We start from the raw sequence: 72,089 nt of genomic DNA on the forward strand, positions 1-72,089 counted from the left end.
TTTCACTTTGATCAACGGAAAAAGACTCTTTCATGTCAGTGTCAAAAAAGCCAAATTAAATCCACTGTGATTCAATTTTGTAAAATAATAAAACATGAAAATTTCAGGGGGGGGGGTGTTATTTTTTATAGGCACTGTATCTGAATGGGTTCAATGGTGTTTCTTTGATTCCTGGCTGTCTATGGGGAAGACAAATCTCAGGGTTGTACACTGTATGCATACTTTGATGATAAATGAGACTTTGAAACTTTGAATTTCTACACACATGCACACACACACACACGAATAAGACTTGCTGCAATGTTATTGTTCACTCACAATCACCTGTCCACTCACTGTCCTCGATTACAAAGATTCCCCTTCAACTGGGTAGCTGGAGATTAAGTTCTGCCATGCCAGCATGAAGCACCTTCTACACTGCAGCCACGTGAAGGTCGGAACTTCTGCCATCCTATTCTAATCGCATTGAATAAGATAAATAGCTTAATTATAAACCACATCACAACTATTAACCTTTGTGACTCCTGCCACTTTAAGATTTATGAAATGTTAAATAGTTTGAGAATTCCATTTCAGACGTTATTAACATGCTTCAATTTCTTTGACTTCCCATGCTATTATCATGCAGGTAACTCTCAACCAATTTCCTTGCATATGTTATAATTATTATTAAAACGTCATTTGTGTTTGTAGTGAAAATTTCTGATTAAGATTGATTTCTCCTCCCCAAGTGTTTGGTCCAAGAATGAATGGGAGAAAGGTGCAGCATGAAACATGCCTTTCAGCCCACCTGAATACCACCCTCCATGTGCCTCTCTTCTTCTCATCCTCCTATCCCTTTCTCTCCCGCGGGCTCTGCAGGTTTCCATTAAACATTCAAATTAAGGCATCAGTAGGAAAACTCTCCAAACGGTCAAAGTTGAACAGAGCCACAACTTCATTGGGCATGGTAGTTAAAATAATGCAACTACCATGTCAACTTTGGTTCAAAGTTGCTTTCTGTAAGCAGCACATTCGCCCCATGAACTCATGGGTTTCCTGTGAGTGTTCTGGTAGGGAAAGTAGCCAAAATAAGCTGGTGGCGGGTGGGAAAGGGTACAGTCTGATAAACTACAACTAATAGGTGCTTGTTCCCCCTTCCCTTCCAGCCCTGATGCCTTGGCCAGCCTGGTGACAGGGACGAAGCTGTTTTGGTGCATGATAGAGAGTATTCCAAGTTATGTGAATAAAGCAAATTCTAATTTAAGGAAGAACCAGCCTTCAGTTGTTAATGTAAATTGTAAGCTATAAACAGTAAGTTGAAGTTAGAAGCATGCCTTTGCAAATTCTGTTCGTGAAGCACAGGCGAAGAGATATGGCTTGCAAAATGGTGACCATGAGAGTTTTGTATATGCATCAGCTAAGTGTTAAATCAATCGTCGTTAGGTCACATCTGGAATTTCCAGTTGGCAGATGATTTCCCTCACAACACGCTGGAGGAACTCAGCAGGTCGGGCAGCATCAGTAGAAACGATTACTGACTTTTCAACTGAAACTACGAGCCTTCTTCCAACCCTCCCCCACCTTCTTTCTTCAGTCCTGATGAAGGGTTCCGGCCTGAAACATCGACTCATCGTTTCCACTGATGCTGCACGACCTGCTGAGTTCCTCCAGCGTATTGTGAGTGTTGCTTTGATCCCAGCATCTGCAGATTATCCTGTGCAGATGATTTCCCTCCACGCTGCTCTGACATATTGGGAAATCATGTTTGTGGCAGGTTACACCAGTGGTTTTGCCTTTGCCTTCTGCCATTAAAACAATGGGGTTGTGTTAATTGGCCTGAATCAACCCAGGCAAGCAGCTATGGATTTTGTGTGGCTCTCTGTTCTCCCAGCAAGTTCTTAGCTCTCAGTAAAGGTGTTTGAACCTTCAGAAGTGTCTTATCAATTACACTGTGCTTCCACTGTAAACATGTACCTCAAAGGAACCATTTGTCAAGTATTGAAATAAACAATGCCATTGTAGCTATTGAAATTGTATTGAATCACCTCCTGTTATCTTTGATCTTAAGGGTATTAAAATGTAATGTGCTTTTGAGCTTGTGGGACTTTACCAAGAATGTCTTTGAGAGAATGTCTTGTTTGTCATGATGAGTAAAGACTTTTATATCTACAACTTCTCTAGTGTCTCTCAAGTGACTTTGAACAAAATAACAACATTTTGTGGCTTGCTCAAGGTATGTTTGTAACCCAATTACATGGCCAGTAACATCAGCAGTCTAAGGAGGCAGTGAGTATTTCTGATAGTGACACCCCATGCTTAGGTATGCTTAGGCCAATGAGCATGGGGTCGAAAAAATATCAAAGAACATGGCACAGGGCCTCTGAAAGGTAGGTCTGAGAGAGCCTCAGACAGAGCTTATGTTTTCTGTAAGAAACCAGCTACCCACCCCCCCCCCCCCCAGACAGCACTACATAGATTGTCAAGACAGGGCCACCAGCTCAAAAGGAGATTCCTAATCATTTGGGATGCCAGAGAGGTGGATGTGTACCCACCCAGTGGGCAACAGTGTAATGTCTACTGAGAACACTTCAGCAGTGTGATAGATACCACTCAGAATGCCAGAGAAGTAGGTGCACATACAGTATACTCGTTCAGGAAAACATGTTGCAGTGCATTGTTTGTGAGTGTGCATTTGACCATATACGTGGAACTACCTTAGAATCAAAATCTGAGCTGAGATGATAGTGCCGGAATATTTAACTTTCTATGTAAAAGGGATACATCAATATCTAGGGCTTGATTGTGAAAATGGGAGAACTCGCAGAGTATATAGTTGATAAACTTGAGAAGGTTGCACGGGGAATGCATAAAGCAGAGTAGTTTAAGACCACGAGTCCAGGGAAACATTGTCAGTGGGGGAAAAGTCAATCAAAAAGGAAGGGAGACAAAGCAGCAGTCATTCTATGTCGTGTGAATCGGTCAGCAGTAACATAGTGTACAAACAGCAGAGCAGCAGAAGGAAAGGGAGGAAAACAGACAACAGCAAGACAATGTGCAATCAGAGCTGGACAGGTTGAAGGAACAGTTAGGACACTTACAGAGGGGGGGAGAGAGAGATGTGGCTGAAAAACAAACAGAACAATTAGAACAAGAATGAACGAATTTGTCAGTGAGCTGGGTGGACTGAGAGGTAAATGGGATAAAGCCCTGCAGGTTGGTTCTCGCCGGGCAGCAGCCATGGGACTCAGTGCTGAGGAAGGTGATGAGGTAAATTGGGAAGCGCTGTACCAGGGGTTTGACAAGTGGGTAAAGTACCCACAAACTGGAAGGATTATACCCAATACTGCCTGTTAGAATGGTACCTACAGAGACCAGGCAAGGGTGGAGACAGAATCCTGATAATCTGAGCTGGGCACTCACACTCATCACCAACAAGCACAGGCCCTTCACCCCAGGGGAAAAGCAGAGCATTCTATCTGTTAGATTTGTTAGAGTTGTGTGTGGCAATGTAGAATTTTGATAAAGGTTAGAAGAAATTATCAAAATCCACAGATGCACCCCAATGACATACACATATTGCTTAAAGCTAAACGCACCTAGGACAGTATGATTGCAGGGGTGCAGGATGGAGCATGAGCAGCTAGTGGGAATGGCAGTAACGAGGAAAGATATCGGAACTTTAAGGAAGAAGTGAAGCAGCGAATTCGGGGAGAGAGTAACTGGGGAATGGTAATGTCAGTTATTCAGGAAGATGATGAACCTGCCGTGGATCATACAGAGTGAAAATACTGGGCCTAGGAGAAATGCTCTGGGCTGGACAGTCCAGGGACAGATGATCTAGTCTTCCCGAAAATACTCAAGGAAGTGCTGAGCTCAGCCCAGAAGGAAGTTTTAGACTTACAAATAACTGTGAGATCCACCTATTCCACAATAGTTTCATGGGCCAGGGAAATAGATCGAAAGAGAGGAAAGAGAAGTTGTAATGCGGCTGTAGTGGAAAGATCGAAGTAAATTTATTATTGAAGTACATATACGGTATGTCACCATATACATACCCAAGGGGGAACAATATTCTCACAGGCAGGTTTGTTAGAGCTGTTGAGGAGGGTTTAAACTAACTTGGCAGGGGGGTGGGAACCGGAGTGAAGGGACTCAGGATAGGACGGATGGTAAAAAAGTAAAGATAGCGTGCACTCAGACTGTCAGGAAGGGCAGGCAGGTGATGGGACTTAGTTGCAGCCAACAGGCTGAGTATCAAATCATTAGGGATGCAGAATCAGAAAGGATAGCAAATACAGTACTCAAGGTGTTGTATCTAAATGCACGTAGTATAAGAAATAAGGTGGATGATCTTGTTGCACTGTTACAGATTGTCAGGTATGATGTTGTGACCATCACTGAATTGTGGCTGAAGGATGGTTGTAGTTGGGAGCTGAATGTCCAAGGTTATACGTTATATCGGAGGGATGGGAAGGTAGGCAGAGGGGGTGGTGTGGATCTACCGATAAAGAATCACATCAAATCAGTAGAAAGATGAGACATAGGATCAGAAGATGTTGAATCCTCATGGGTTGAGTTAAAGAACTGCAAGAGTAAAAGGACATTGATGGCAGTTATATACAAGCCTCCCAACAGTGGCTGGGAGATGGACCACAGATTACAACAGGAAATAGAAAAGGCATGTCAAAAGGGCAATGTTATGGTAGTCATGGGAGATTTTAGCATGCAGGTCGATTGGGAAAATCAGGTTGGTAATGGATCTCAAGAGATTGAGTTTGTTAAATGCCCAAGAGATGGCTTTTTAGAGCAGTCTGTCATTGAGCCTACTAGGGGATCAACTATACTGGACTGGGTGTTGTGTAATGAACCGGAGGCGATTAGGGAGCTTAAGGTAAAAGAACCCTTAGGAACCGGTGATCACAATATGATTGAGTTCAACTTGAAAAAGCAAAGTCTGATGTAGCATTATTTCAGTGGAGTAGGGGAAATTACAGTGGTATGAGAGAGGAGTTAGCCAAAGTAAATTGGAAGGCGCTGCTGGTAGGAAAGTCAGTAGAGCAGCAATGGGAAAAATGAGGAAGGTGAAGGACATGTGTATTCCAAAAATGAAGAAATACTCAGATGGTAAAATAGTACAACCATAACTGACAAGGGAATTCAAAGCTATTGTAAAACCAAAAGAGAGGGCACACAACAAAGCAAAAATTAGTGGGAAGATAGACGATTGGAAAGTTTTTAAAAACCTACAGAGACCAACTAAAAAAAAGGCATTAGAAGGGAAAAAATGAAATATGAAAGCAAGCTAGCAAATAACATCAAAATGGTTAGTAAAAGGTTTTCAAGTATGTTAAATAAAAGAGAAAAGAGAATGGACACAAGACCACTAGAAAATGAGGCAGGAGAAATAATAACGAGGACAAGGAGATGGCTGATGAACTAAATGAGTATTTTGCGACAGTCTTCACTGTGGAAGTCACTAACAGTGTGCCTGATGTTTAAGGGTGTGAAGGAAGAGAAGTGGGTGCAGTGGTGCTTAAAAAGTTGAAAGACCTAAAGGTACGCAAATCACCCGGACTGCACCCTAGGGTTCTGAAAGAGGTAGTATTAGAGAATGTGGTGGCATTAGAAATGATCGTTCAAAAATCATTGAACTCTGGCATGGTGCCAGAGGACTGGAAAATTGCAAATGTCACTCCACTCTTTAAGAAAGGAGGAAGGCAACAGAAAGGAAATTATAGACCAATTAGCCTGACCTCAGTCGTTGGGAAGATGTTAGAGTCAATTGTTAAGGATGAGGTGATAGAGTACTTGGTGACACAGGACAAGATAGCACAATATCAGCATGATTTCCTTCAGGTAAAGTCCTGCCTGATGAACCTTGGTAAGTGTGTCCCCGACAAATTCTTTGAAGAGATTACAAGTAGGATGGATAAAGGGGTTGTAGTGGATGTTGTATACTTGGACTTTCAGAAGGCCTTTAACAAGGTGCCACACGTGAGGCTGCTTACCAAGTTAAGAGCCCATGGTATTACAGGAAAGTTACTGGCATTGGGGCATTGGCTGATTGGTAGGAGGCAGCCAGTGGGAATAAAAGGAACCTTTTCTGGTTGGCTGCCAGTGACTAGTGGTGTTTCACAGGGGACCACTTCTTCCTATGCTGTTTCTAAATGATTGAGATGATGGAATAGATGGCTTTGTTGCCAAGTTTCTAGATGAAAGGAAGATTGATGGAAGGCTAGGTATTGTTGAGGAGACAGGTAGGATGCAGACAGACTTAAACAGATTAGGGCAAGAAAGTGGCAAATGAAATACAATGTTGGAAAATGCATGGTCATGCACTTTGGTAGTAGAAATAAATATGTGGACTATTTTCTAAACGTGGAGAAAATTTAGGAATCTGGGATGCAAAGGGACTTGGAAATTCTTGTGCAGAACACCCTAAAGGTTTACTTGCAGGTCAAGTCATTGGTGAGGAAGGCAAATGCTATATTAGTATTCATTTCAAGAGGTCTAGAATGCAAGAGCAAGGATGTAATGCTGAGGCTTTATAAGGCACTGGTGAGGCCTCACCTTGAGTATTGTGAACAGTTTTGGGCCCCTCATCTTAGAAAAGATATACTGGCATTGGAGAGGGTCCAGAGGAGGTTCACAAGGATGATTCCAGGAATGAAAGGGTTATCATACGAGGAACGTTTGGTGGCTCTGGGTCTGTACTTGCTGGAATTCAGAAGGATGAGGGGAGATCTCTTTGAAACCTTTCAAATGTTGAAAGGCCTAGACAGAGTAGATGTGGAAAGCATGCTTCCTATGGTGGGAGAGTCTAGGACAAGAGGGTGCCCTTTCAAAATAGTGAGGCGGAGAAATTTCTTTAACCAAAAGATGGTGAAGTTGTGGAATTTGTTGTCACATGTAGCTGTGGAGGCCAGGTCGTTGGGTGTACTTAAGGCAGAGATTGATATGTTCTTGATTGGACATGGCATCAAAGGTTACGGGGAGAAGGTCGGGAGTAGGAGATAGAAAAAATTGATCAGCCATGATTAAATGGCAGAGCAGACTCGATAGGTCAGATGGCCTAATTCTGCTCCTAGGTCTTATAGTCTTAAGGTCTACACCCTGAGATTCATTTTCATTCAAGGACACAGAGGATTTGCTTTCTGTGCTAGCACCCAGGGCAAGTAGTAAAGGACTGCCAGACCAGACGTAGAAGGAGAAAGACTATGGTTTGTTACAGCTCTGGCCTCTCAGATCATGGTCAGAGGCAATGTCACAAGACAGAATGAAAGTGTGACAGTCACCCACCAGGACAGGCAGAATTCTCTCTAGCCATATTAACCACTGGCCAGATTCTACAACTACAGCCAAGTTAGAGAAATAACTATCGGCAGCTCCCATTATCAGAACTGGTCACTCAGAGGTACACAAGAGCTTTAATAGCGAGCCAGTAATGCAATGTGTTAGTGGACAGGGGCTTCAGTATGCACAAGTGACCTACCTTTTTCCACATCTGTGGAGGCTATTTATCTCACAGGTGTAGAGCAGAAAAAAATGAGCCCAATGGTACTTGAAATAGAGGGAGTCAGTCGGCTGGAGTCGGGCTTTTGCTTTGATTCTTTGTAGGGTCACTCATGCCAAATAGGTCAAAAGATACAGGACAGACTAAGAGTGGTCCATCGATCCTCCAGGTTCGGACAGGTAAAACAAAATTGTCATGGAAACAGCAATAGAGAAACCTACATCTGAGTGTAATGGTATCTCTGAGTCTCCACCCAGAACTTGCATAACTGACAGGAGTGAAAAACGAACTACTGACACCATGATGGAGCCCTGAACACCGCCAGAGATAGATGACCTTCATTGCGGCCCTAAACGCCAGCGGCATAATGGACAGTAGTAAAAGAGGAAGGGGATGATTGAATGTTTGTTTGTTTGTCCAGGACCAATAATTAGCAGCATTCTTTGTTCCAAAAACTTAAGGTCTAAAATTCTGGAAGGTGGTTGTGAATGTGAGTTTTAAGATGTTTTGCTGAATGTGTAACCTTTGAGAGAAACTAACAAAAACATGAATGGTTTGAGTTCAAAAAAGTATTGTGTGAAGTGTGACCACGTGTGAGTTCACTTGAGAGAGCAGGAGGGAGATTTCACATGAGTGAGTGAGTGCAAAATATGTCATGTTGTTAAATCTGTATTGGAAGGGTTTGAATTAATCCAAGAGGAAAATTCTGTTGCTTGAGGTGAAATTCATTTTCTGGATGCCTTCTGAAGAAACCTCTAAGAAATTGTGTGAACGTGCATGACTAGGGGCCCCACCCATTGTTCTTTTCGCTTCCTTTGCTCTTTGGAATATGTACTTACTGTGTATTAAATGTTTGTTCCCAATTCTTTTTCAGTTTACCTATGAAGCTTCAGAAGGAAATAGAGTGCGAGCATGGATTTTTGTTTTGTCTTATCTGCGCTTTAAGTATTTGTCTATTTACTTATTTGCTTTGGAATGGGTCTTGGAGAGAGAAAGACCTGGATTCCAACACCAGCCATGCTGAATCCAGGTTAAGGTGATGGAAAGGTGAGTGTCTTTATTCCAGATAAGAGATTCCCAAATTCTAGAAAGAAATTGGTATTTTGTGAAATTGATGATTTGTGTATACTCAAATTGAGAATTTGAAAAGTGTGTTTCTGAGGAAGATCTGGAACTCTTGGGGAGTAATCTGAAATATCACTTTTCTTATCAAGAATGTTCCATAAGGTTAAAATATATATTGGGTATTGTCAACACACTAAGTTTTAGTTCTTTTGGAAAGAACTTTGCAAAGTTGAGACATAGTCATGGCCACAAACAAGGGAGAATCTGCAGATGCCAGGAATCCAAGCAACACACACACACAAAATGCTGGAGGAGCTCAGCAGGCCAGGCAGCATCTGTGGAAAAGAGTGCAGCCGACATTTCAGGCTGAGACCCTTCAGCAGGACTGTCGAAAAAAAGATGCAGATTAAAAGACAGAGTCACAGTGTTTGTTACATAAAATACAAATAAGTAGCCAGGATTTAGGCCATTCCTATCCTCTTAGAATGCAAATGTAAAATGTGCTCGAAGTCCGCCATGTAAAGTCCGTCGGGTAAAATGCAGATGAGAGTTCACCATTGCTGCCCGTAGAGAGCCAAAGGGGGAAGGCAGACCAAGCGACTCACTACAGGAAACTGAACAGTGACTTTCAGCCTCCTGAATGAAAAGGAATGGGAACATGAATACAGAAACCAGAGAGAGAATGACAGCAAGCCTTGAATAAAGTGTAACATAAAGTGAGAATGGTACTTCGGAATGAAGGCTGACTCTGGGAGGTAGATGATTAATTATATTGATCCGTACAGAAAGATACTGAGAAAATAAATTGGGAATGGATCCAAGTTTGGCAGAGGCATCAACCTCGATGGCAAGGCGGACCAAGAAAGAGAGAAGAGATAGCGCACGGCGTCTGAAGGCAGCCACCCTAACCTGAATGGGGAGTGAACACAAGAGAGCCGAGCCCTTTCAATGGTTGGGCCAGTGATCAACAGAACAGTCCAGGTCCAGGACAGGCTCCACCAGGGGGAAGTCCTTTCAGCTTTAGTTATCAGAGATTGAAGGGGCAATGGTAAGGAGGTGGTTAAGCTGGAATGGGCCAGCAGGGAATGAGACAAGAAGCACATGAATGAAAAGCTGTGTTTTAAAGACTGATTAAAATTGAGAAAAATGTGTCCAAGAGGACGTGATAATATTCCTAAAATGTTTTATTGCCGTCTCTGCTCAGTCTTGTAGATAACCAATTAGGGATGACAGATAGTGCTGATGTAAGGTCAATGATAGGTTATTAATTGGGGAAGGGATCCAGAAAAAAAGGGCATTTTAGCTGCTCCGGTTAATTAGATCTTCCTTGAATCTTGGCCTTCCTGAGACAGACTTCTGTCCAGGGGCAAAAAGGAGGGTATGTAAGTGATTATTCCAAAATTATGCAGATATCTCAAGCATGACTATGAGAAATTCTGCTGATACTGGAAATCTAAAGCAACACACGCAAAATGCTGGAGGAGCTTAGCAGGTCAGGCAGCATCTATGGAAATGAATAAATAGTTGACGTTTCAGGCCGAGACTCATCTTTAGGATTGAAAAACATCAATCAAGGCAACTATGGGTTTTGTCTGGCTCCGTCCTCTGAAGTTTTTATCTCCCAGCAAAAGTGTTTGAACCTTCAGAAGTGTCTTACCAATTACACTGTGCTTCCACTGTAAACATGTACCTCAAAGGAACCATTTGTCAAGTCAAGTATTCAAGTTCAACAATGTGATTGCAACTATTGAAATTATATTGAATTACTTGCTGTACTTTTGATCTGAACGTTATGAAATGTGATGTTGTTTGAGATGTGGGACTTTACCAAGAAAGTCTTCAAGAGAATGTTTGCTTGTTGCGATGAATAAAGACTTTTTATATCTACATCTTCTTCAGTGTCTCTCTAGTGACTTTGAATGCAGTGACAACAGTGCACAAGTAAATAAAAACTGTCAGAGTCCAGTTAATTGGTGACAATACTAACACCTGCCAACTTGTATTTCTTCCCCTCACTGCACCATTTTTTCTGGCTTCTGCTGACTTCCCTTCCAAACCTGATGAAGGGTCTCAGCCTAAACCATTGACCATTTACTCTTTCTCCATAGACGTGGTCTGGTCTGCTGAATTCATCCATCATTTTGTGTTTGTTGCTCTGGGTTTGCAGCATCTGCAGAATCTCTTGTTTTTTTCAGGAGATGGAAAATGCTGAGCTAACCAGCAGTTCCAGCAGCATCTGTAGAGGGAAAAACAGTTATTTTTCAGATGGGAAACCTAAGAAAGAAATTAGTTAGTATAGGGAACAGCCACGTGGGCAAATCCATGCCTTGAGCTCTGTAAAATACTGGGACAAGTAATAAGCTGGAGCAGTAAGTTAAATTCAAAGACATTAAGCACAATCAGAATTAATTGAACACCCATATCCCTTCAGTGATTTGAATATTATTAAAGACTGAAATAACTAAATGTTAGTTTCAACTCAGATGACATTCTAAAGTGGCTGAAGGGCCAACAATCAGCATAGCGGTTAGCGTAATGCTATAACAGCATCAGCAACCCTGGTTCGATTCTGCCGCTAGCTCGAAGAAGTTTGTGCACTCTCCCCATATCTGATTTCCTCTGGGTGCACAGGTTTCCTCCCACATTCCGAGATGTACAGGTGTGCAGGTTAATTTGTACAGGTGTACAGGTTTGTACAGGTGTGTAAGTTAATTTGTCACATGGATGTTAATTGGGCAGAGAAGGCCGGAAGGGTCAGAAGGCTTTATTACTGCTGTAAAGAGAGAACACTAAATATATATTATATTAGATTAGATTATGAGGACACGCAGTCCTCTTTAATTGTCGTTTAGTAATGCATGCATTAAGAAATGATACAATGTTTTTCCAGAATGATATCACAGAGACATATGACAAACCAAGACTGAAGAACTGACAAAAACCATATAATTATAACATATAGTTACAACAGTGCAAAGCAATACAGTAATTTGATAAAAACAGACCATGGGCACAGTAAAGTCACAGAGTCTCTCAAAAGTCTCATCATCTCATGCAGACGGTGAACCTCCAGCGCCACAAACTTGCCGATGCAGCATCCCGGAAGCATCCGACCACAGTCCAACTCCGAGTCCGTCCGAAAACTCCGAGCCTCCGACCAGCTCCCCGACACCAATGCACCGAGCACCATCACTACCGAGCGCTTCTACCCCAGCTCCGGCGACAGGCGATACGCAAGGCCGAGGATTTGGGGCCTACCCTCCGGAGATTCTCGATCGCGCAGTAGCAGCGGCAGCAAAGCCGGCATTTCAGAATTTACTCCAGGTGTTCTTCCGTACTTCTCACGTCTGTCTCCATCAAATCAGGATTGTGCACGGTGTCCTACTTCACAGATACAATGTCAATTCGGAACGGCCGCGCGTGCTGCGTCGCGCCGCCATCTTTTCCTCTCTCCTGATAGGGACGATTAATTAATCTATTAATTAATTAACTAACTAATTAATTAATCCCTGCCATTTAGCATCCTCTCCTTACTTTGTAATTCTTCGTCTTCACAGATCATCACGTTGTGGTGGAGAGGCTCATGAGCTCCCATTATCCCAGAAGTGATGCCATCTGAAGATTAGCCATCTGGTGTTTAGCACCTGGTAGGGTCACCCACACCAGCAAGGTCAAGGGGAAGCTTCCAGACAAAGAGTAAACCAACCAAGAGAAGAATGACCCAATCAACGGTGGAAGTGGATGAAGAGGATGATACATCATAATGGCAGTGAAGGTGGAGGAAGGCTGCCATAGCGAAGGGACCTCCGTCATCCTGCACTCCGTTCCACTGGGTCATGACCTCAATCTGACTTGTTTGAGCAGTCACTTGATTGTTTGACTGCGACAGCACCAGGTTTACAAAGAGCCTTTCAGAACTTTATGGCAGGTTTCAGTCATCAAGAGCAGTCGTTTACTTGGCTGAAGCAGCACAAGGTTTTAAAAGAGCTCAGGGGTCTTTCAGAACTTTTTGGCGGGCTGCAATCATAATGATCTCTTAGGCACTCAGCAGGGCCAGTAAAAAGTAGTGAGGTGTAAGCAGAACAACCACTGCTGGAGCGACCATTGCTGGAGTGGGCCAGTGTTAGAGTAGCCCGGCTTTGGTTAAACAAGCTATAGCAAGAACAGGTGCAGCCTAGAACTTAATCTTGAGAAGATGGAGGTATAACAAGCATAGGCAGGATGGTAGTTAAGACAGCTCCTCATGTAAGATGTGGGATTGCAGGGTATCTAACAATCTCTCTAAGGACTACATCTGCAGGAAGTGCACCCAACTTCAGCTCCTGACTGGGTTAAAGAACTGGAGCTGGGGCTGGGTGTACTCAGGACCATCCGGGAGGCTGTAAACATCACAGATGAGGCTTTTAATAAGGTGGTCACACCCAGAGTGCAAACTTCAGATAGTAGGTGAATGTCCAGCAGAAGTCAGAGGAGTAAGCAGTCAGTCCAGGGTTCCCCTGTTGTCATTCCCCTCAGCAACAAGTATAGCCCTTTGGATACTGCTGTGCGGGTTGAACTGTCAGGGCACAGCAGCAGTAGCCAGGTCAGCTTCACTGTGCTTGGCTCTAAGGCTCAGCAGGGACAGATAAAGTCAGGCAGATCAATAGTGATAGAGATGAAGAGTTAGGGGCCAGACAGGAGATTATGTGGCTGAAAAAGAGATGCCCTTGGGGCATGTTGCCTCCCAGATGTTAAGCTGCAGGACGTCTCAGATTGGTTGCAGAAGATTCTCAAGAGGGAGGGCAAGCAGCCAGCGGCAACGGTGTATTTTGGCACCAATGACATAGATAGAAAGGGGGAAGAGGTCCTGCACAGTGAGTGCAGGGAGTTAAGGAAGAGGTTGAAGAGCAGGACGCAAGGTAGCAACCTTTGGATTACTCCCCGTACCACGTGCTAGTCAGGTTGATGGTACAGATGAATGAGTGGCAGAGGAACTGGAGCAGGCAGCAGAGTTTCAGAGTTCTTGATCATTGGGATCTCTTCTGGGGAAGATAAGACCTGTACAAAAGAATGGGGTGGTGCAACTAGTATCCCCATGCGCAGGTTGACAGAGCTGTTGGAGGAAGTTTAAAATAATTTGGCAGGGAGATGGGAACTAAAGTGATAGGGTTGAGGATGCAGAAGTTGGTATGCAAGTCAATGTAGTGTGCAGTGAGACTGTGAGCAAGAACAGGCAGTTGATGGGGAAAAACTGAAGCCAGTGGGATGTGTTGAAATGTAACATGGGGGGCAAAATCAAAAAGGGTGATGAATACAGGACTGAAAGTGTTATATTTGAATGCGCGAAGTATACCAAATAAGGTAGATGATCTTGTAGTGTAGTTAGAGATTGGCAGGTATGAAGTTGTTAGGCATCACAGAGTCTTGCTGGAAGAAGATTATAGCTGGGAGTTTAACAACCAAGGATACACCTTGTATTGAAAGGACAGGCAGGTAGGCAGAGGGGGAAAGAGTGGCTCTGTTTGGTAAAAAATGAAATCAAATCCTTAGAAAGAGGTGAAATAGGATCAGAAGATGTAGACTCATTTTGGGTGGAGTTAAGAAACTGCAAGAGTCAAAAACCCCTGATGGGAGTTATATACAGGCATCTGAACAGTAGCCAGGATGTGGGGTGTATATTACAATGGGAGATACGAAAGGCAGGTAAAACAGGCAATGTTATGATTATCATGGGGGAGTTCAATATGTAGGTAGATTGGGAAAATCATGTTGGTGCTGGATCCCAAGAGGTGTAATCCAAAGAACGCCTACAAGGTGGTTTTTCAGAGCAGCTGTGGTCGAGCCCACTAGGAGAAGGGCTATTCTGGGTTGCATGTTGTGACCTTGACTGGATTAGGGAACTTGTATAGGAGCCCATAGGAAGCAGAGATCATGTTATGAAAGAATTCACCCTGCAATTTGAGAGGAGGAGAAGATAAAGTCAGATGCATCAGTATTATGATGGAGAAAAAGGAATTAAAGAGACATGAGGGAGCAGATGATGAATCCATGGCTGACAAGGGAAGCCAAAGGCAGCATTAAAGCAAAAGAGAGGGCATGTAAGATAGCAAAAATTAGTAGGAAGCTAAAAGACTGGGATTTTGTTAAAAACCATCAGAAGGCAACTAAAAAGTCATAGGGAGAGAAATGATGAAACCTGAAGGTAAGGTGGCCAGTAATATAAAAGAGAATACCAAACATTTTTTCAGATATATGAAGAATAAAAGAGAGGCAAGAATTGTTATCAGACTGCTGGACAATGACGCTGGAGACTGGGGGGGGGGGGGGTAAAAGAAACGGCAGACAAACTTACTAAGTATTTTGCATCAGTCTTCACTGTGGAAAACATTAGCAGTATTGCAGAAATCTGTGGGTGTCAGGGACAGAAATAAGTGTAGTTGTTATTACTAAGGAGAAGGTGTTTGGGAAGCTGAAAGGGCTGAAGGTAGATAAATCACCTGGATAGATGGACGACATCCCAGGGTTCTAACAGAGGGAGCTGAAGAGATTGTGCAGGCAATAGTAATGATCTTCTAAAAATCGTTACATTCTGAAATGGTTCCAGAGGACTGGGAAATTGCAAATGTCACTCCACTCTTTAAGAAAGGAGGCAGGCAGAAGGAAGGAAATTATAGGCCAGTTATCCTGACTTCAGTGGTTAGCAAAATATTGGATTCATTATTAAGAATTATATTTTGGGATACTTGGGAGCATATGATAAAATAGGCTGTAGTCAGTATGGTGTCCTCAAGGGAAAATCTTGCCTGACAAATCTGTTGGAACCCTTTGAAGAAATAGCAAGCAGATAGACAAAGGAGAATCAGTTGAAATTGTGCCCCTGGATTTTCAGAAGGCCTTTGACAAGGGGCCACACATGAAGCTGCTTAACAAGCTACAGGAAAAATTCTAGCATGGATACTGCCATGGCTGATTGGCAGGAGGCAAAGAGTGGAAATAAAAGGAGCCTTTTCTGGCTGGTTGCCGGTGACTAGTGGTGTTCCACAAGGGTCTGTGTTGGGACCGCTGTTTTTCCTATTATTTGTCAATGACTTGGATGAGGGAATTGATGGCTTTGTGGCCAAGTTTGTGGACAATACGAAGATAGGTAGAGGGGCAGGTAGTGTTGAGGAGGCATGGTGTTTTCAGAAAGACAGACATTGGGAGAACGGACAAAGAGGTACATGGTGTATAGTATAGGGAAGTGTATGGTCATGCACTTTGTTAGGAGGAAAAAGGATAGACTATTCTCTAAACTGGAAGAAAATTCAAACATCCGAGATGCAAAGGAGCAGGAGTACTCATGCAGGACTCCCTAAAGGTTAGCTTGCAGGTTGAGTTGGTGGTAAGGAAAGTAAATGCAATGTTAGCATTCATTTCGAGAGGACTAGAATATAGAGCAACGATGTAGTGCTGAGGATTTAAGGCATTAGTCAGACTATAGTTGGAATATTGAGAGCGATTTTGGGTCCCTTATCTAGGAATAGATCTTCTGGCATTGGAGAGGGTGGAGAGGGTCCGGGGGCAGGAGGGAGGAATACAAGAATGATTCCAGGAACGAAAGTTTTAATGCACAGCAAGCATTTGATGGCTCTGGGGCTGACCTGAAGGGGAATCTCATTGAAACATATTGAAAATTAGATAGAGTGGGTGAGTCTAGGACCAGAGGGCACAGCCTCATAATTGAGGGACATCCATTTAGAACAGAAATGAGGAAGAATTTCTTTAGGCAGAGTGGGGTGAATCTGTGGAATTTATTGCCACAGACAACTGTGAAGACCAACTCATTGAGTATATTTAAAACAGAGGATGATAGGTTCTTGATTAGTCAGGGCATCAAAGGTTACAGGGAAAAGGTAGGAGAATGGGTTTGAGAGGGAAGATGAATCAGCCATGTGGAATGGCGGAACAGACTTGATGGGCGAAATGGCCTAATTCTGCTTCCATGTCTTATGGGCTACTCCTGGACATTCTATACAGCTGTGGGGCCTAATTCCTGTAATCCAAGGGCACACATCTCCTGCTCAACACTCACCAGAAAGGCTAACGTTTTTTATGTTGAAACTGACAATTGTATTCATCAATTTTGTCTTGGACAAAATAGTCAATTGTTCACTTCCCTCCATAGACCAGTTCCTGAGCTCCCCCAGCATTTTGTGTGCATGATCCAGTCTCCCAGCATCTGCAGTTTTTCAATAAATAGCTCTCTCACTCATCATGCCAAGGTGAAGCCATTCTCAGGGTGGAAGAACAACACTTTATATTCCATCTGGGTAGTGTTTAATTTGATGGCATGAGCACTGATTTCTCCTTCTGGTAAAGAAAATTTATCTTACCTCCCCCTCTTCTCTTTTCTATTCCCCACTCTGCCTCTTACCTCTTCTCATCTGCCTATCACTTCTCCCGGAAGCCCTCCTCCTTCCCTTTTCCCTATGGTCTACTTTCCTCTCCTATCAGATTCCTTCTTCTCTAGCCCTTTACCTTTCCCACCCACCTGGTATCATCTATCACCTTCTAGCATTCCTCCTTCCTCTATCCCTACTTTTTTTTTATTCTGGCATCTTCCTCCTCCTTTTTCAGTACTGAAGAAAGGTCTCAGCCCAAGGCCAAAACATCAAATTTTTGTTCATTTCCATAGAGGCTGCCTGACCTGCTGACTTCCTCCAGCACTTTGTATGAGTTGCTCTGCGGTTCACTCTGCAGTGGTATTTAAAATGGAGCTAAGATTGGGAGACCGGGACCAATAGGAACATAGTAAAATGGAGGAGCTGAGATCAGCCATGATGACATGAAATGGTTTGATAGGCTTGAGGGGCTCAGTGACCTATCCTGTAGCTGCCTCCATCTGTTATTCCTCTGATTCACAGAACAGGATGACTCAGTGCATTGAGTGATCAGAAATAAACTGATTGTGAAGCCACAGAAGGATTAGGATCAGTGACAGGACTTAACTGGGCTCTGAATCAATGCACAGTAACAATGACACAGGCCATTCTGGCAAGGTGACTTTTGTCCTCTGCTGTTGGCACTGGAGTAATGCACTCTGCCAAATACAAGTAAAACCAGGAATGGATGACTGCTCTGACCCAGGTACACTGCTCTCCAATGTTCAAAGTGGATTATCTTCATCTGCAACTGACTGAGTGCACTGAGGAATTGAAGTATGCTTATTCCTACAGAAACATTCCATTCTAAGACAACACCCTGTGTGCCTATTCCTACAAAACCATCTCATTACAGGACAACATCCTGTGTGCTTCTTTCTACGGAAACATCCCATTACAAGACAACATCCTGTGTGCTTCTTTCTACAAAAACATCTCATTACAGGACAACATCCTGTGTGCCTATTCCTACAGAAATATCCCATTACAGGACAACATCCTGGGTGCTTATTCCTACAGAAACATCCCCTTCCCGGACAACTTCCTGTTTTGGACAACATCTCATCCACCATCAATCTTCAGGCCACTTCGGAAGTTGTGTTAATATTATTTTGTGCCTGTCTGTGCTGGATTGTAATTCTATGTGTTGTGATTGACTATGTGTACTGTGTTTTGCACTTTGGCCCCAGAGAAGCAATATTTCATTCAGCAGTGAACATGCAAGACCATAAAACCACAAGATATAGGAGCAGAATTAGACCATTTGGCCCATCGTCTGATCCACCATTTCATCATGGCGTTCCAGGTTTCCTCTCAGCCCCAGTCTCCTGCATTCTCCCCATATTCCTTCATGCCCTGACCAGTCAGGAATCTAACAACCTCTGCCTTAAATATATGTAAAGACTTGACCTCCACAGCCACCTGTAGCAATGAATGCCACAGATTCACCACTCTGTCTAAAGAAATGCCTCCTCATCTCCATTCTGAAACGACGCCCCTCTGTGTCGACAATGTGTACAGTTGAACGACAAACTTGAGCATGAATTTGATGGTGCTAGAGAGCGATTTCTTCAAGTTCATCTGCAGAAACAACAGATTTCTCTCTTTAATGTCTCTGTTTTTCACTTTCAAGGTGATTGGGGTTCTGTTAACGACTCTGACTAGAGCTGCACACAAACTTTCCTTCTTTACGGCGATGGTTTCCACTCCTGGGGTTCACCGACCAACCACTTTTTGATATTCCAAGGGCACGTGCTAGAAGACGAGTGTGTCTTCGGGGTTCCCAGTATTTGCAGCCCTGTGGATGAGCCAATTCTATGCCAGTGCCACCAAGTGAAGCGTCGCAGAAGAAAATGGAATATCGGGAGTAGCGGATCAGCTGTCGGAGGCTCTGTACTTGGATCATACTCTCTCTCCTTTTCTCACGTGGGTGGGGGAGAATTTGTTGCTGATTCTCAAGTCGGAGAACTTGGAAAAAGCAATGCAGCAGACTTAAGCACCGTATATCCTCAAGTTGTTTTGTCTCAGTGAGTAACACCTCTCTGCCCCTTTATTAGGGGGGGAGAGAGAGCCTGTGGTATGTTTAATTGTCGGGTGAACAATTAGTTCTTGTTGTACTACAGATCATGGTCTTTCTTGGGGGCTTTGCTCTTGCTTGCTTGGTGGGTGGAGGGTGCTTAAGTAAGTTACGGGGGGCTGGTCGATTCTTTGCTGCTACTTGTGCTTGGGGGGAGTAGGGGGCTTTGGGGTTCTAGCGTTTTTACTGTCACTCATTCTTTGGGGCACTCCCCTGTTTTTTGTGGATGTCTGCCAAGGATAAGAATTTCAGGGTGTATATTGCATACCTTCTGTGATACTAAATGGAAGTATTGACTATTTGCAAGAACCTATATTGTAGAACCATCAACAATCAGTCAACATAAATTCTCCAGAGGTCTCAAAGGAGTGAAGCATTTGCCAGTGAAATGCAAAGCTCAGAGTAAAGCCTCAATGGACCTAGCATTTTTCCCATTATTTCTTCCATGACACATGTGGGCCTGCAATCAAAGATTTGCAAAATACTCAGAAAACCACAAGGTAGTGAATTGCTGGACAAGTCCTCAGAAATTACTTTTAGTGTCTTGGTATGCATTTATCTTCTTGTTATGTTCTATTGTTACATAACATAACTGGCCTACCAAGCACAGCTACCAGAAGCCTTAAGTCCCGCACCACCAGGGTTCATGAACAGCTGGGCACTGGGAGATCCTGCTTTTGTGGCAGATGGACTGAAGGTACCTGCTGAAGTGCCCCCCCCCCAATCTGCGTTGGTTGTTACTGATGGGCAGGAGAGCACCAGATACAATAGCTGACACCGACAGACTCTCAGATGAAGTGCCATCTCACCTGGAAGGCCTACTTGAGGACTTGAATAGTGGTGAGGGAGGAGGTGTAGGTGTGGCCCATGTCATGCTTCTGAGGATAAATGCCGGGGGGATACCAGTGGGTAGAGACGAATGGACAAGGGAATGGAATGGACAATGGACAATCCCTGTGGAAAGATGTGCCTAGCAGAGGGATCTCAATGGAGTTGACGGGAGTTGGGGAGACTGATATGCTGGATACAGAATCTCCTGGGGTGGTAGGTATGGACAAGGGGAACCCTATCCATGTTATAGTGGCAGGGGCAGATGTGCAGAAAATGAAGGAGATACAGGTGAGGGTAGCAGCAATGATGGTAGAAAGGAGTCCCTGTTATTTGAAAAATGAGTATCTTGGATATTCTAGCAGAACAACTGTTTCCTTTCAACCATTTAGTTCTTGAATCGATCTGTCAATTCTAATCACTACCTCAGTATAGCTACTTGGCAGTACAATGGATTCTGTTTCTTTATTCTAACTGTGTTATTTCTTGTAATAAAAGTGCACAAATTATCTTTAATTTATGTTTTGCTGTTTATCTAACACTATGTGTCTGTGATGCTGCTGCAAGTATACTTTTTTCAATGCATCTGTGCCTCCGTGGACATGAGCACGACAACTAACCCAGCTTCAGCTTTGAAATGCCATACTTTGGTTTCCCACGTTGACCATTCACTGGAGTGGATGAGAAATAGCAGAGGGAATTGTGAGCAGATTTGGGTTGCTTATCTCAAAAAAAGAATGTGTTGGCTTTGGAGAAGGTTTACAAAAATGATTCCAGGAATGAAATGGTTAATGGCTCTGTGTCTGTAATCACTGGAGTTTAGAAGAATAATGAGGAGGGGGGAATCTCGTTGAAACCTATTGGATATTGAAAGGCCTCAAATGAAAGAATATGGAGAGGATGTTTCCTATAGTGGATGAGTCTAGGACGAGAGGGCACAGTCTCCAAACAGAAAACCTTCCTGTTGGCTGGAAAGAACTATAATTTACAAATCAGTGAACAGGAATGAGGCAAAGGCGGTGGAAACAGACAAAACAAAAGTAGGAATAATTATGCTATATGGTGGCAAGAATGGAGGTGGCCATTTTGTGAGACTGTTCTTGCAGTGTCCATTTTGTGAAGTGTTTGATGAATAGATTCTTGCTCTGGAATGACTTAATGAGAGCAGTTTAATATGGATGCACAGTGTTTCTGTTAATGATCTGCTAAATGTGAGACCATTCTCAGGTGAGAAGCTGTTTATTATGTAAAATGATCTGTCGAAGGAGCAGCTTGTGATCTGGTCATCCAGGCCAATGTTTGGCTGGCCTGGTTAGACTGGTTTGAACTAGTCTGAAATGGACAAAACAAAACATATTACTTAGGCCACAAGGCTGAAGGGATTACCATAAAGCAATCTGCTTGTAGCCCCGGGACACATCCGATGAGAAACTGGTCAGCCAGGTGATCTTAAGCTAATGAAATTGAAACATGATAGACCGATCTGATCAGAAAATAATAAAACCGGAGCACAGCCAATGGGCAGAGACCAAAGAGAGGGGGGGTGTCTAATGATTGGGGTTGGTGCAAAGGACCGAACCTGCTGTTGGGAGTTTTCTCTCAGGCAGGAAGAGGCGAGGGGGGAAGGCGCACACAGAGATGGCAGGAAATGATGGAAAAGATGGAGATAGTGAGTGGGAGGTGTCATTGGGTGATTGGAATTGTGTGGAAGAGGGCAAATGGCAGGTTTCTGAGAAATGGAAAAGTAATCAGCGAATTGAGGACTGTAGTGGACATCCAGTGATGAAGGTAGTAGACAGGATTTAAATAAACGAATGAAGGAAGAGTTTAAGATTTTTGAATGTGGACTTGTTTCTGATATCAATCCAATCAGACTAACTAAAGATTGGAAAAGAAACATTAGGAGATATTGTGGGTGCAAAACCTTTTAGAAATGTGATGCTCTTAGTATTTTGTAAAGATAGTACGGAAGGTGAGAAAGCTTTGGGGTTAAGACCTGTGGGAGAAGGAAAGCAATACCAAGAAATTATATTGAATGACAGTGGCTTATGGTGGGGGGGAGGGGTCGGGGGTAATCTCTGGAGCACCACCTGATGCATCCACAAACCAAGTTAAAAATAACTTAGGGGAAAAGTTGTAAATGATAATCATCTAAAAGCATTTCATGATGGAGTTAGAACAGATAGCTTATTGGTTTTGATTTAAACTGATGCAAAAAGTTTCTGGATAGGGTTAATTTAGGTTATATGGTTCAGTCAATGTATCAGCCCCTCTGAGATGTTTTGAATTCCAGAGGTTTGGTCATGTGGTAGCTGTATGCAGGGGTAAAAAGCAGCATGTAGATGTGGTGGAGAATGTGATTAGTGCAATTTTGGAGAAGACGTTATGCCAAATTGTAGCAACTGTGAAGGAGATCATAGCTTTGCTTATGCAGGATGTCCTGTATAATAGAAAGTTATGGAAGTGCAGCATGTTCAGCTGGAAATGGGCATATCATATGCAGAGGCTTTGCAGAAAGTACAGAAGACAGTATCTATGGGACTTATTAATATCCAGAATCAGACAGTTTAAAGACAGAATAGATTTTGGAACATGGACTCAGTGTTAGTTTGGAATCTGATATTCATAAGGCTCAAATTAATAAAGAATCAGTGCTCACTTCTTTGATGTAGAGAAGGCTTATGACATTTAATACACAAGAGTTGCTGCTTGAACTGGAAACGATGGGAATAGGTTGTAGAATGTTCAGTTGGATTTAAGATTTTTTGTGATTACCTATACAGGTTAGGGTGATAACAACAGTGTCTAAGGAGTATGAGATAGACAATGGGACTCCACCATGGAGTGTGTGTGTAGCCCACTTTTTTCTGATATTATGATTAATGATATTTTCTTAAATGTTAGCTCAGATGTTTCCACATTACTATATGCTGATGATGGTGCAGTGTGGAAGAGAGGCAGGAATATAAATTATATGGTTTGGAAAATACAGGCAGCTAGTAATGAAGTTCAGGAGTGGGGAAATCGGTGGGTTTCAATTTGCTGTTGCAAAGACTGAAGTTATTTATTTTTCTAAAAGGAACATGACAGTCATGGTGCACTCACAAAGGAACTGGACCCAAGTGCAGGAGAATGGCAGGACCCCCAGGAAGAGACTGAAACAAGAGATTAAACATTGGAAAGACAGCCTTGGAGGAGCGACTCCATGAGGTAATTCATCCTCTCCTACACAATGACCCCACTAAGGCACTGAATGAGAGTCCTCCTTAAATAATCATAGACCGCAGGAAACACGTGCCAACCACAATAAACTTGGCAAGATAAAACTGAAAACACAAGGGCTTAACAACTCTAGTTAAGGCACTGATTAGCAAATACAGGTGCTCAAAAAGCTTAGAAGCTCAACGCACTATGGCAATCCACAGGGCTCATGACAGTATCTCCTACCCCAAGGCCAGCACCAGATGGCCCAAGGAGCTCTCAAGGCTGGTGTGAGAAGCACCAAGCAGACTTGGAGCTCAGAGCAGCTCTCTGATGCCCTTGAGGTAGGGCTGAAGAACCACAAGGCAGACCTAGAGCTTGAGACTCTCGGGGCAGGTCTGAAAAACACCAAGCAGACTTGGAGCTCAAGGCTGCTCTCTGATGCTCCTGAGGCAGGCCTGAGAAACACAGGGCAGCACTGGGAAATCCAGAACAGCTCTGATGCTCCTATAGCAGATCAGAAAAAAACACCAGGCAGATTGCTTGGGGCAGGGCTTGGAACCATAGCGCCTGACTCAGGAACAAGGCATATAACTTGTAAACAAATTATATAACCATAATACATAGGAGCAGAATTAGGCCATTCAGCCCATTGAGTCTGCTCTACCATTCCTTCATGGCTGATTCCGGATCCCACTCAACCCCATACACCTGCCTTCTTGCGATATGCTTTGATGCCCTGACCAATCAGGAAACGATCAACTTCCACCTTAAATATACACACGGTCTTGGCCTCCACCGCAGTCTGTGGCAGAGCATTCCACAGATTTACTACTCTCTGCCTAAAGAAATTCCTCCTTACCTCCATTCTAAAGGGTCACCCCTCAGTTTTGAGGCTGTACCCTCCAGTTCTGGATATGACCCATCATAGGAAACATCCTCTCCACACCCACCCTATCTAGTCCTTTTAACATTCGGTAGGTTTCAATCAGATCCCCCCGCATTCTCCAAAATTCCAGTGAGTACAGACTCAAAGCTGCCAAACGCTCCTCAAATGTTAACCCTTTCACTCCAGCAATTATCCTCATGAACGACCTCTGGACGCTGTTTAATGACAACACATCCATTCTGAGATTTGGGGCCCAAGGCTGTTGAAAATACTCCAAGTGGCCCTGTCTAGTGTCTTATAAAGGCTCCACATTATCTGCTTGGTTTTGTATTCTATTCCCCATGAAATACATGCCAATATTGCATTTTCCTTCTTTACCACAGACTCAACCCATAAATTAATCCTGTGGGAGTCTTGCACAAGGACTCCTGAGTCCCTCTGCACCTCTGATGTTTGAAGCTTTTCCTCAGTTAGATAACAGTCCACACTATTGTTCCTTTTACCATAATGCATTATCATACATTTCCCAACATTATATTCCATCTGTCACTTTTTTGCTCATTCTTCCAATTTGTCTAAGTCCTGTGTAATCGCATTGCTTCCTCAGCACCACCTACCCCTCCCACCTACCTTCATATCATCTGCAAACTTTGCCGCAAAGCCATCAATTCCAGTATCTACATCAATGACAATGTAAAAAGCATCGATCCCAATACTGATCACTGAGGAACACAACTAGTCACCGGCAGCCAACTGGAAAAAGCCGCTTTTATTCCCATTCGTTGCCTCCTGCTTGTCAGCCATTCTGCTATCCATGCCAGTGTGGCGACCCACTTTCTGGCACACACGAACCGGCTCACAACAGCACACGCAGGCAGAGGGCCGGCCCCAAAAAGGGCGCCAGGCCATCTTCACCGGCAGGGGGAAAGTCCCGCGCAGAAAGGGTCTGGGAATATGCGTTCCCCACAGCAGTCCCACCCCAGGGAGGGCGGGAACGGGAAGGCTTTAAAGCAGGCCGCGAAGTCTGAATAAATCTCTTTCATCCCAACTCTAACTCACCGACTCCGTGTGGTTATTCTAGTGCTGTGTGTAGCACACCGCTACGATTGGTGACCCCGATGGCCTAAACGATATTTGGACCAGAGATGACCGACGCTGCATCTGTTCACGCAGTTTCGTTAAAACTGCCAAGCTTCTGGATGCTGCGACCCCAATTATGGTTCAAACAAGCAGAAGCTCAATTCCACATTCCGCAGATAACCTTGGAGTCCACTCACTACTACTACGTGCTGAGCTCCCTCGACCAGGAGACAGCTGCACAAGTTGAGGAGTTTATACAGTCGCCCCCGGAGGATGGCAAATACACAGCATTCAAAGCCCTGCTCATAAGGACCTTTGGACTCTCACGGCGTGAACGAGCACGCCACTTAATGCACCTGGATGGCTTGGGAGACAGGCCGCCATCAGCATTAATGAACGAGATGCTGGCCCTGGCTGAAGGACACAAACCCTGCCTCATGTTTGAGCGGGCGTTCCTAGAGCAACTGCCCGAGGACATATGCCTGCTGCTGTCCGACGCAGATTTCAGCAACCCCCGGGAGGTGGCAGCCCGAGCAGATGTGCTGTGGAATGCCAGGAAAGAGAGAGGGGCATCCGTCGCACAGATCACCAAGCCGCATGCTCAACGACAGACCAGACCCGGCAGCAGAGCCTACAAAACCCGGCGACGGGAGTGAGGAGCCCAACAAACAATGGTGTTTCTACCACCAGCGGTGGGGCACAGAGGCCCGCCGCTGCAGACCACCCTGCAAATTCCCGGGAAACGCCAGGGCCAGCCACCCTGTAAATTCCCGGGAAACGCCAGGGCCAGCCGCCGCTGATGGCGACGGCGGCTGGCCATCAGGACAGCCTCCTGTACGTCTGGGACAAGCAGTCGGGACGCCGCTTTTTGGTGGACACCAGAGCGGAGATCAGCATCTTACCTCCAATGAGTTATGATACCCGCAACAGAGAACCGGGACCCACCCTGAGGGCCGCTAATGGCAGCACAATACGAACCTACGGCACCCGCACGGTGCGGCTACAGTTCAGCTCCAGCCGGTTCACGTGGGACTTCACACTGGCCGCCATGGCCCAACCACTCCTGGGTGCGGATTTTCTGTGAGCCCACAGCCTGCTGGTCGACCTGCAAGGGAAGCGATTAGTCCATGCCAAGACTTTTCAAACTTTCTCCCTGGGTGAAGCACAGTTGCCAGCCCCACACCTGGACTCCATCACGCTGTCCGACGACGAATTCACCAGGGTCCTGGCGGATTTCCCATCAGTACTGACACCGCAATTCACGGCAGCCATGCCCAGACACGGAGTACAGCACCACATCCCGACCCAGGGACCACCCCTCCACACCCGTGCTCGAAGGCTTCCCCCGGACAAGCTCCGACTGGCGAAGGAGGAGTTCAAGAAGATGGAGGAATTGGGGATCATACGACGGTCCGACAGCCCATGGGCCTCCCCCCTTCACATAGTGCCCAAGGCAACGGGGGGCTGGAGACTATGCGGTGACTACCGCAGACTGAACGAGGCTACAACGCCAGACCGCTACCCTGTGCTGCACATTCAAGACTTCGCAGCAAACCTACACGGCGCAAGGATCTTTTCCAAGGTAGACCTCGTCCGGGGATACCATCAAATCCCTGTACATCAGGGTGACATCCGCAAAACAGCACTTATCACCCCGTTCGGACTTTTCGAATTCCTCCAAATGCCGTTTGGTCTAAAGAATGCCGCACAGACTTTCCAGCGGTTAATGGACGCGGTGGGACGCGACCTGGACTTTGCATTCATCTATTTGGACGACATCCTCATAGCCAGCAGTAGTCGGCAGGAGCATTTGTCCCACCTCTGCCAGCTCTACTCCCGCCTGAGTGAATTCGGCCTTACAATCAACCCGGCCAAATACCAGTTCGGACTCGACACCATCGACTTCCTGGGCCACAGGATTACTAAAGACTGGGCAACCCCGCTGCCCACCAAGGTAGACGCGGTCCGCAACTTCCCCCGACCCAACACAATCAAAGGCCTGCAGGAATTCGAGGGTATGGTAAATTTCTACCACCGTTTCCTCCCCTCAGCAGCCCGAACCATGCGACCCCTGTTCACTCTAATATCGGGTAACAGCAAGGACATTACCTGGGACGAAGAGGCCGCAACCGCTTTCGTTAAAACCAAAGAAGCCTTGGCAAACGCCGCGATGCTAGTGCACCCCAGAACGGACGTTCCTACTGACCTCACGGTGGTCGCATCCAACACAGCAGTCGGTGGAGTGCTGGAACAACTCATCGAGGGCCGCTGGCAACCCCTGGCATTCTTCAGCAAACACCTACGACCACCCAAACTCAAATACAGTGCTTTCAACCGGGAGCTATTGGCACTATACCTGGCAATCCGGCATTTCAGGTACTTCTTAGAAGGTAGGCCCTTCACCGCGTTCACAGACCACAAACCGCTTACCTTTGCGTTCACTAAGGTGTCCAATCCCTGGTCGTCCCACCAGCAGCGACATCTGTCCTACATCTCCGAGTACACGGCGGACATCCGGCATGTCTCAGGAAAGGACAACGTCGTGGCGGACGCACTTTCCAGACCTACCATACAGGCCCTGTCCCAGGGGGTGAACTGTGCAGCGCTGGCAGAGGCACAGCAGGCAGACACTGAGATCCCCAGTTACAGGACTGCAGTCTCCGGCTTGCAGCTCCAAGACCTCCCTGTAGGCCCAGGTGAGAGGACCCTACTATGTGACGTAGCTACCGGCCAACCCCGCCCCGTCGTCCCAGCAGACTGGCGCCGGCGGGTTTTCGAGTCCATTCACAACTTAGCGCACCCCTCCATCAGGACAACCGTCCGGCTGGTCGCCAACAGATTCGTGTGGCATGGGTTGCGTTAACAGGTCAGTGAATGGGCCAAAACGTGCATGCAGTGCCAAACGGTCAAGGTGCAGCAGCACACCAAGTCTCCGCCGCAGCAGTTCGAACCCACCCACCGGAGGTTCGACTACATCCATGTGGATATCGTGGGGCCCCTGCCAGTATCACGAGGAGCGCGGTACCTCCTAACTATCATAGACCGGTTCACCAGATGGCCAGAGGCAGTCCCGCTCACCGACACCACCTCCGAATCCTGCGCCCGAGCACTGATCGCAACCTGGGTAGCACGCTTCGGGGTACCAGCCCACATTACCTCCGACAGGGGCGCCCAGTTCACCTCCAGCCTGTGGTCAGGTATGGCCAACCTTTTAGGATCACAGCTACACCACACAACTGCCTACCACCCACAGTCGAACGGACTGTGGAGCGCTTCCACCGTCACCTGAAATCGGCTCTCATGGCCCACCTGGAGGGGCCTAACTGGGTGGACGAGCTTCCCTGGGTCCTGCTCGGAATCCGCACGGCGCCCAAGGAGGATCTGCACTCCTCGTCGGCCGAGTTGGTGTATGGCGCACCCCTGTTCGTCCCAGGAGAGTTCATACCAGCCCCAAGGGGGCAAGAGGAAGAACCCACAGCAGTCCTGGACAGACTACGTGAGAGGCTCGGTAACCTGGCCCCCATCCCCACTTCACAGCACGGACAGAGCCCGACCTGCGTACCCAAAGACCTGCAGAACTGTAAGTTTCTTTTTGTACGACGGGGCGGACACCGGGCACCGCTACAGCGGCCCTACAAGGGGCCGTTTAAGGTGATCAGGAACAACAAGTCCACATTCGTGCTGGACATTGTGGGGAGAGAGGAGGTTTTCACGGTGGACCGACTCAAACTGGCCCATGTGGACTTGGCGCAGCCGGTCCAGGCTCAGGCACCGCGGCGCAGGGGCAGACCTCCCAAACAGAGGCCGATCCAGACTGTGGACATTCGGGGAGGTATCACCGGTTCTGCGGGGGGGTTTGGCAACCCACTTTCTGGCACACACGAACCGGCCCACAACAGCGCGCGCAGGCAGAGGGCCGGCCCCAAAAAGGGCGCCAGGCCATCTTCACCAGCAGGGGGAAAGTCCCGCGCAGAAAGGGTCTGGGAATATGCGTTCCCCACAGCAGTCCCGCCCCGGGAAGGCAGGGACGGGAAGGCTTTAAAGCAGGTCGCGAAGTCTGAATAAATCTCTTTCATCGCAACTCTAACTCACCGACTCCGTGTGGTTATTCTAGCGCTGTGTGTAGCACACCGCTACACCAGTTTCTTTCCTATAATGCCACAAGATTTTATCTTGTTAAGCAGCCTCATGTGTGGCACCTTATCAAACACCTTCTGAAAATCCAAGTAAATGTCATCTATGTCTCTCCTTGTCCACCCTGCTTGTTACTTCCTCAAAGAACTATAACAGATTTGTCAGGAAAGATTTCCCTTTACAGAAACCATGCTGACTTTGACTTATTTTGTCATTAGTCTCCAAGTATTTCAAAACCTCATCGTTAATAATAGACTCCAACATTTTCCTAACCTCTGAGGTTAGGCTAACTGGCCTATAATTTCCTTTCTTTTCTCTTCCTTCCTTCTTAAAGAGTGGATTGGCATTTGAAATCTTCCAGTCCTTGGGGACCATGCCAGAATCAAGTGATTCTTGAAAGATCATGATCAATGCATCCCTTATCTCTTCAGCAACCTCTCTCTGGACTCTGGGATGTCGTCCATCTTGTCCAGGTGACTTATCCACCTTAAGACCTTTCAGTTTGCCTGGCACTTTTTCCCTTGTCATAGCAATGGCACTCATTCCTGCTCCCTGACACTCACAGACCTCTGGCACACTGCTGGTGTCTTCCACAGTGAAGACTGATGGAAAGTACCCATTAAGTTCATCTGCTATTGCTTTGCCCCCATTACTACCTCACCAGCACCATTTTCCAGTGGTCCAATATCAACTCTCACCTCCCTTTTACATTTTATATAACTGAAAAAAACTTTTGGTTTATATTATCGGCTAGTCTGCCCTCGTATTTCATCTTCTCCCTTCTTATAGCTTTTTTAGTTGCCTTTTGTCGGATTTTAAAAGCTTCTGAATCATCCAACTTCCCACTCACCTTTGCCATCTTATATGCCCTTTCCTTGTCTTTTGTGCAGTACTTAACTTCCTTTGTCAGCCACGTTACCTACCCCTGCTATCTGAGAGCTTATTCCTCTGTGGGATATTTCTATCCTTAGCCTTGTGAACTATTCCCAGAAACTTCAGCCATTTCTGCTCTCTTGTCTTCCTTGCCAGTGTCCCCCTCCAATCCACCTGGGGAAGCTCCTCTCTCATGTCTATAATTCCCTTTATTCCATTATGATACAGATGTGAGTTATGCTTCTCCCTCTCAAATTGTAGTATGAATTCAATCATATTATGATCACTGCCTCCTAAGAATTCCTTTACATCTTATCCCAAATAAGATCTGGGTGATTACACAACACCCAATCCAAGATAGCCTTTCCCTGAGTAGGCTCAGGCACAAGCTGCTCTAAAAAGGCATCTCATAGGCATTCAACAAATTCCCTCTTGCAATCCGACACCAACCTAATTTTCCCATCCCCTTGCATTTTGAAGTCCCCCATTACAATTCTGTCATTACCTTTACTGCATGCTTTTTCCAGCTCACTTTGCAATCTCAGCCCCACATCTAGGAAACGTAGCATAAACCTGGAAACATTGCAAGATCATACAGAGGATACAGAGTCTCTGCAGAGATATGAGTGGGCAAGAGTCTGGCAGATGGAGTACAATGTTGGTAAATGTGAGGTCATCCACTTTGAAATGAAAAATGTAAGAGCAGATTATTATTTAAACAGTAGAAAAATTGCAGTATACTTCTGTGCAGAGGGACTTGGATGTGCTTGTGCCTGAATCACAAAAGGTTGGTTTGCAGGTGCAGCAGGCTATCAAGAAGGCAAATGGAATGTTGGCCTTCATTGCTGGCGGGACTGAATTTAAGAGTAGGGAGGTTATGCTGCAACTGTACAGGGTACTGGTGAGGCCGCACCTGGAGTACTGCATGCAGTTCTGGTCTTCTTACTTGAGGATGGATACACTGGCTTTGGAGGCGGTGCAGAGGAGGTTCACCAGGTTGATTCCAGGGATGAGGGGTTAGACTATGAGGAGAGATTAAGTCTCCTGGGACTGTACTCGCTGGAATTCAGAAGAATGAGAGGAGATCTTATAGAAACACGTAAAATGATGAGGTAGAGGCGAGAAAGTTGTTTCCACTGGCAGGTGAGACTTGAACTAAGGGACATAGCCATAACGTTTGGGGGAGTAGATTTAGGACAGAGATGAGGAGGAACTGCCTTTCCCAAAGAGTAGTGGAACTGTGGAATTCTCTGCCCAATAAGGCAGTGGAGACTATCTCAGTAAATATATTTAAGACAAGGTTGGGTCGATTTTTGCATAGTTGGGAATTAAGGGTTATGGGGAAAAAGGTAGGTAGGTGAAGACAAGCCCATGGCCAGATCAGCCATGATCTTATTGAATGTTGGAGCAGACTCAACGGGCCAGATGGCTTACTCCTGTTCTTATTTCTTATGTTCTTATACTAAACATTGGATTTCACTTGGAAACATAGCAAGATCATATAGCTCAGAAACATTTCATTTGATTTGAAAACTCGGGGGAAAAAAAGCATAATATGGGAGACCTGACAAACTCTATTGACCCAGACGACCTCAGGAAAAAGTCTTGAACTTAGACTGGAGAAGCTCAGAACCCCTCTGGGCCATATTGGTGGGGCCATTCTGTCATGATGCACTCAAGAAGAAACTGGGCCCTGGTGCAGAGGAATGGCAGAATCCCCAGGAAAAGACGGAAACGAGGATAAACATTAGAATCAGAGGAGCAACTCAACAACAACACAAGGTAATTCATCCTCTCCGACACAATGACTCCACTAAGGCGCTGAATGAGAGTCCTCTATAAATACTCATGGACCGCAGGAAACCCATGCCAGCCACAATAAGATTGACAAGATTAAGCCAAAAACACAAGTGCTTAACAACTCTAGTTAAGGCATTGATTAACAAATATACACGCTCAAAAACCCTAGAAGCTCAATGCTCTATGGCAATCCACGGGGCTCATGAAAATTACACCCACAAGTGATCTCAATTTAAATGGTGAATCTCTTAAATGTGGGTCACTGGTAAAGTTTCTAGGTATGTGGATGGACACAAGGCTAACATGAAAGGTGCATGTCAAGAAAATTATAAAGAAGTGTAAAAAGTGTAATGTGGCTCAGGTGCTTAGCTGGGACTGATTAGGAGGTCACTTAAGCAAATGTATATTGCATTAATCAGATCCGTCTTTGAGTATGGATGTGTTGCTTATGGATCAGCCTCACCAATGGTTATAAAGCTCCTAGATAATTCAATCTCACACAATGAGATTATGTTATGGTGCCATTAAATCATCCCCAATTTCCACATTACTAGTAGAAAAGGGTAAAGCACCTTTACAGGTATGCAGGTTACAGTTAGCAATGGTTTATTGGGTTAACGTAAGATGACATAAAGTTGGTTATCCAATATTGGCAACATTAGTAGAGTGTTGAGAGTGCTGCATTCATAAGGTCTTCAGTTATGGGTGGATGTGGAATGAATGGACACTAAATCTCAGGTTGTTTAACGTGGATTATGGTCGCAGAGTGCCACTTTCTGTCACTCCTCCATGGTTTCTCCCTTTGCCTGTGGTTGATTAAAACCTTCAAGGAAAGCTCAAAATGAAGAATGATTATATATCATTGGCACAAGAAGTTCAGCAATATTTGCTACGCAGATATTATGGTTTCTTAAATATCTACACAGGTGGTACAAAAAAAATCAAGCGACAAGGCATTCAGGGATTTCTGTTTATGTTCCAAAGTTTCAGGTGACTACTAAGGAAAAATTATCAGACAAGGTATCAGTAGTCACATTTGGGATGGTTGTTATCATTTTATTCTTGGAATGGGGCAAAGAAGTACACCCTGATTATGCACTTTTCTGTTATGATTCAATTTTGTTTTTGACATCTACTAAAACAGGTATTTCAAATTGTAAGACAGACAGTCTTCTTGAGACTCGACAATGTCTATTGAAGCTGCAGGGTCTAGCCTTGTGCATCAAATTCTCACAGGTCCCTGCTCCTGTTGGGGTTGAGGGAAACAAGGTGGTCAACATTCTTGCCAAGCAATCACTTAAAATTAAAGATAAAGATGAAAGTAGTGATGCCTTTGCTTAAGGGGAGATGAAAGCCATAATTTAAAAGTCTATTCAATCACTTGGGTGGCAGGGTGGAGATACATCTCCACCAAAGGAGGAGTAAGGAGCTCCTTTGCTCCCCTCGCCTGCGCATTATCCTTGGGCAAGGTGTAGCACCTGCTTAGCACACTCCCCCTGAGTCAGGGTCACATGAAGCCAGGGGAACAGCTGGTGCATATCACAAGTCCAGGTTATGCAACCACTGGTGGCATTCAGACTATCTCTGAAGAGTATTGATAATTGCTGGGGTTGCTCATCTTGTAAAGTCACTGCCCAGAAGAAGGCAATGGCAAACCACTTCTGTAGAAAAATTTGCCAAGAACAATCATGGTCATGGAAAGACCATGATGTTCCATGTCGTATGACACGGCACATAACGAAGGAACAGATCAATCACAGTTGCAACAAAGTTGGGATAAGGACAACATTTCTATAAAACTCAGAGGGTGGTGGGAACTCAACTGGGAGATGATTTAAAAAGAGAAGTCATACTTGCATATTTATGGATTAAAGATATTCGATTGAATAATTTTCTGTTCAAAATTAATATGCATGGCAAGGTCATCAGTGGGGAGTGCATGTCAAGAAATGACGCAGCACATATTGTTTGAACGCAGTTCCTATGAGGTGCAAATGAAAGATCTAATTGCAAAATTGAGATCATTGGGACAGGCAGAGCTTAACATGAAAAGTTTGTTAGAATATCACTCCCATTAGAATGTATATAAGAGCCCATTTGACTTTCTGAAAAGCACTAGACTTATTGATTTGAGCTTTTTTTATTGAAGAGTGAAATTTAATGGGTTTACTTCCCGTCTCTTTGCTCCACATTCTAACTCTGTAAGTGGTGGTATTGCACCATATGTTGGTCTGCAAATGGCCATTAAACTTTACAAGAAGAAGAAGAAAAAGAAGAAGCACAAATAGTGACAATTCTGTGGAGCCCAACTCCACATCAGCTATGCGCATACTCCATCAGGATCAAGAAAAATATCTAGCCAAGGTAGACTCGTTTTCCTGGGGTATTACATTTTGTCTTCTTTGACTGGTCATGAATGGTCAGAGCACATAGTCGGTGTCCGCACAGGTATTTCATTGTGTAAATCCTTGTGGTTGCTAACTAAGCCAGTAAAGGTACTTGTCTGTACCACAGAGAGGTCCTTTCTGTGCCTAACAGATCATTATTATGGAGGGGTAATCCTTGTAACAGTCTATCTAGAACAGAAATAAAGAGGAATTTCTTTAGCCATATGGTGGTGAATCTGTGGAATTCATTGCTATAGACGGCTGTTGAGGCCAAGTTATTGGGTGTATTTAAAGCAGAGGTTTATAGTTCTTGATTAGTCAGGGCATCAAAGGTTATGGAAAGAGGTCAGGAGAATGGGGTTAAAAAAGATATTAAGTCACCCATGTTGGAATGGCAGACCAGACTCAATGGGCCGAATGGCCCATTTCTGCACTTGTGTTGTATGGTGTTATGGTCTTATGGAGGACAATGCAGAAAAATGTGAGGCCATCAACTTTGGTCCATGTAATAGAAAAGCAAGCTAATTGTTAAACATTGCAACACACACTAAAAATGCTGATGAACGCAGCAGGCCAGGCAGCATCTATAGGAAGGGGTACGGTCGACATTTCGGGCCGGGACCCTTCGTCAGGACTAACTGAAAGAAGAGATAGTAAGATATTTGAAAGTAGGAGGGGGAGGGGGAGATCCGAAATGATAGGAGAAGACAGGAGGGGAGGAGTGGATCTAAGAGCTGTAAAGTTGATTGGCAAAAGGGATAAAAGACTGGAGAAGGGAGATCATGGGACAGGGAGAAGGGTGGGGGGGGGAGGAAGGGAGCATGGAGGGTGGAGAACAGGCAAGGAGTTATAGTGAGAGGGACAGAGGGAGAAAAAAGAGAGAGAGGAAAAAAAAGAGGGAAAAATAAAAATTACATTAAATAAATAAATAAGGGATGGGGTGTGAGGGGGAGGAGGGGCATTGCTTGAATTTCCAACGTCTGCCGATCTCCTCGTGTCTGCGTTGTTAGACGTTGTGTAGCATTGATGTTTGAAGGGACTTGGGTGTGCCAGGACAGTTAATCAAGACCAACAAGGGGGTGTAGCAAATAATCACAATGGCAGGCAAATGGTATGTTAGCTTTTGTTGTAATAAGCAGATTTAAATCTAGAAGCAAGAGAGTCTCATAGCAATTGGAGCAAGGTACCAGCAACATGCACTCTGCTGGAGTAACTCAGATGGTCGGGCAGCATCTGTGGGAAGAAAAGAACTGTCAGCATCTCTAAGACATCGGAGGAGTACAGAAAAGGATTACCACATTGATAGTGGGGTTAACGGCTCTCCCAAGTGAGAAGAGATCGGGAGTATATTCTTATGAATTTGCAAGAATGCCAAGAGACATCTTTGAAAAGTACAAAGCTTTTGAAGGGGATTGACAGGTTCAATGTTTCTCCTGGAAAAGGAAGGGGCAGACTTTTAGAACAAGGTCTAGGCCAATTGGGACTGAGAGGAAGAGAAATTGTTCAGTCAGTAGGTAGAGGAAATGTTGAATTCTCTGGCCCAGACGGTTGTGGAAGCCCAGTTATTGTGGTCATCCATCACAAAGATCAATACATTTCTGCGATTTAAGGAACATGGGACCAGTGCTAGAAAGTAGAGTTGAGTGAAAAAACAACCATTGATTGTAATGAATGGTAGAACAGGCTAGCAATCTTAATGACCTATTCCTGTTTCTATTTTTATATATCAAAATATAAAGGAGCTATTAAATCATGTTGACATAGTTCCAGATTTCTTATCACTTTATAACACTAAAAGCACAATTTATAATGTTGTCAGTGCACAGGACTCAGTCAGAGTTAAAACGTCAGGAGGATTATGGAAGAAACTGTTGCCAGTGTGACATTTGCTGCTGGTCTTTCTGATGAAGGAGGATTTGAAGGTATCAATGCTCAACATCAAACATCAACCAGAGCAGAACTTGTCCACCTGGTAAAAGATGTTCACTTCTCAAACGCAGTGCAACACCTGAGCTTGGGAGAGAATGTGAAAAGAAAAGGACAGCTGCTGTTTCTTACACCAGCAGTGACGTCGAAGATGAACTCACTGGCCACTTTATTACGTACACCTGGAACCTGGTGCGTCTGCTGCTGTAGCCCATTCACTTCAAGATTCATGTGCATTCAGAGATGCTATTCTGCACACCACTCTTGTAATGGGTGGTTATTTGACTTATTGTTACCTTCCTGTCAGCTTCAACCAGTCTTGCCTTTCCTCTTTGACCTCTCTCATTAACAAGGCATTTTTGCCCACAGAACTGTGACTCACTGGATGTTTTTTTTTGTTATTCACATATTCTCTGTTGTAAGTGAAAATCTGAGGAGATCAACAGTTTCTGAGATACTCAAACCACCCCATCTGGCACCAACAATCATTCCACGGTCAAAGTCACTTAGCTCACATTTCTTCCCCATTCTGATGTTTGGGCTGAACAACAAATGAACCTCTTGACCATGTCTCACCTTTTATGCCACAGGATTGCCTGATTAGATATTTGCGTAATCGAGCATGTGTACCTAATAAAGTGGCCACTGAGTGAATAGCCAATACAATGAATCTCAGGAAGTCGAAAGGAAATGACAATGACTCTGAAGAACACAAACTTCACGATGAGGCTAAAATCATTTGAAACAGGAGTCAAGCATATTTGCTCTAATCTCAGATTGGAGGAACAACATCTCATATTTCATCTGATCACAATATTGATTCCTCTAACTTCCTGTAATTTCTTCCACCCCCACTCCACCACCTCTTTTTCCATTCCCCAGTCTGGTTCCCCTGTTACCCTTTCACTTCTCCTCTCCTGCTCATCACCTCCTGCTGGTACCCCTCCTTCCTCCCTTTCTCCCATGGGCCACTCTTCTCTCCAGTCAGATTCCTTCTTCTTCAGCCCTTTATCTCTTCCATCTCCAGCGTCTTACTTCACTCCCCCTCCCCACCCACCTAATTTCCTCCTTACCTGGTTTCACGTATCACCAGCCAACTCCTTCCCCTCCCCCCATGATTTTTATTCTGGCTTCTTCTCCTATTCCTTTCCAATCCTGCTGAAGGGTCACGGCATGAACCATTGGCTGCTTATTCCCCTCCATAGATGCTGCCAGACCTGCTGAGTTCCTATAGCATTTTGTATGTGTTCCTCTGGATTTCCAACATCTACAGAATCCACGGCCTCCTCTACTGTAAAGATGAAGCCATACTCAGGTTGGAGGAACAACACCTTACATTCCATCTGGGTAGCCTCCAACCTGATGGCATGAACATTGACTTCTCTAACTTCCGCTAATGCCCCACCTCCCCCTCGTACCCCATCTGTTATTTATTTTTATACACATATTCTTTCTCTCACTCTCCTTTTTCTCCCTCTGTCCCTCTGACTATACCTCTTGCCCATCCTCTGGGTTCCCCCCCCCCCCGTCTTTCTCCCCGGACCTCCTGTCCCATGATCCTCTCATATCCCCTTTGCCAATCACCTGTCCAGCTCTTGGCTCCATCCCTCCCCCTCCTGTCTTCTCCTATCATTTTGGATCTCCCCCTCCCCCTCCCACTTTCAAATCCCTTACTCACTCTTCCTTCAGTTAGTCCTGACGAAGGGTCTCGGCCTGAAACGTCGACTGTACCTCTTCCTAGAGATGCTGCCTGGCCTGCTGCGTTCACCAGCAACTTTGATGTGTGTTGCTTGAATTTCCAGCATCTGCAGAATTCCTGTTGTTATCTACAGAATCTCTTGTTTTTTGAAACAGTGGTGTTTTAGTGTTTGGTACAATCGTCAGATATGCAGAAATGCAGCCTTGTAATTAACCATGGCACTTTGATAACTACACACTTAGCACTCAACTTGTATGGAAAAAAATGCAAAGTCCAACTGAACATGATTATTTTTATTTTTATTTACCGATACAGTGTGAAACAGGCCTTTTTGACACAACGAGCCGCACTGCCCAGCAGTTCAGCCATTTAACACCAGCACAGGACAATTTACAATAATTAATTAACCTACTAACTGGTTCATCTTTGGACTGTAGGAGGAAGATGAACACCTGGAGGAAACCCACACGGTTTATGGGGAGAACGTAGCAACGTGGGAATTGAACTCTGAACTCCAGAACACTCCAAGCTGTAATAGCATTGCAGTGACCACTACACTGCTGTGGCACATGATTTATTGAAGAAGTGACTCCAAGGAAGTTCAGCAGGCACAAATACTAAACCTGATCTATCTGAATGGCACACAAACAAGAACAGTACAATAATAAACCAATAACCAATGTCAGCTGGAAACAAGAAGGTGCACAGGAACGTGATAGATCTGCTGGTTGAGTGGTACCACAGTAACAATCTCACACTCAACGTCATCAAGACCAAGGGATTGATGATGGGCTTCAGGAAAGGGAAGTCAGTGGACAGTGCCCCAGTCCTCATTGACAGTGTTGGAAAGCGTGAGCAGCTTCAACTTCCTGGGTGCAGAGACTGGAGGGATATGAATATTCCGTAGGCTAAAGAGAATAGCTGAGTTAGACATTTAATCTCTAGTGTAATTAGCTCAACACAAAATCATGGACAAGAAGGTCTTTCTGTGCTGCACTGCGCTATGTTCTAGATTCTAGTTACAACAGAGTCCACAGGAACCATTATCAGGGGTTCCCAACTTTTTTATGCCATAGACTCCTACCATTAACCAAGGGGTCTGTGGAGACCAAGTTGGCTCATCAATCCTACACTAACATCAACCATACTACTAGGTTCAAGAACAGCTACTTCCTCACAATCATCAGGTTCAGGAAAAGACGAGCCACATCTTGAACCACCGTGGACTCTTTTATAATTGTGATTTTGCAATATTGTTCGTTTTGCACAATCTTTTTTCTCCAATCTTGTATAATTTGTCTTTTGTGCTGTATCCTGACTCTACGTGCCTATGCTGCAAGCAGGTTTTTTATTATTGTACCTGTAACAATCCATACATTTGACGATAATCTCAGGTTGACTAGAGCTCTGCCTGGATTCCACCATTCACCTGTAAAGCAAAGCTCTCACTCCCTGTACGGCAATTAATTACTTGCAGCTTGGTGTTTTCTGAGACTATGAGACTATAGGACACAGGAGCAGAATTAGGCTATTCATCCCATTGAGTCTGCTCCACCATTCTATCCTGGCTGATTTATTTTCTGTCTCTACCCGATTTTCCTGCCTTCTCTCTGCCTGTTACCATGTAGTATCTCAAAATAAAATAAATCAAATAAAATCTGTTAGTACATACTGTAACATTATTAATACGCTAGTCTCTTATATAGTGAAACAGATGCAATGTTAATTTTTCCAATTTTAAAGGATCTCAGCAAATCTTTTATGTTTTCTTTGACTCATGATGCTCTGAATCAAAAACACTGCCCTAAAAGAGGCAGGCTTTGACATCAACTCCACCTGTGCTCATAATTAAACTTTTATAAAGTGAGGCTCATTAACTGGACTCTTCACGATAAGGATAATGTAGTCCACAAGCTCACATCAACAGAAGACTCCACTGCTCTGCAAGGTATTCCATTAAAACTAGAGTCACAGAAACATGCATCACTTAAAAAAGCTCCAGCCTACCAAATCCACACTCAGTTACAATAATTGTCCCTTATTCATTTCAGCTCCCCCAGACTCCACCATTCCCTACACGAAGGGAAATTGATCTTCCCAGGTAGACATTTTTGGATGTGGGAGGAAACTGGGGGACTGGGGGAGCTCATCCACTCTTATGGAGAACATGAGCACTCCACACAGTCAGCACCAGAGTTCAGGATTGAACCCGGGTCACTGAAACTGCACCAGTGAGCCATGTCAAAGAATTAAATCTTACCATAGACTCATTGAAATTTGCACAGCAGAAGGAGCTATTCACTGTACTGTGGTCCATCTTCACCAAAGATAGAACTACTTCAGTGAGTTCAGGCTACTTTAAGTTTGTCACATGTATCAGCTCTCAATCTCTGTCCTTGCAGCTCACATCTCTTCAAACACTCATAAGGTAACTTACATGGGGAGGTTTATGGGGTGTCAGGGAGGGGTAGCACCTCTGGTGGGGGAACATGTCGCGTCCTTTTCAAGGCGGTTAGTCCACCTTTGGTCCCCACCTGACACTCAGCTCTCACCTGTGGCTCCCTGTAGCTGTTTGCATGCGACAGTGGCCACACCCCGGGCAACGGCTTCGACAAGCCGGCTAAACCAGGTGAGGGTAGCCGATGGGTCTCAAACCCTCGGTGAGATTGGGAGTTGCCTATCCCAGCATGTGAAGACAGACTCTAGCGGATTGAGCGGATGAGACCCATGGAAGGTCCAACAGTCAAGAAGGCGGTCTCTGCAAGCGTCGTGGAACGTGTAGAGCAGGACAAGACACAGAAGACGTCCTGGTCATCCACTGCGCCTCGTCCCATCTCCAGCCGTCTCAACTCTGTCTTGCCACTGGATCCAGATGGGAATTGGGAAGAGAGAGTAAGGCTGACACTGCGCAACTCTCCCTCACTTATCCAAATCACGCACTAGTCTCGACACCATCAAATGGTGTTGAGGTCCTCATCGATGTCGCCGATGGACGAACTTACATGGAGGGGATTAAATAGTCAGTGTTTCAGGCCAAGAGCAATCATCAAGTCTTGATGAAGGGTCTCAACCCAAAATGTTGATTGTTTCTACCATTCCATAGCTGTCTGACTTGCTGAGTTCCTCTAGCACTTTGCATGTGTTCCTCGGGATTTCTAGCATCTGCAGAATATCTTATGTTCCAGGAAATTTTTAAATGTATTCAGTGTTTCCACTTCCAATGCTGTGTAGGTAGTGACCACCACTCTCCTACACCTTCTGAGTGAAAAGAAATCATCAACTCTACTCTAATCCTTACATCGATTAACTTATCAACTGCTCATTATCAACCCCTCTGCCAGTGAAGTAGCTTCTTCATGGTAATCTTATGGACAGATGCATCAACTGAAATTCACTCCTGTGAAGCAAAACCATGGTCTCTCCCTACAACCATAACTCTCCAGCCCTGCTAATATCCTCATGAATCTCCTTTGCACCCCCTCTTATGTTATTAAATCCTTCCTGTAGCGTTGTGACCTGAGCCACATGTAGTGCTCAGATTCTGTCATGACCAGTATTTCTGTAATCTGTATTTCTATATTTTTCACACAGTGAGTGGTGGGTACATGGAATGCACTGCCAGCAATGGTGGTGGAGGCAGATACAAAAGGGTCTTTTAAGAGAATCTTAGATGGGTAAATGGAGCTTATAAAAATAGAGGGCTATGCAGTCGAGAAATTCAAGGAAATTTCTACAGTAGGTTACATGGTCAGCACAACACTGGAGGCTGAAGGGTCTGTAATGTGCTGTAGATTTCTATGTTCTATGATCCAGCTTTGTCTCCCTTTATTGCTTACACAGAAAATCATCTCAGACAAATGAGTGGGGTCAAGGCGGGAGAAGAAGATGGCGACGCACCTGCGTGTGCGCGGCCCTCCGGTGAAAAATAATATCGTATCTGTTAAATAAGGGCCGTGGACAATTCTGATTTGATGGGGAATGGATGTGAAAGCACAGAGGAACATCTGGAGAAATTTCTGAAATGCCCGTTCGCTGCTGTTGTTACTGTGTGGTCGTGAATCTTTCGGAGGGTAGGCCTCAAAATCCCCGGCCTTGCCTGCCTTTGGCGACCGAGAAGGAGGTCAAATCATTTGGACAGAGATGGCGCTCAGTAGTTGGTGTCGGACAGCTGATCAGAGCTCGAAGTTTTTGGATAACTCAGTCGGATTGTGGTCGGCGTGGCAGGGAGAGTTTTTCTTCCTTCTCCCATCTGTGTAAGATGTGGGACATTTGAGAGACTTTGAACTTTACTGTGCTCATGGACTTCTTCAGCAAGTTAGGGTATTGTTGCACTGTTGTAACTATATTTTATAATTATGTGGTTTTGTCAGCTTTTTCCAGTCTTGGTTTGTCCTGTGTTTTGTGATATCACACCGGAGGAAATAATGTATAATTTCTTAATGCATGCATTACTAAATGACAATAAAAGAGGACTACGTGTCTTCATAATCATGAGTCTACATGTATAAAAGATTGTGCAAAACAAGTTACTTTTATAGATTCCAATTCTGATAAAACCTAAAATGTGCTCTGAGGGCAATGATAGCAGACAATAAAGTATGCAATTGCAAAGATTTGAGCCAGTTATCCATCATGTTATCCATCTGGAAACACAAATACCGTAAATGCAACAAGGAGGTGAAAATCAACATGCTTGAAACCTGAATAAAACCAGTAAATGTTGGAAACAGTCAGCAATTTTAGTAAAGCATTTGACAAGGTTCCCCATGGTAGGCTCATTCAGAATGTCAGGAGGCATGGGATCCAGGGCAATTTAACTGTGTGGATTCAGAACTGGCTTGCCTACAGAGTGTGGTATTAGTTGGAACATATTCTGCCTGGAGGACTGTGACCAGTGATGTTCTGGGACCACTGTTCTTGGTGATTTTTATAATTGATTTGAATATGGAAGTGGAAGGGTATGTAGTAATTTGTAGGTGACACAATGGCTGGTGCTGTTGTAGATAATGCTGAGATTTGTAGATTACCGCAGGACATTGATAGGATGCAGAGCTGGTTTGAGAAGTGGCAGGTGGACTCAAACCAGAGAACTGTGAAATGATACACTTTAGAAGGTCAACTTAAAGGCAGAGTACAGGGTAAAGGCATGAGTCTAGGCAGTGTTCAAAGTTCAAAGTAAATTTATTATCAAAACATGTACACTCAGTAGCCACTTTATCAGGTACACTTGTACACCTGCTTATTGATGCAAATATCTAATCAGCCAATCACGTGGCAGCAACTCAATGCACAAAAGCATGCAGACATGGTCAAGAGGTTCAGTTGTTTTTTAGATCAAATATCAGACTGGGGAAGAAATGTGGTCTAAGTGACTTTGACTATGGAATGATCGTTGGTGTCAGACCGGGTGGTTTGAGTATCTTAGAAGCTGCTAATTGCCTGGGATTTTCACGCAAAACTGTCTCTAGTGTTTACAGCGAATGGTGCAAGAAACAAACAAAAAAAAAACATATCCAGTGAGCGGAGTTCTGTGGGCAAAAATGCTTTGTTAATGAGAGAGGTCAGAGGAGAATGACCAGACTGGTTTACACTGACAGGAAAGTGACAGTAATTCAAATAACCACACGTTACAGCAGTGGTGTACAAAAGAACATCTCTGAATGCATTTGGTGTTGAACCTTGAAGTGAATGGGCTACGGCAGCAGAAGACCACAAACTCATTCAGCGGCCACGTTATTAGGCACAGAAGGTACCGAGTAAAGTGGCCACTGAGTGTACGTGTCATCATGTACTACCCTAAGATTCATTTTTTGCAGGCATTCACAGTAGATGCAAAGGATCACTGTAGATACAAAGAAAAACTACAGACACACAAGGACGGATAAACAACCGAAGTGCAAAAGAGGAAAAACTGTGTAAATTAAAAATAACACAAATAAAAAATAGATAGGTAATAAATAAATAAATAAATAAACACAGACAAATAGATAAATAAATAGATAGGTGGAAAGATTAATTAATTAATTCAGAATATGTCTTGTAGAGTCCTTGAAAATGAATCCATAGGTTGTGAAATTAGTTTAGTGCTGAGGTGTGTGAAGTTATCCATGTTGGTTCAGGAGCCTGGTGGCTATTGGGTGATAACTATTCCTGAACCTGATGGTGTGGGATGTAAGCCTCCTGTCCTTCTTTCCCAATGGCAGCAGTCAGGAGAGGGTATGACCTGGACGGTGTGGTTCTTGATGATGGATGCAGCTTTCTTGAGGCGATGGTCCTTGTAGGTCCATTCAATGGTGGGGAGAGCTTTGCCTGTGATGGACTGGGCTGTATCCACTACTTCGGCAGGCTCTTCTGTTCGTGGGCCTTGGTGTTTCTATACCAGGCTGTGATGCAACCAGTCAGAATACTCTCCACTGTGCATCTATGTAAGTTTGTCAAAGTTGGAAAGGCTTGTAATAGTGTTGTGTCCCTACATAAAAATAAAATTATAAAGTTTATAAGGAACTCAGCAGTTCCAAAAAATTCCTTGATGTCCTGATGCAGCGTTTTGACCCAAAATATCAACAATCAATTTCCACACAGACGTTGCTCAAAGTAGTGAGTTCCTCCAGCACATAACCTGTCCCTCTGAAAGCAAGTGAATGTTTAAAAAATTAAGATTAGTTCAGATTTTCAATGTAGAGAATTGGGAAAGAATGTAAAGATGGCGATAAAATGAACCCCAGCAGATCATTGAGGCAGACACCGTTTATTTAATGAAGACACTAGAGACTGTAATTCGGAGTAAGAAACTAACTGCTGGAAGTCTCAGCAGATCAGGACCCAAATGCCCCTCTGCCTACACTGATTTCCCCTCCAGACCCACTGAGTTCCCCTCCAGACCCACTGAGTTCCCCTCCAGACCCACTGATTTCCCCTCCAGACCCACTGAATTCCCTCCGAACCCACTGAATTCCCCTCCAGACCCACTGAGTTCCCCTCCAGACCCACTGAATTCCCTCCAGACCCACTGAATTCCCCTCCAGACCCACTGAGTTCCCCTCCAGACCCACTGATTTCCCCTCCAGACCCACTGAATTCCCTGCAGACCCACTGAATTTCCCTCCAGACCCACTGAATTCCCTCCAGACCCACTGATTTCCCCTCCAGACCCACTGATTTCCCCTCCAGACCCACTGAATTCCCTGCAGACCCACTGAGTTCCCCTCCAGAGCCACTGAATTCCCCTCCAGGCCCACTGATTTCCCCTCCAGACCCACTGAATTCCCCTCCAGACCCACTGAATTCCCCTCCAGGCCCACTGAGTTCCCCTCCAGACCCACTGAGTTCCCCTGCAGCTTGTTTTTGCCACAGATTTTTCAACGCTTACATTTAGCACTGTTGCTTCCCGACCATCGAGGAGGATTGACTAATTGGTACTTTTTAAACTGCCATTTTTCTCAGAACTCCTTTACAGAGTTAATTTGCATCTGGAAAATTAGACTCATTATTCTCTGAAATATATTGAATGTTTGGCAGAAAATTGGAGGACCCTGAGGGATGATGGAACTAATTCTGCTTAAGCTGGGCTGATTTTATTGCAATGATGCTTAATATTCAGCTGGCTACATTTGAATTTTGTGTTTTATTAATTATCTAGCATCTGGAAGAACAGAACTAGAGCGAGCAGGAGGCTGTGGAACAGCAACACATTGCCCTCCTACGTCTGGCAGTCCATTTGACATCTATACAGCATCAAGAGGGAGCCGGACACAGCATGTGGCGGTTTTATCATAGCCCATATGGAAGTGCCATTGCTCAGGAACAGAAAAGCATACACAATGCCCAGGTCATCACAGGAAAAGCCATCCCCTCTATTGAGCACATCTACAAGAAGTGCTGTCACAATAATACATCAATCACTGAGGACTTTGGTTGCTTGTCAGTCTTGTATTTCTTTGTTCTGCACTGAATGCCTGCAAGAAAATGCATCTCAGGGTTATATATGGTGACATATACATTGATAATAAATTTACTTTGACTATGAAAGCGTCTACAGGAAAATCCCTATAAAGGAGTATGTTTATAAAATGAAGTATCAGGGTTATTTCCCATTCACCAGCAAAAGACATGAAGACCATCTCTACAAAGAGACACCTTGAGAATTTATGGATTCCTTCACACCACCACTGGCAGCAATATCTTCCATTGCTGAGGCTTAATGCTTCCTTGGTTACCATTCCTCCCTCTCTCATCATTAAGGTCTACCTCGCTTACCAAGCTTTTGCTCATGAAAACCGAAATTCTGAAGATGCTGGAAATCTGCAATACAAAACTCAATGGGACAGGCAGCATCTGTGGAGAGGGAAATAGGCCCAGGACCTTTCATCTGAACTGAGCTTCTGCTGATCGTCCTTGGCAGATGCTTGGCATGTCTCATCTCATCTTATTAACCACATTTGAACATTTTTTTCAATGTAAGGAAGCTATGTAAATGCAGTTGAGTGTTGACTTTGTGCTGTAGATGCATTGCAGTGGTTATCTGGGGTAAGACATGGGCCTTGTGGCAACATGGAGTGGCGCGGTAGCATTCCAGCTAGCGAGATACTTTATAGTGTCAGTTCAATTCCCATGGAGACTGTACATCCTCCTCTGGGTTTCCTCTGGGTGCTCCAGTTTCATCCCACACTCCAAAGCCATACAGGTCAGTGAATGTTAGTAAGTTGTGGGCATGCTGCGATGCCACAGGATTCATAGTGACAGCCATGGGCTACCCTAGCGTGTACTCAGTGGCCACTTTATCAGCTACATCTTGATACCTGCTTGTTAATGCAAACATCTAATCAGCCAATCATGTGGCAGCAACTCAATGGATAGCCAAGATGTTCAGTTATTGTTCAGACAAACATCAGAATGGGGAAGAAATGTGATCTAAGTGACTTCAGTTGTTGGTGCTAGATGGGGTGGTTTGAGTATCTCAGAAACTGCTGACCCCCTGGGATTTTCATGCACAACATGTCTAATGGTGGAATCTTGTTGAAAGTGGAGGAAACCATGAAGAATAAAAAGTTGAATGAAGCTGACTCTCCCCCCACCCCCCACCCCCACCACCCCACAACAAATTAAAATTAACATTTTCGGTCTTTAATAGTTGTGATGAGAAGTCTCAGAAATAAAGTACAGACTCAGCTTCTCTCTCTGCATATACTCTCTCTGCCTGACCTGTGGAGGGCTTCCTGCATTTGTGTTGGTTATTTTCAGAATCTGCCCTTTTATCGTCACTTAGCAATTTGTTCACAAAGGAGCCACCCCCTTTGACTTTTTGGAAACGAATTAAACTATTTTAATTTTAGTAAGCTTGTAGCTGCAGTAACCACAGTAAGTTTCTGTTATAGTTACTATTCCATAGATTTACTGAGTATGCCCGTAAGAAAATGAATTGTATATGGTGACATATATGTACTTTGATAATAAATTTACTTTGAACTCTGAACGTTAGTGATGTATTGTGAACAATGCAAAAGGTGAAAGGATCCCTGAAAGATATGCTTAAATAGTAGCAGGTGGGGACAACGCTTAACGCTGTGAAAATGTTTCCAAACACCTGAGTCTGAGGTCCTAAATTACAGGGAATGAAATGGTTGGATAAAAAACAAGAGCTTTATTTGACACATGCACATTGAAACATTAAAACATACAGTGAAATGCATTGTTTGCATTAACAACCAGCACAGTCTGAGGATGTGCTGGGTGCAGCGTGCAAGTGTTACCCTACTCCGAGAGCCAACATAGCATACCCACAACTTGCTAACCTTATCCCACACCTCTTTGGAATGTGGGTGGAAACCGGCGCAGCCGAAGGATACCAACGCATTCACAGGGAGAACGTACAAACTTCTTACAGACAGCAGTGGGAATTGAACACAAGGTATTGGCACTGCAAAGTGTTATGCTAAATGGTACAATACTGTGCCATCCTAATCGATTACAACTTTATTCCCTGGAGCATAGGAACATGAAAGGTATGGATAGGGTGAATACATTCAGGCTTTTTCCCTTCTCATTAGTCTGACTGCCTCATATCTCCACACGCAGACCTGATGCAGACTTTCAATCCACAGATATTGCTGGAACTGCTAAGTTCCTCCAGCAGATTGGGTGTTGCTCCAGATTCCAGCATCTGCAGTCCATGGCACTGTATTTCCAGATATCTAAATCTATTCACCATACTCCTGATTAAGAAAGAAATGGTGAAATGTTGAGTGGTAGCTCAGTAGCACAACTAGTAAGACTGCTGCCTGACAGATAGCCGGGTTGAACCCTGACTCTGGGCCTGTCTGTGGAGGGTTTGCACATTCTCCCCGTGACCCTAATGAGAGCATCTCAGATGCTCCAGTTTCCTCCCACCTTGTAACACTCTGCTGATCAGTTAGTTAAGCGGTCACTGTGAATTGCCCCAAATGTGAACATAACCATGAATACTAGCTTTTCCAGAGTTGATGGAAATGTGGGGAAATAAAATGGTGTTAAAGCAGGGTTCAATACATGAGAGCTGTTTGCAACCCAAACTGTGAGTTAGAAATGAACAACATGGTGGGTCACAGAAACATTGGGGGACCAAGGTACAAGCAAGTGATTCTGATCAGTGTTCCTGGCTCCACTTCCTCTACCCAGCCCTCGACTGCTGCAGTCCAGGTGGTGGGTTGGCGGAGAGAAGGCTCGGGGACACGCCCTGGTCAGACCCCACTTGGAGTACTGTGCTCAGTTCTGGTCACCTCACTACAGGAAGGATGTGGAAGCCATAGAAAGGGTGCAGAGGAGACTTACAAGGATGTTGCCTGGATTGGGGAGCGTGCCTCATGAAAGCAGGTTAAGTGAACTCGGCCTTTTCTCCCTGGAGCGACGGAGGACGAGAGGAGACCTGACAGAGGTGTATAAGATGATGAGAGGCAGTGATCATGTGGACAGTCAGAGGCTTTTTCCCGGAGCTGAAATGACTGCCACAAGAGGGAACAGTTTTAAAGTGCTTGGGAGTAGGTAGAGAGGAGATGTCAGCAGCAAGTTTTTTACTCAGAGAGTGGTGAGTGCGTGGAATGGGCTGCCGGCAACGGTGGTGGAGGCGGATACGATAGGGTCTTTTAAGAGATTTTTGGATAGGCTCATGGAGCTTAGAAAAATAGAGGGCTATGGGTAACCCTAGTAATTTCTAAGGTAGGGACATGTTTGGCACAACTTTGTAGGCCGAACGGCCTGTATTGTGCTGTAGGTTTTCTATGTTCCAACCTCACAGATGACGCCTGCAGCCCCGCGTCAGCCGACAAATCGATCCTCCTCAATCCCTTGGTTCTCTAAAAGCTCGCTCATAAACTCAGTGGCCACCCTATTAGGTATCTCCAGTACTTAATAAGATGGCCACTGAGTGCATCTTCGTGGTCTTCTGCTGTGACCGATCCACTTCAAAGTTCAACGTGTTGTGCATTCAGAGATGCCCTTCTGCACACTACTGTTGTAACGTGGTGATTTGAGTTAATGTTGCCTTCCCATCAGCCTGAACCAGTCAGTTCATTCTCCCCTGACCTCTCTCATTAATAGAACTTTTGTCACCCACAAAACTGTTGCTCTCCGGATGTTTTCTATTTTTTTTGCATCATTTTCTGTGAACTCTGGAGACTGTTGAGTGAGAAAATCCCAGGAGATCAGCAGTTTCTGAGTTACTCAAACCAACCCATCTGGCACCAACATCATTCTATGGCCAAAGTCACTTAGATCACACTTCTTCCCCATTTTGATGTTTGATCTGAACAACAACTGAACCTCTTGATCATGTCTGCATGGTTTTAAGCATTGAGTTACTGCCACATGATTGGCTGATTTACATATTTGCATTAATGAGCAGGCGTACAGGTGAGCATATTATGGGGTGCTCATAAGTCAGGCCTTTGTAAACTAGCTAAGGTCTTTGTGTGCACAATGGTCAGCATGGGTTTTAGGGCTGAAGGGCCCACGTCTGTGCTTATGAAAGACGATTCATGTTAAGCATAAACAATAACATGGAGTAATTGGCCCAAATGGTTGTTCCTAGGGTTTTCTTAAATAACCCTTTAAAGATTGAAAGTTATATTTTTTAATATTTTTTGTCAGGCAATATAAATGGAAATTCTTATTTTATCATTTGTAAGGACACCGTTTGTGAAGCGTTTGCTTTCTTCCCCCTTCAGATTAAGAGCAGCAAGGCTCTAAAACCCAAGACCGATGTGGCTGCATTGAGGAGTATCAGTAGGTAGTCAATCACGTCGCCTCACCCTGTGCTCTCAGCCCCATATCCAGTAATTAGAGCATTGTTGTGCCACAATTGAATCCTCCAGTAAGTTAGTAGCACACTGATTAAGCTCTCAAAGCTAATTTACTTTTGTAATTAATCAGAAGCTATTTTAAACTAGTTTGTGAATCACAAAGAGTAAAAATGTAGAGCATTACCAAATGTACCACTGCAATAAATTGCATCCTAATAGTCCTCATTTGCATTGCAGAATTCAATTGCTTTTGAAATTACAGTACCTTTCCAAATGATTTAAGTTGGTGTTTCACTTTGCATATCGGTTCTGCTCTGACCTAACTTAGCAAAAGAGGATTTTGTACAGCTATATCTTAATATTCTGAAGCAAAATTGGAAAATATAGTAAGATTCAGTAGGTCAGACAGCATATATGGAGGAAATGAAAGACAGTAGGCATTTCAGGTCATCAGAGGTAGAAGTAGCTTTTTTTTTTGCAATCCTTTGAGCAATCTTTCATTACGTTGCAGGGAAGTGGGAAAGATGAATAAAATAAAGGGAATGTTTCTGATATGGTGGAATCTAGGAAAGACTGGTGGCTCAGGAGGTGGTGATGCTGGTTGGTAGAGGGTCCTAAAGGCTTGTTAACTGCAATTGACTTGTCTGGAGCTTCAAAGCCTACATGACAAGACTCAAGGACAGCTTCTTCCGCACTACTATCGGACTTCTAAACCAATCACCTGTTTCACGTACCCTTTAAGAATCTCTTAACTCTACCTTGCTCAGTTATTCCATTAGTATTTCTTTCTGCATGATTTCAGATTGCAGGTTTGCACAACCCTTTGCACCATTCCACCATTTTGTGCTTATCACTATTTACTGTGTTTATTACAACCATGCATACAGTTTATTTATTGAGATACCGTGTGGAACAGGCCCTCTCCTGAGCCACGCTCCTCAGCCCCTGATTTAACCCCTAGCCTAATCAAATGACAACCAACTGGTAGATCTCTGGATTGTGGGAGGAAACTGAATCACTTTGAGGAAACCCACGTGGCCACGGGGAGAATGTGCAAACTCCTTACGTGGGGGGAATTGAACCCGGGTCACTGGTACTGTAAAATGTTGTGCTATGACCTGACATCTCCCCAGCAGAGGAATTAGCTAATCCATCCCCAATTTCCATGGTATCGTGGGGGGTAAGGGTACTAAAGTTTTACCAAGAGCAACACACAAAGGAGCAACTCAGCAGATCAGGGTCAAGTAGCATCTATGGAGGGACAAGATTGGCTTTATTTGTCACATGTACGTTGAAACATACAATCAAAGCCATCATATTGCACCACTGACCAACACAGTCCAGGATTGTGCTGGGGACCATACTTCTAGCACTAACATAGCATGCCTACAATTCACTAACCCAAACCATACGTCTTTGGAATGTGGGGGAAACCGGAGAACCCGGAGGAACACGCCGTCACAGTGAAAATGTAGCAAGTACAACTTCCTTCCAGACAGCGGTGGGAATCCAAACTGCGTTGGTGACTGCAGGTGCTGGAAAGCGAATGTGCTAACTACTACAATTCTACCATGTCACCCTCATCTCAAATACCAGCTGGTTGCTAGGTTATTTGGCCACTGTAAATGCCATTGGAAATCTAGATCAACACACACCCACAGAATATTGAGGAAATTCAGCAGGTCAGCCACATAATGTGTAGGTGAGCAAGAGAATTTAGTGTAGGATTAGTAAAGGTGGGTGCTTCATGGTCAGTGTGGTCTGGGAGAGAAGGGCTTGTTTTCATGCTGTATGACACCGATTCTCTGTAAATACCGGATGACTGGAAAATTGCAAATGTTACTCCGCTATTGAAGAAGGGTGGGAGGCAGCAGAAAGGAAACTATAGACCTGTTAGCCTAACATCAGTGGTTGGGAAGTTGTTGGAATCGATTGTTGGGGATGAGATTACAGAGTACCTGGAGGCACATGACAAGATAGGCCAAAGCCAGCATGGTTTCCTGAAGGGAAAACCCTGCCTGACTAACCTACTGCAATTCTTTGAGGAAATTACAAGCAGGGTAGACAAAGGAGATGCAGTAAAGGTGGTGTACTTGGATTTTCAGAAGGCCTTTGACAAGGTGCCACACATGAGGCTGCTTAGCAATATAAGATTCCATGGAATTATAGGGGAGTTACTAGCATGGGTGGAGCACTGACTGATAAAATAAATGGGCAGATTATTATTTAGATGGGGAGAGAATTCAAAATGCAGAGATGCAAAGGGACCTGGGAGTCCTTGTGCAGGATACCCTAAAGGTTAACCTCCAGGTTGAGTCGGTTATGAAGAAGGCGAATGCAATGTTGGCATTCATTTTTAGAGGTATAGAATGTAAGTGCAGGTATGTAATGTTAAGGCTCTATAAGGCACTTGTGAGACCACACTTGGAGTATTGTGTGCAGTTTTGGGGTCCTTGCTTTAGAAAGGATATACTGACATCGGAGAGGGTTCAAAGAAGTTTCACAAGAATGATTCCAGGGATGAAAAGGTTACCATATAAGGAACGTCTGGCAGCTCTTGGGCTGTAGTCCCTGGGGTTCAGCAGAATGAGGGGGGGATCTCATAGAAACATCCTGAATGTTAAAAGGCCTGAACAGATTAGATATGGCAAAGTTATTTCCTATGGCAAGGTAGCCTAGGACAAGAGGACACAACTTCAGGAGTGAAGGATGTCCTTTTAGAACAGAGATGTGGAGAAATTACTTTGGTCAGAGGGTGGTAAATCTGTGGAATTTGTTGCCACGAGTGGCTGTGGAGGCCAAGTCATTGGGTGTTTTTAAGGCAGAGATAGATAGGTTCTTGATTAGCCAGGGCATCAAAGGGTATGGGGAGAAGGCAGGGGAGTGGGGACGACTGGAAGAATTGGATCAGCCCATGATTGAATGGCAGAGCAGATTCAATGGGCTGAATAGCCTACCTCTCCTCCTATATCTTACGGTCTTATGGTCTTAAATTTATTGAGTTTGTCAACTAATTTTGCCAGTAGTACTATCCGGCATCTTCTATCTTACAACAGTAAAAACCTCCATTTATACTGCAGCTTGAACATAGAACAGGTAATTCACCAGAGATTTTCAGAACTAAATTTGACACTGATCTACATTACAAAATATTGGGGCAGGTGACATTTGCTCAAGAAGATGTCAGCCTTAAAATAGGTCATATCTCTTATTCCTTCAGTGTCACCAAGAGAACATGGCCACAATTATCATAAAGGAACATTGGGGATGGATTGGGCATTTGATGAGAAGAGAGGCCAACTTTGTCATCAAGATAGCACTTCATTGGACTCCTGAAGGGCAGAGGAAACACGGGAGACCAAAGACAACTCGACATAGAGTCAGAAATGAGGACCTTGAACCACACCTGGGGCAAAATAGAGAAGATGGTCAAGGACATTCAGAGATGGAGGATCTTCATTGCTGCCGTATATGCCAATGGTCTAACAGGCAGCAGAGAGAAAGAGAGAAGGCCCTTTCACACCCCAGTCAAGGTGGCTCAAAGCTCTATTCAATGTGTAACTTTTATAAGACAGCTGTCAGTCGGTAGGTAGTAAGAACACATAAACAGAAGTATGACTAGATAATCAGATTGTTATTGATCAACTAGACAAGAGCATGCTTCCTTCAAAAATAGGCTGCTGTGGTTCAGTGTCTCACCTGGAAAGCAGCAGGACTTCAACACAGCTCTGTAGTCTCAGCCCCAGTCTATGTTCCTGAACACCCAGCTCCGGATCAGAACTTGATGAACTTGACTTTGTCCTGAGGTCAACTGCCCCTCGAATCACTGTGTGCAGCAGAAACTGCCCTGAAGTGGACAGGAGGGCTCTACAATGAGTTGTTAAAGCTGCTACAGTAGCCTACTGTGTCTGCCATCAAGAACATGCATACAGAAAGGTGCTGGAAAAACGCCAGTAACATCACGAAGGATCCCACCACAATATTTATAAACTACTTGGACCACTCACATCAGGGAGGAGGCTATGAGCATCTACACCAGGACCACTGGACTCAAAAACAATTTCTTCCCCAAAGCCATCAGCCTGATCAACATCTCCACTTGTTAACTCACCCCACGACCACCACCACCAATACATACACATCACCTTATGTGCAGTATTGTACAAAAGTCTCAGACACAGACATATATATAGCTGGGGGAGGGGGCACTAAGACTTTTGCATAGTATTGTAGTAATTTTATGTATTGTACTGTACTGCTGCAAAAAAAAAAACAAATTTCATGACATACGTTGAGTAATGATAAATTCAATTCTGACAAGAATATCTGTTGTGAACTGAGAGTGGGAAGGGTGCAGGGAGAGGGGAGGGAGCAGAAAGCATCAGAGAGACATTCTGTAGATAGAGAGATAGATTGATAGATATTTCATTGACTCCAAAGGAAATTACAGTGTCACAGTAGCATTACACCTGCACAGGTATACAAATATTAGAAGAGAAGTAAGAAAAAATAAAAATAATGTTTCCTCAAACAGTCTAACAGGAGGGGGGGGTCATCATTCCTCCAGCTATAGGTTGACTCATTATAGAGCGTAATGGCCGAGGGTAAGAATGGCCTTGTATATAGCGCTCTTTCAACAGCGCAGTTGTCTTAGTCTCTTACTAAACGTGCTCCTCTGTTCAGCCAAGGTGGCATGCAGAGGGTGAGAAACATTGTCCAGAATTGCCAGGATTTCTGGAGAGTCCTTTGTTCTACCACAGCCTCCAGTGTGTCCAGTTTGACTCCTATAACAGAGACAGCCTTTCTAATCAGTTTATTGAGCCTGTTGGCATCACTCGTGTTGATGCCATTAACCCAGCACACCACTGTATAGAAAATTGTACAGGTAACAACAGACTGGTAGAACATGTGAAGGGGAGGCCTGCATACTCCAAAGGACCTCAGTCTCCTCAGGATGTGGAGGTGACTCTGGCCCTTCTTGTACACAGTCTCTGTGTTGATGCTCCACTCAAATCCGTCATCCAGGTGCACCCCAGGTACTTGTAGGTCCTCACCATCAATAGTAACAGGGAGCAGTGCAGGTTTAGTCTTCCTAAAGTCCATCACCATCTCCTTTGTCTTACTGATGTTGAGCTGCAGATGATTCAGCTTGCACCATTTGACAAATTCCTCCACCAGGGCCCTGTATTCATCCTCCCTTCCTCCCTTTATACATCCAACTATTGCTGAGTCATCAAAGAATTTCTGCAGATGACATGACTCAGTCTTGTTCTTAAAGTCTGAGGTATACAGGTGAATCAGGAAGGGAACCAATACAGTCCCCTGTGGGGCCCCAGTGTTGCTTATTACCATGTCTGACACACAGCTCTGAAGCTGCACAAACTGCGATCTGCCGGTCAGATAGTCCATTATCCAGGATACAATGGATGTGCCAACCTGCATTGAACGGAGCTTTTCCCCTCTGAAATGAGGGCCGTAAGGTATTGAACACTCCTAAGAAATCAAAGAACATAATCCTCACAGTGCTGCCCTGCTAATCTGAATGGGAATAGGCTCCGTTCAGCAGGGAGATGACAGCATTGTCAACTCCAATGTGCTCCTGGTAGGCAAACTGCAACGGATTGAGGGCTGATCTAACTAGGGGTCACAGGTGAGCTAGGGCTAGCTTCTGTAGGGTCTTCATGAAACCAATTGTTTGGACTCAAATGACCTTTGCTGATATCTCAGGGCTGGGTGTGGCTGCACACGCGCTAACCCCCGCTTCTGGCACTCTTTCTCTGCCACCTATCCCAACCCCTCCTGCAGCGCTCCACTTCAACATTCCCAGCATCCCTTGCTCCTGCCATGTTTACAAACTCGCTCTCCACTCCATGTTGACATACAGTACTGTGCAGAAGTCTTAGACACCCTGGCTGTATATAGGCGTCTATATATATTTTGCACAGTACTGTACATGCAATCAGTCTATGTACTTGTACATTGCTTTTTATAGGATTGTCTTTTATTTATTGAGTATCTTTATTTTTTTATAGTGTTCTTTATCCTTATTATGTTCTTACGCCATATCGGATTTGCAGTAACAATCATTTTGTTCTCCATTGCATAGGTGCACTGAAGAATGGCAATAAATGATCTTACATCTTGAATATTGAAGCCACCAAAGAGAGCTTAAGGATTCTACAGCTATAGCTTAAGATTCTACAGCTTTGAGAGTTCAGACCGCTGAAGGCATAAGCATCAATAGTGGAGGAACTAAATGGATATTAAACACGGTGAAATAATTTGCACATGTTTAAATTTATACTAAATAACTGTTACACTTAATTATTGAAGTCAGGGGACACTTAGATAAGACCCTAGTCAGACGTTAGTACTTGGTATATGTATGCAGGAAAAAAAAAGAGATCATTATAGAAGTGGGGAGATTTCTGAATATGTCGGCCAATAACTACTTGTAGCACTTTGACGGGAATCCAGGAAAATAATGAAGAGTTAGTCGATGAGTCATAAAGCAAAGCAGCCTCTGGAGAGGAGCTAAATAGGAAGGAAATGTAACTCTAGCTCTGCGTGACAGGAGCCCCCTGGAAATCTCTCAAGAGGCACCAATTGGAATACCTGACGCAAACCACACACTTGTCACTGACCTGTCATAGCTGGAAAATAATCAGTTTGCTACTTGCATACAGTATCCGGGAGAAATTCCCTGGTGGCAAAAAGCCTGTACGTATTTAAAAGTATCTCACTGTAGCCTGCTGCACTGGAACACAAGGCTTTCACTGCCTTCTCAAACTTCTTATCACTTTCTGTTTTGCCAATTTTTTCTGCCTCTCATGGCTGTTTCACCTTCCCCATTGTTAGTGAGCGCAGTCACTGTGTAGGAACAAGGAGCAGAGGAAATGACTCAGGCCATTCAGCCCTCAAGCTGTACTATCATTGAATGAAATCAAGGCTTCTTTGTAAGTTAAAATAGTTTTCCTCCCCACACCTTTCCCCAGCTTGGTTCCGTAAATACACTCAATGGCCACTTTATTAGGTACAACTGCTCGTTAATGCAAATCAGGTAGCAGTAACTCAATGCATAAAAGCATACAGACATAGTCAAGAGGTTCAATTGTTGTTCAGACCAAACATCAGTATGGGGAAGAAATGTGATCTAAATGACTTCAATTGTTGGTGCCAGCTGGGGTGGTTTGAGTATCTCAGAAACTGCTGACTTCCTGGGATATTCACATACAACAGTCTCTAGAGTTTACAGAGAATGGTCTGAGAAACATTAAAATATCCAGTGAGCAGCAGTTCTGTGGGTGAAAACACCTTGTTAACGAGGGAGGTCAGAGGAGAATGGCCAGACTGGTTCAAGGTGATAGGAAGGTGTCAGAAACTCAAATAACCACACATTACAACAGAGGTGTGCAGAAGAGCATCTCTGAACGCACAACACATCAAAAATTGAAGTGGATAGGCTACAGCAGCAGAAGACGACTACAAACATACTCTCCGTAGCCACTTGATTAGGTACAGAAGGCACCAACTGGGAAATGGAGAGTTAGCATTCCTGGTTGGAGCCCCTCGTCTGGGCTGTTGAAGGATCTCAATATAAATATCCACAGTCCATTTCCTTCCAAAGAATTTAACCACACGAGCTCTTAGAGAGAGATAGAGCAGGGAAACAGATCATTCAGTTCACTGAGCTCAAGCCAAGCATCAAGCTCCCGCCATTAAGGACTCTCGGCACCTGGAACATGCCAGTGCTACCATCGAGGGGAGGTACAGGAGCCTGAAGACCCAAGCTCTACATTGTAGGAACATCATCCCCTCTGCTATTAGATTGCAGAACAGTCCATGAACCAATCAGTGTTCCTCTTCTGCATTAATTATTTATTTTTCATTGTCACCTATGGTGGGTTTTATGTCTTGCACTGAATTGAATTGAATTGACTTTATTATTTACATCCTTCACATACATGAGGAGTAAAAATGTTTATATTACGCATCTGTCTAGATGTGCAATGTGCAATTTATAGTAATTGGTAACAAATAGTATGCAACACAGGACAGTCAACATACAAGGGGTGATTGATAAGTTTGTGGCCTAAGGTAGAAGGAGATGAGTTATACAGCTCTCGTTACATGCACGTGCTGTTCAACTCTTTGAGTGAAAATGCAGAAAGTTTTGAAGTTAATGACTCATCTCCTTCTACCTTAGGCCACAAACTTGTCAATCACCCCTCATAGCATAGAGGTAGAATTGTATCAGCATGAATTACTCAGACTGATGGCCTGGTGAAAGAAGCTGTCCAGGAGCTTGCTGATCCTGGCTTGAATGCTGTGGTACTATTTCTCAGATGGTAGCAGCTGGAACAGTTCAGGTCTCCAATGATCCTTCAGGCCCTTTTTACACTCCTGTCTCTGTAAACGTCCTGAATAGTGGGAGGTTCACATCTACAGATGTGCTGGGCTGTCCACACTACTCTCTGCAGAATCCTGCGATTGAGAAAAGTATAGTTCCCAAACCAGGCAGTGATACAGCCAGTCAGGGTGCTCTCAATTGTGCCCCTGTGGAAAGTCTTTAGGATCTGTGGACTCATGCCAAACTTCTTCAACCATCTGAGGTGAAAGAGGCGCTGTTGTAAATACACAGTTGGTATGTACAGACCATGTGAGATCCTCGGTGATGTGTATGCCAAGGAACTTAAAGCTGTTCACACTCTCAACCCCAGTTCCATTGATGTCAACAGGGGCTAACCTCCTGTAACCTCCATTCCTCCTGTAGTCCACTATACTGCTGAGATAAACCAACAAACTCCACAATATACATTAGTGATAATAAACCTGATTCTGATTCTATACTGAGCCTTTCTAGCTCATATAATTCTCTCCACTTCCCTATCAAATTCCCCCAGATCCTACCACAAAGCCCACCCACAATGGCCAATTAACCTACCAACCTGCAGGTCTTTAGCGTGTGGCAAAGGTTCTCCAAATAGTGCCACTGCTGCCCAGTCTGAATCTGAAACATGTCAGAATGAAACTGTATTCAGCTTTAAAACAAATGGCTGGAAGAACACAGCAGGTCAGTCAGCATCAATGGAGGAAAATGGGCAGCCAATGTTTTGGGTTGATCAAAATGTTGACTGTCTGCTTCTGTCCACACATACCATCTGAGCCACGAGCTCCCCTAGCAGTCTGCTTTTCCTTTGCTGCGGATTCTAGCACCTGCAGTCTCGTTTGTCTCAATCATCAGGCTGCATTAGAAATACCCTGTGTAAGGGATTTGTGCGAAGCACTATTGTTCCCAAATCAGGAGGCTTGGGGTCCAAGTTCCAATCAAGAGAGACTGAGCATATGATGTAGGAGCAACACTCACAAAATGCTGGCGGAACTCAACAGGCGAGGCAACATCCGTGGAAAACAGTACAGTCGATGTTTCACAATGTACTCAAAGTAAGAAGGGTTTCGGTCTGAAACGTCAACTGTACTTTTTTCCATAGATGCTGCCTGGCCTGCTGAGTTCCTCCAGCATTTTGTGTGTGTTGCTCGGATTTCCAGCATCTGCAGATTTTCTCTTGTACATGACATAGCAGATCCACACTGATGCAGTACTGAACTGTCGGAGGGACTGCCTTTCTATTAAACTGAAGTTATGACAATTCTGTTGGGAGGAATTAAAAGATCCAATGATAACACTCAAAGAAATAAATGGACCAAAGCCCATCTAACCACCAGCATTAAAGCAGATTGTTCAAATGATCTTACAATGCACCCATTTCTTATATTGTCTTCTACAAGACCTAGGAGCAGAATTTGGCTGTTCAGCCCATCAAATATGCTCCATAATTTTATCATGGCTGATTTACTATCCCTCTCAACCCCATTTTCCTGCCTTCTCTCCATAACCTTAAACACCCTTAGTAATCAAGAACCTATCAACTTCCACTTCAAATATACCCAATGACTTGGCCTCCTCAGCTGACTCCAGCACTGAATTCCACAGATCCACTACCCTCTGGATAAAGAAATCTCTCCTCATCTCTGTTCTAAAGGAACATCCATTTATTCTGAGGCTGTGTCCTCTGAACCTAGTTTCCCCCTCTATAGGAAACATCCTCACCACGGCCACTCTATCTAGGCCTTTCAATATTCGGTCGGTTTTCAATGAAATCCCCCTCTCTTCCTTCCAGTGAGTCCAGGCTCAGAGCCATCCAACACTCCTAATATGTTAACTCTTTCATCCCAGGATCATCTTGTAAACCTCCTCTGGATCCTCTCCAATGCCAGCACACACTTGCTGAAACATGGGGTCCAAAACTGCCCACCATACTTGAAATGTAGTCTGATCAACACCTCATAAAGCTTCAACATTATATCCTTCCTTTTATATTCTAGTCCTCTCAAAATGAATGTTAACATTATATTTGCTTTTCTTATTACCAACTCAATTTGCAAGTTAGCCTTCAGGGAATTCTGAACTAGGACACTCAAGTGTTTTTGCACCTGATATTTGAATTTTCTCCCCATTTAGAAAATAGTCTGCACTTTTATTTCTTCTACCAAAATGCATGACTACACACTTTAATACACTATATTCCATCTGCCACTTCTTTGCCCATTTTCCCAATCTGTCTAAGTCCTTCTGCAGGCTCCCTGCTTCCTTGAATCTGCCTACCCTCCACCTGTCTTTGTACCATCCACAAACTCGGCCACAAAGCCATCAATCTCGTCATGCAGATCATTGACATTTAACATGAAAAAAGCGAGCCCAACACTGATCCCTGCAGAACACCAGTAGTTGCCAGCAGTCACCCAGAAAAAGCCCCCTTTATTTCCATTTTTTGCTTTCTGCCAGGAACTTCAAAGTGTGCTCAAAGTAAGGTTCTTTGCACAGTCTTTATCATCAGAGCTGATGATAGAAATACAGATTTTTGTTTTTCCTTTCCAATTATTAACACTCCGTCTAATCAGCAGGGTAAGAATTTCAGACAGTGGAAGCAGGAGAAGTCTATTTGGTCCTTCATATCTGGTGCTTCACAAAGATCATCATTCATTTATTACCTTCTCACCCATTGTGGATTGTTTTCAAAATGCTCAACCATCGAACATCCACAGGCCCGAAGGGGACAGAATTCCAAGGATTATAACAAACCCTGGTAACAAGCAAATTCACCTTATCTGATTCCTAAATGTGTAATGACAGGATATCAATTAGTGTAATACTGTCACAGTGCCAGCAATCAGCGACTGGGGTTCAATTCCCACCACTGTCTGTAAGGAGTTTGTACATTCACCCTGTGTCTATGTGGATTTCCTCCTGGTGCTCCTGTTTCTTCCCATATTCCAAAGGTGAACAGGTTAGGGTTAGTGAGTTATGAGTATGCTGCGTTTTCACCAGAAGAACGGCTTGCCGCCAGCATATCTTGGACTGTGTCGGTCATTGGCATAAATGATGCATTTCGCTGCATGTTTTGATATACACGTGACAAATAAAGCTAAGTTTTAATCTTTAAGAAAAGATGTGCTGACACCGGAAAGGGGTCAAAGGAGGTTTATGGAAATGATTCCAGGATTGAGAAGCTTGTTATATGAGGAGCGTTTGTTGGCTCTGGATCACACAGCAGCAGCGGCAACGAAACAGGCATTTCAGAATTTTCACCAGATGTTCCTCCGCGCTCTCACGTCTGTCTCCATCAAATCAGGATTGTGCATGGCACCCTACTTGACAGATAACAATATATTTATCACCGGAGTGGCCACTGTGTGCTGTGTTGCATCGCCATTTTCTCCTCCTCCTCATAGGTGAATGACTCCAGCCTTCCCTTTCTTGATCACCAGGTCAATGGGCATGGCCCAATCACTCACCCTTGGAGAGAATTCCAGATGCCTCCAGGCTCTGAAGCTCAGCATCCACTTTAGGACGTAGTGCACAAGGCACTGGGCACGCTTTATGGAATTTTGGTGTTGCTGTTTCATCCAGTTCAATTCTGGCCTTCATACCTTTTGAGTTTATCTATCTCTTTCTCATTAGCATTAAGCAACTGTGCCAGTCTCTGGTTAGTGCTACAACTTGGGCTGCCATTGCCTGTTGATGTCACACTGAGAGTTTTGATTGAGTGCTAGTCTAGTTGGATTTTTCTCAACCATTCACGTTCGGAAAGTGCTGGCCCAAAACTTCTCAATACTTAAAGCTTTAACTGTTGTGTTTGGCCTCCATACACCACATTTACTTTCAGTTTGCCTTTGGGAGACACTTTTTCACCCCTGTAAATCTTTAGCATCACTGAAGTCTTCTCTAATGGTATCTTAAAAAACAGTCTGTTGTAGTCAGCCTCTGGAATTACGGACAAAGCTGATCCTGTGTCGTGCTCCATTTTCAGTTTTATACTGGGCACACCTATTACAATCCAGATGATTTTGTGATCTGCTTCAGTTGTACTGTGCAGTTCTAGGTATGACAGTTCAACTTTGTCAGACTCTGTATTGTCTGATTCTGTTTTACATTCGGTCACTTTCTGCATTAACTTCATTTTGTATTTGGGACTTTTCATCCAGTTGTGCTTTTTGTCTGCCTTGCACATTCTCTCTATGTGATCTTGTCTGTGACACTTTCTGCAGACTTTTTCTTTGAGCCAGGTCATTTGCATCATGGGAGGATTTGCCACATTAATAACAATCTTTGACTTATTGCACCATTCAGGGACATTTTGTGCATTTCACATTCTAACCGCTTTTTCTGTAGTTCTGCTGCATCCTTTTCTGCAGTCTCTAACGATATTGCAATGGTCAATGCCCGTACTAAAGTTAGGTCTCTTTTGGATAGTAGCCTCGTTTGAGTGCTTTGACTATGTATGCCACATACAAGCCTGCCTCTTAGCGCGTCAGAAAGTCCATCTGTAAAGTCACAGTTCTGGGAAAGTTTTCACAGTTCTGCAACGTATTCAGAAAAGCTTTTATCTTTTTACTGGTTCCTTTTGTAAAATCTAAATCTCTCAGCTATTACCAGCGATTTAGGGCTCAAGTGATTTTATAAAATTGTAACAATTTCATCCAGCGGTTTCAGGGGTTATTCAGTTGTGTATAACACTGTACATCCTTGCCCCCATTAAGCTAAGAAGTGAGGGGGCGTTCTTTTGCTCCTCTACATTGGTCGCGTTACAATACAGATCAACCCTCTCGATAGACAACTCCCAGCTTTCATTAGTACTATCAAGTTCGTCAACTTTCCCAACTGAAGCCATCGCCACGTTATTTTCACTTTAGATTCAGCATGTCTTTCACTGTTACTCACAGGTTCTTCGGCTTTCTTGTGCTGTTTAACCCTCACTGTCTTGTCCAGTAACTGTCGGTGCAGTTCATGATATTTTCTGACATTCACGTTCGTACTCATCGCTAACTTGTTGTATCTGCGCATAATTATATATCAATTAAATAAAAGTACACACATGGAAAATGGTTTTATTCACATTGCAACGAGAGAGAGAGAGAACAATGCCCATGCGTAGATAACAGTGCATGTTCAGGCAACAGATCAGTACGTAGTGCTAAGGGGGCGTCATTGCTCTAAAAGAAATAGATCCATAGATTACAAGTAGGCTACTTGTTCATAAATTCAAATTTCAAAGTAAATCTTATTATCAATGTACATGCATGTCACCATATACAACCCTGAGATTCATTTTCCTGCAGGCAGACTCAGCAAATCTATAGAATTGTGACTATAACAGGATCAATGAAAGGTCAACCAGAGTGCAGAAGACAACAAACTGAAAATACAAATATAAATACATAGCAATAAATAATAAGATAAAGAGTCCTCAAAGAGAGATTGTTGGTGTAATTGGTCAGAAGTATCTCTAAATAAATAAAATAAAAATACATAAAATTCAGTGAAGAGCTAGTCTTACAGACTGTCCCTGTGGATCAGATTATTACACAGTGCACTGAGGTGGAATAAGGTAAAACAGGAACAGAATCCATAATAAAATATAACAGCAACTGAAAAAGAGGAGTGTATACAAATGATAAAATGTAAGATCATAACGAGGTAGATTGTGAGGCCAAGAGTCCATATAAGGGGGCTAGTCAAGAGCCTTATAACGGAGGGGTAGAAGCTGTTCTTGAGACTGGTGGTATGTGCTTTCAGGCATTTGTATCTTCTGCTTGATGGGAGAGGGGAGAAGAGAGAATTTTGAAGGTAAATAAGGTCTTTGATTATGCTGGCTGCTTTACCAATGGATCAAGAAGTATAGACAGAGTCCGTAGAGGGGAGACTAGTTCTCATGATCCAACTGGTCCTACAAGCTCATATATCAAGTTCTCTACTGTGTGTTAGAATGGAATCTTCCTCCTCTGTGCCCATGACAATATATTCTAGAGCCTCGCATCACACTGGCTAAAACATTTTTTCCTTTGTGCTGCTTTTGGTTTCCACATCTATCATCTTCATTCCACATCTTCTCCAACTTGATTCTTCAATAAGTTTGTACAGTTTAAGACCCTTCACAGTTTTAAGTGCCTTTATCTGTTTTTGTCCCAGTCTCCTCCATTCCACTGAGAATAAAACTTGCTTTAACTTATCCTCGTAACCAAGGTCCCTTATCCCTATAAACAACTTGCTAAACCATAAAGTCTGCAGATGTTGGAAATCCAAAGCAACACACACAAAATGCTGGAGGAAATCAGCGAGCCAAGCAGCGTCTATGGAAATGAATTAACAGCTGACATTTCAGGTCGAGACACTTCTTCAGGAAGGGGGGACATGCCGGAATAAAAAGGTGTGGGGAGGGGGAAAAGGATATCTAGAAAGTGATAGGTGAGGGAGGGATACCAGGAGGGTAGGAAAGATAAGGAGAGGAGAGTGAACCATAGGAGAAAGGGAAGGAGGTGACCCAGGGAGAGGTGATCAGGAAGCGAGAAGAGGTAAAAGGCCAGCGTGGGGAATAGAAGAAGAGGGAGGAGAGAGAATATTTTTTTAACCAGAGGAAATAATTGATATTCATGCCATCAGGTTAGAGGCTACCCAAACAGAATATAAGGTTTTGCTTGATGAAGCTCTCTGCACCTTAAGGCATCTGCAACATGCCTACAGTATATTGTGCAGGACTGGACACAATACTGGGTGACCAGGTGTTTTATAAATATTCATCACAGTTTCCTTTGGTCTTGAGGTTTATTGGTTCCTATTGGTGTTAGTTTATTATTGTCCCAGATACAACATAATTTTTTGTTTGCATTCTATCCACCCATTCATTCCACACTTAAATACATTGAGCTGGTCAAGAAAGATAAACAGGATGAAGAATATAGCACTATAGTTACAGAGAAGGTGCAGTGCAGGTAAACAATAAAATGCAAATGCCACACCAATATAGATTGTGAGACTGAGTTAATCTTTTCGTGTATGAGAACCTGCCAACAGCAGGATAGAACTGCCCGAGGAGTCTTGTGGTGCATGCTGTCGAGTTTTTGTATCTTTTGCCCACAGGAGAGGAGGAGAGCGGATGACCAGGGTGGGAGAAGTCCTTGATTATGCTGGCTGCTTTCTTGAGGCACTAGGAAGTGTGGACAGAGTCCGTGAATGGGTGGGGGGGCGGTTGGTTTCTGTGACGAACTTTGCTATGTTTCACAACTCTTTGTAATTTCTTGTGGTCTTGGGCAGAGGAGTTGCCATACACAGCCGTGATCACATCATTTTATTGTCTACCTGCACAGCACTTTCTCTGTAACTGTGATGCTATACTGTATTTTCCATCCTGTTTTTCTTTCTTTAGCAACTCAATGTACTTATGTATGTCGCTTGAATGATGTCTATTGCTTGGATTTCCTGCATCTGCAGATTTTCTCTTGTTTGTGATCATTCAATGGAGCCTTCTATTTATAAAGCCCAGGTGCCAGTATTCCTTTTTAGCCACCTTCTTAATTAGCTTGTTACTTGCCGTACATTTAACTTTAGATCCTCCCACTCCTTTACATCTTTTATGAGTTAATAACAGGAAGGCTGGAGTAATTACATGACTCAGCACCCATACATGACTTCATCCTCCCATTCCCTGTGAAGAAAATGTCACCTCCACTTGTACCTGGTGCCACCATCCCAGGAAAACAGTTCCTGCATCTACAGGAATTTAAAATAAGTGTATCTTTTTCCTATTTGCAGATTTCCATAATCTAAAAATAGTTTGCTTCTTAACATTAAATTAAATAATTTTAGATAATTACCATTTGTATTTTCTTCAACTTTAGTCTCGATTTTCTCCTCTTCAAAATGTAAAACTCCGATAATCCACCACTTTGATGGTATTAAACTGGCTGAACTTCCTGACTATTCAATATTTTTCCAATAAGCAGTTAGCATAATGCTATTACGGCATTCAAGTCATTTAATGTTATAAGAGTGCATACTGCATTTTCTCATGAGCTTGGTCAGTTTAAAGGGAACACGGGTATGAGGGACCCAATGCCAAACCATAGGTAATTCTATGCAATTGTACATCAGATTACTCAAGATTGGGGCGGCTTTGCATGGTAGTGTAGTGGTTAACACAATGGTTTATAGCACCAGTGGTGGATTCAATTCCCACCACTCTCTGTAAGGAGTTTGTACGTTCTCCTTGTGACCACGTGGATTTCCTCTGGGTTCTCGGATTCCCTCCCACAGTCCAAAGACGTACCGGTTGGTAGATGAATTGGCCATTGTAAGTTGTCCCATGATTAGGCTAGGATTAAACCAGGGGATTGCTGAATGGCATGGCTCAAAAGGCCAGAAGAATCTATACCATGCTATATCTCAATAAATAAATAAAATAAAATAAAGATTGTCTCATGTCATTTCCAGTACACAAGTGTAAAGGAGAACCAAATCATTGTTACTCCAAATCCGATGCAGCACAAAAAAACACAATAGATAGAAATACATATTTATATATATAGGTTGATTGTATGTCCATGGAGTGACGCTGGGCACTGGAGGTGACTGACAGAAAATGATAAAGTAGTGGTGGTGGTGGGGGGATGTGAAGGGGTGGGTTGTTGGGTGGAGGTGTAGATTAGCTTTACTGCTTGAGGAAAGTAACTGTCTATTTATTGAAATACAGCGTGGAACAACCCTTCCAGCCCCTTGAACTGTGCAACCCAACAATCCCCTAGCATCATCCTAACCTGTGTTCATCCATCGTCGACGTCGATGAGGACCTCGACACCATTTGATGGTGTCGAGACCAGCGCTTGATTTGGATTTAAGTGAGGGAGAGTTGCACAGCATCAGCCTCACTCTCTCTTCCCAATTCCCATCTGGATCCAGTGGCAAGACAGAGTCTAGACGGCTGGAGATGGGACTAGGTGCAGTGGATGACCAAGACGTCTCCTGTGTCTTGTCCAGCTCTACACGTTCCACGACACTTGCAGAGACCGCCTTCTTGACCGTTGGACCTTCCATTGGTCTCGTCCGCTCAATCCGCCGGAGTCTGTCTTCACATGCTGGGATAGACAACTCCTTATCTCACCGAGGGTTTGAGACCCGTCGGCTACGGTTTAGCCGGCTTCTCCACGCTGTTGCCCAGGGTGTGGCCACTGTTGCATGCAAACAACTACAGGGAGCCACAGGTGAGAGCTGAGTGCCAAGTGGGGACCAAAGGTGGACTAACTGCCTTGAAAAGGACGCAACATGTTCCCCCACCAGAGGTGCTACCCCTCCCTGACACCCCAGACACCCCAACCTAATCACAGGACAATTACAATGTTCAATTAACCTACTAACTGGTACACCTTTGGAATGTGGAGGAAACCAGAGCACTCGGAGGAAACTCACGCGGTCACGGGGAGAACGTACAATCTCCTTATAGACAGCAGCGGGAATTGAACCCTGGGTCACTGGTACTGTAAAGCACTGTGCTAACCGCAATGCTACTGTGTCACCCCGTTCTAGTCTGGTGGTTGTGGCATGGATGCTACGTAGCCTCCTCCTTAATGAGAGTGGGACAAAGAGTCCTTCAGCAGGGTGGGTGGATGAGGGGGTATGAGAGTTTTATCAGATACTGCTCCTCACTGAGTTTCTCCAGCAGTTTGTTACTTGCTCCACGTTCCAGCATCTGCTGCCTCTTGTACCTAGATAAGAGTTTTAAAGTGACCATCATGTTGTCACCTTATACATCTATCCATTTCTACCTCCCACTCTATTGCAGGCCTCCTATTTCATTATCTCCTTCCCACATGATGCAGCAGACATCTGATGCAGAGCTTTGCCTGAACTTGCTTGTTTCTGATGACAGACTAAGACTAATGATTACTTTATTATCAAAAAGCCAGGGTCTAATTAACAGGAAATACTCACTTGTTAGGTATACAGCAACATTAGCTGTGGCAAAGCCAGCAGATGTTTAACCTCTTACCATTCATCATGTTGGAGATGGTTTATTAACTGATGAGTTATTGACATATACATATTTTTGAAGCCTTCTTCAGATTGTGAATTATTTCAATGGAAATAACTGGATAATTCAGTCATAGCAGGCTTGATTTCTTAAAAAAGTAACTTTTATCTTAGATTGCCTGATGACTCTAAAACTAAACTTTTTCCATTTACATGTTATCAATAATGTGTTTAGACCTGCGAAGGCACTTCGCAAGGAATGCAATCAACACAACTTGACACTGAGGCAGAAAATGAAAGATTTGGCGAATGACGTAGATATTTAAGGAACATTTTATAATTGAGATTAAGAGGAATTCCCAAAGCTGGCCATAGGACCAACTGGACAAAAGAAGAAGCTAAGCTCTACCTGAATGCAACACATATAAAAGTTGCTGGTGAACGCAGCATATATATATAATAAATAAATAAATAACAGATGGGGTACAAGGGGGAGGAGGGGCATTAACAGAAGTTAGAGAAGTCAATGTTCATGCCATCAGGTTGGAGGCTACCCAGACGGAATATAAGATGTTGTTCCTCCAACCTGAGTGTGGCTTCATCTTGACAGTGGAGGAGGCCGTGGATAGACATATCAGAGTGGGAATGAATTTACTCCCGCTTTACCTGAACGTCTTTTTTTTCACATTTTCAGGTTGGCTGGGGTTCTGTCAGAGTCCATGATCTACAACTGCACTCAAACTACGCCTCTTCACGGGTGGTGAATTTTCACGCGCGGAGCTCGCTGAGTGGCCTGCATTTCAGGATCTCCAGGTGTGTCCAGGAAGATGTGAGCCTTTGGTGTGCAGTCCTGTAGACAACCTGATTCCTCACCAGTGTTGCCAACTGAAGGTCACAGGAGATTGAAACAATGAGACAGAAGTGTACACTACTGTTGAAAGAAAACCCTTGAGTTAGGCAAACTCGAAAAAGCGATGCTGCAGATTGTAACATCAAAACAGCAAGCTGTTGACTGTTGCAGGAACGATATTCCTCTCTCCCTTGTTAGTGAGAGAATAAGCCTGGTTGGGATGTCAAAGTGTTGGGATGGACAGTAGATCTTGATGGACTCTAGGTCATGGTCTCTGGGGCTTTGCTATTGATTACATGGTTGTTGGTGGTGGGGCTGATGCTTTCTACTGGAATGTGTGGGGAGAAGGGGAAGGGAAGATGGATGATTTTAGCTACTTGTGTGGGGAAGGAAGGAGGTGGGGCTTTGGGGTTCTAACATTTTTTAGTCATTCATTTTTTAGGGCTTTTTTCTTCTGTATTGTGGATGTCTGTGAAGAGTAAGAATTTCAGGTTGTATACTGTGTACATTCTCTGATATTAAATGGAACCAATTGAACCATTGAACCATTGAACTTGCATGTTTCTGATGACAAACCATCTTTACAGTGTAAGGCTAGTAATTGCCTTATTATCCAGGGGCTACAGTTCTATGGTTAATGAATGTATGGCCACCAATGGTAAGTTAGACTCATTCTCCACAAGTTTTAATTCGCTTTCTCTCTCCACAGATTTTACTTGTCCTGTTGTATGTATCCAGCACTTTCATTTTTTAACTTCAGTTTCCAGCATCTCCAGACTTATGGATTAAAAATTTTACACTAAAAAATAGACAAAGTTCTGGGCAGGCATACATTCAAAATTTAGGAGCACAGTGAATGATAATAATTTGGATCATCTTGAACCTAATGCAGTAGTTTTCATGTTTGAATTGCATGAGTGAGCAAGTCACATCAAGGAAAAATAGTAAAGGTTAAATTTACTTTATTTGAATGCATGAAGAATTGGAAACAAGACTTAAATTAATAACACAAATAGAGATAGACAATTTTAATTTAATGGCTATTAGAGATTTCCTTGCACAGTGAATAAGCCGTAGAAATACATACTTGGAAGAGAGTGATGGATGATGATAAAGGGAATGGTGAGAAATGATGGCTTGGAAGAGTCATAAAGTCACAGAGTACTGCAGCATGGAAACATGCCACTTGGCCCATTTAGCCCATCCTGACTCAATCTTCTACCTCGTTCTATCTACCAGTACCTGGACCTTATCTATTCAAACTCTTCCCATCCATGTACCATCCAAACTTCTCTTAAATATTACAACTGAGCCCATGTCTAATACTTCTGCTGGCAGCTTGTTCCACACTTGCACCACCTTCTGAGTGAAGAAATTTCCCCTCAGACTCCCTGTGAATATCTCACCTTTCACCCTAAACATATAACATCTAGTTCTAATCTCACCCTACCTGAGGGCGAAATTCAGCATGCATTCAGCATATAATAGGGTAGATGGACTTGCAGTACAGTTACAGATTGGTAGGTATGATGTAAGCATCACTGAATCCTGGCTGAAAGAAGATTATAGCTGGGAGCTTAATGTCCAGGGATACACATTTTTTGAAAGGGCAGGCAGGAAGGCAGGAGGGGGGTGGCATTGCTTTGTTAGTAAAAAATGAAATCAGATCATTAGAAAGAGATGGCATAGGGTCAAAGGGTGTTGGATCATTGAGCTAAGGAACTGCAAGGGTAAAATGACCCTGATGGGAGTTATATAGGTATCCCTAAACAACTGTAAGGATGTGGTCTAAAAATTACAAAGGGAGATAGAAAATACATGCCATTAGGACAATGTTACAGTAGTCATTGGGGACTTCATATGCAGGTAGATTGGGAAAATCAGGTTGGTGCTGGATACCAGGAGGGGGAATTTCTAGAGTGCCTACAAGTTGGCTTTTTAGAGCAGCTTGTGGTTGGGCCCACTGGGGATCAGCGACTCTGGACTAGGTGTTGTGCAATGAACTTGAATTGATTAAAGAGCTTATGGTAAAAGAACCCTTAAGGAAAGTAATCGTAATATGATCAAATTCACCCTGAAATTTGAGGAGAAGCTAAAGTCAGATGTATCAGTACTGAAGTGAAGCAAAGGGAATTACAGAGGCATGACAGCGGAGTTGGCCAGAATTGAATGGAAAAGAACACTGGCAGGGATGATGGCAGAGCAGCAATGACTGGAATTTCTGAAAGCAATTCAAAAGGCTATAAGACCATAAGACATAGGAGCAGAATTAGGCCATTTGGCCCATTGAGTCTGCTCTGCCATTCATTCATGGCTGATCCTTTTTTCCTCTCCTCAGCCTCTTCTTCCCCTAACCTTTGATGCCATAGCCAATCAAGAAGTTATCAACCTCCATCTTAAATACTGTACATGCAACAAACTGGCCTCCACAGCTGCCTGTGGTAACAAATTCCACATATCCAGTCACCCTCTGGCTGAAGAAATTTCTCCATATCTGTTTTAAATGGGTGCCCCTCTATCCTGAGGCTGTGTCCTCTTGTCCCAGACTCTCCCACTATGAGAAACATTCTTTCCACATCTACTCTCTCTAGACCTTTCAACAATCGAAAGCTTTCAATGAGATCTCCCCAGACCTTCTAAATTTCAGTGAGTACAGGCCCAGATCCATCAAATTTTCCTCATATGATAACCCTTTCATTCCCAGAATCATCTTTGTGAACCTCCTGTGAACCCTCTCCAATGCCACCACAAGG

The sequence above is a fragment of the Mobula birostris genome, chromosome 32, assembly GCF_030028105.1.
Source record: "Mobula birostris isolate sMobBir1 chromosome 32, sMobBir1.hap1, whole genome shotgun sequence".
Classification (NCBI taxonomy): Eukaryota; Metazoa; Chordata; class Chondrichthyes; order Myliobatiformes; family Myliobatidae; genus Mobula; species Mobula birostris.